Below are 71546 nucleotides of genomic sequence, written 5' to 3' on the forward strand. Positions count from 1 at the left end.
CTGAATTTATTGCGGTACACAACACGGACACTTCTATCAATACCATCCCCACTCTGATATATTACACAATTTTCCAATTCCTCAATAACATTGTCTTGTTGTTCATAGTCATCGGACATAGGAGTTAAAGGAGGTGTGCGTGTGTGGGGGGTGTTGAAGATGTTGTGCTCTCATTCATTTGGTTAATTAAGGATATGAGTTCAGGGGTGACCTGTGATAATGGGTGTTCATGTGTCTGAGTTATTGATGGTGAGGGCTGTTGTGGGGAGGTTGGCCCTGTCTGGGTCCTGGACTTCCTGACGGGCCGTCCCCAGGTGGTTAGGGTAGGTAACAACATCTCCACCCCGCTGATCCTCAACCCTGGGACTCCACAAGGGTGTGTTCTCAGCCCTCTCCTGTACTCCCTGTTCACCCACGACTGCATGGCCATGCACGCCTCCAACTCAATCATCAAGTTTGCAGACGACATTACAGTGGTAGGCTTGATTACCAACAACGACGAGACGGCCTACAGGGAGGAGGTGAGGGCCCTCGGAGTGTGGTGTCAGGAAAATAACCGGACAGAACACAAGACTGGTAGGAGACCTGAGGAAGGTTGTTATATTTGTGACAGCAGCAATCAATTGCACAGAAATATTTCAATCAAGGACTAAGAAGATCAAGATCATAGTGCAGCAGGCAGTGAGGCATCTTGGGATCACAGGACTGACATGGGGAAATGTACAGGATGACCTCAATAAGATTGAAAATCAGTCCAGCCAGGAATCATATATTGGTTCATTTGCATTATGGTGTTAATCCTTCAATGGAATGCCAGAAGTTTGATGGCTAATGGGCAAGAGTTCAAACAGTTTATTGAGTTACCAGCCAAACCTGATATAATATGTAACCTAATTCAGAAAACTAGGCATATGTCGTAAGTAACAACTTCACAGGAGAGCCATTTCAACGTAAAAAATATATTTTTAATCTAAATTAGTTTTTAGGCAGAAATGCCTTCTCGAGCATGTGAACTTTCATGTGCCGTAATAACAAACTTGCATGCCATCTGTAAATATGAATACAATTGTTACATTTATGAGCCTTGTTTGTTAAGCCCCAGAAAAAGTCAGCAACCTTCCCCACTAGCCATGATTGGCTGAGATAATGAGTGGGCTGGACATGCCGAGAGAGGAGTTCAGATTGGTCTGCCATAGAAGCTTGTCAGTCTGTGTTGGTAATCCTGTCGAACGCGTCTTTTTTTAAATGCATTGTGTAGTGGAGTTGCATAAGTGTTGCTCTCCACTTTCTGGAGGATCAAGTATTAAAGTATGATAGCTAAAGAGATGGAGAAAACACCTGTCTCCGGATTATATCTTCAAACTAAGGGCAACTGTGGTATGGCATTCCTGACAGGCAGACGTGTCCATGCACAATGATGTATACAGGTAAGATAGTCTACCGTTAGCTAGCTACGGTACATTTTCAGATATTAAACGTCTTCTAATTTTGACAGAAAGTGGTTTCATTTCAAGCTAAAGTGTACTGTTAGTTAGCTAGCTAACGTTAGCTGGCTGGCTCCCTAGCTGACATTATTATTTGTTTCCCAGAGCCGTTTGCTGTCCTAGTTAGAGCCTAATGTTAGCTAGCTAACATTGAACATGGCTGGTTAGCTCCCAGCACTGTGGCATTATTGGCACTGTTCATTGTTGTTTAACTAACTAACGTTGGCTGGCTGGCTCATTAGCTAACGTTGCGTGATGTGTGTACGACACCCATTGAATATGGCCAGTGTCAGTAAACGTCTGCAAAAAGCATAATGAAATTGTTGCCAGCAAAGCTGGTTAGGCTGTTTTCGTGTTATCCAGAGGTAAACAAATCATCGGCTAGAGTGTCACGTGTGCGCTTCAAGAGCAAAATGAGATGGGTGGGGCTAAAGCTTAAGAGGGTGTGAATGATGCTGAATGGGTGTAGACAAAGAAGAGCTCTTCACTAGATAGCAAAACATTCAAAGGCGATTTTCTCAAAAGTGAGTTTACAAGTTGATCACATTTCAAAGCAGAATTATTTCCCCATTGTTCCTCAAATGCAGTGCATGATATACCATTATTATGTAGCTCTAAGTCTCTACTTTTATCTAATGTGAAAAACACAATTTCAAATTTTGCTACATAAAACAGAATCCAGGTGGTGAGTCACATATGTCTCCAGGAGACATGGCTAAAACGTACGCTAGATTTTGTATTACAAGGTTATGTTGCAGCCCATAGAGAAAGGGGGAGGGTGTGCTTCCTTTATAAAGCGTGGGATCCCATATAGGTGTGTGGGAAAGGGAGTTGAAGTGGTAGAGGTGTGGTTGGGAGGGGGGGAATATGGTAATAGTGAACTTTTACAACCCGTATAAGAGACTGGAGTTGCTGGCCCCTGGGAATGTAGAAGGTCAAGATAGGAGACGGGTAATGTGGTGTGGGGACTCATAGTACGCTCTGGGGAGGGTTATGGACTGATGTAAACGGACAAGTGTTGGAGGAACTACTGGATGAGATAGGGCCTGTGATGGCCGGGGAACCAGGATTGACCTAGTAACAGGAAATGAATCTGCTCTGGATTTTACTTTGATCTCAAGTTCAATGGCAGGTAGATGCAGTTGGGAGGTTTTGGAGGAATCTACAGTGTCACTATCCTATCTTGTGCACTGTAGGATTGAGGGAAGAAGAATTAGTAGGAAATGGATTGAGGAGATGGATATTTGGGAAAGCAGAGTGGGGTCAGTTTCAGGAGATCTTAATTCAGATATAGAAACAGTCAATGATGGAATTAGAGGAGCAATAGTAAGGGCCCGCAAGGCAGGTGATTCCTATGGGTACAGGGTGAAGAAAGAGAAACGCAGTCCCCTGGTGGAGTGAAGAGTGTGGAGAAGTAGTGAAGAGTCGGAACAGTGCTTTCAGAATGCTGAAAAGGTCCCTTAATTACCAGCACCCGATTCAGTATAAACACCCCAGGGAATTGTCATTAGTCCTTTGTTGTTCTCCATTATGATTGACGATGTATTCTCTCAGGTGAGACCTGATGTTGGGAGGTCATTGGAGCGCTGTGGAAGAGTGGGAGAAATATTACCCATTTAGCCAGAAGAGTTAAAGAAGCGATTAGTGAAGTAGGGCAGTGGTCCCTCAGGTGGGGCTTCAAGTTTTCAGTTGAGAAAACACAGACAGTTTTTTTCTAGAAGGAAGGTTGGGGAGGAAATATACTTGAAGTTGTATGGAAGGAATCTGGAGAGGTTGGGAGTGTTTAGATTCCTGGGGGTCTGGTTTGACACTCGAATGACACGGGCAGAGCATGTTAACAGAGTAGTTGTCAAAGGAAAGAAAATATTGAATGTGATGCGTTGCTTGTCAGGAATGGAGTGGGGGGGGGCAGATAGAATGGCGTTGAAAATGATATACAGTGGGGCAAAAAAGTATTTAGTCAGCCACCAATTGTGCAAGTTCTCCCACTTAAAAAGATGAGAGAGGCCTGTAATTTTCATCATAGGTACACTTCAACTATGACAGACAAAATGAGAAAAATCCAGAAAATCACATTGTAGGATTTTTTATGAATTTATTTGCAAATTATGGTACCTGTAGTATGTACTGTCTTTACACACTAGGTAAGACCTGGGCAGACCATCCCCTGGGTTTTGGTTAGTGCACCATGTGGTGCTAGTAAGGTAGGAGAGGGGGCTCTAACTTTTACTTTCTTTGCTTTGGTTTCCTCCAAACATAACGATGGTCATTATGGCCCAACAGTTCTATTTTTGTTTCCTCAGACCAGAGGACATTTCTCCAAAAAGTACGATCTTTGTCCCCATGTGCAGTTGCAAACCGTAGTCTGGCTTTTTATGGTGGTTTTGGAGCAGTGGCTTCTTCCTTGCTGAGCGGCCTTTCAGGATATGTCGATATAGTACTCGTTTTACTGTGGATATAAATACTTTTATCTGTTTCCTCCAGCATCTTCACAGGTTCCTTTCCTGTTCTGGGATTGACTTGCACTTCGCACCAAAATATGTTAATCTCTAGGAGACAGAATGCGCCTCCTTCCTGAGCAGTATGACGGCTACGTGGTCCCAAGGTGTTTATACTTGTGTACTACTGTTTGTACAGATGAATGTGGTATTGTGTGTGAGTGATTTTTTTATTTGTATTTAATCCATTTTATAATAACATGCAGACCAGACCGCACACACACGTGCGTCCATGTGCACAATAGCGCACATGTTGATATTTAAAATCAAATGAAATGTTATGTCACATGCGCCGAATACAACAGGCATTTCACCTTACAGTGATGCTTACTTATAAGCCCTTAACCAACAATGCAGTTTAATAAAACACCCCAATTTTTTTATTTAGCAGTAGCAGTAAATAATTAGCAGTAGCAGTAAATAACAATATCGGGGCTATATACAGGGGGTACCGGTACAGAGTTGAAGTGCGGGGGCACTGTTGTCAAGGTAATTGAGGTAATATGTACATGTAGGTATAGTTATAAAGGTGACTATGAATAGATAATAATAGCGAGGAGCAGCAGCGCAGAAGCAAATAGCCTGGGTAGCCATTTGATTAGCTGTTCGGGAGTTTTTTGGCTTAGGGGTAGAAGCTGTTTAGAAGCCTCTTGGACATAGACTTGGCACACCGGTACCCTTCTTTTACCAGGTAAATTAACTGAACACATTCTCATTTACAGTAATGACCTGGGGAATAAGCTCAGCAAAAAATGAAACGTTCTCTCCCTGTCAACTGCGTTTATCAGCAAACTTAAATATTTGTATGAACATAAGATTCAACAACTGAAACAAACTGAACAAGTTCCACAGACATGTGACTAACAGAAGTGAATCCGACCATCACCCCTGGTGAGACAAAACCGCGATTCGTCAGTGAAGAGCACTTTTTGCCAGTCCTGTCTGGTCCAGTGACGGTGGGTTTGTGCCCATAGTCAACGTTGTTGCCGGTGACGACTGGTGAGGACCTGCCTTACAACAGGCCTACAAGCATCTCAGTCCAGTCTATTGTGGACAGTCTGAGCACTGATGGAGGGATTGTGCGTTCCTGGTGTAACTCGGGCAGTTGTTGTTGCCAACCTGTACCTGTCCCGCAGGTGTGATGTTTGGATGTACCGATTATGTGCAGGTGTTACACGTGATCTGCCACTGCGAGGATGATCAGCTGTCCGTTATGTCTCCCTGTTGCGCTGTCTTCGGCGTCTCACAGTACGGACATTGCAATTTATTGCCCTGGCCACATCTGCAGTCCTCATGCCTCCTTGCAGCATGCCTAAGGCACGTTCACACAGATGAGCAGGGACCCTGGGCATCTTTATTTTGGTGTTTTTCAGAGTTAGTAGAAATGCCTCTTTAGTGTTCTACGTTTTCATAACTGTGATCTTAATTGCCTACCGTCTGTAAGCTGTTAGTGTCTTAGCGACCGTTCCACAGGTGCATGTTCATTAATTAGTTATGGTTCATCACAAGCATGGGAAAGTGTTAAAACCCTTTACAATGAAGATCTGTGAAGGTAATTGGATTTTTACTAATTATCTTTGAAAGACAGGGTCCTGAAAAAGGGACGCTTTTTTATGCTGATTTTAGTTACAGGGGAGAGGAGGGGGATGAATAAGCCATTTGTAAACTGGGGATGATTAGGTGACCGTGATGGTGTGAGGGCCAGATTGGTAATTTAGCCAGGACACCAGGGTTAATAAATATTAATTTGGGGACAGGTCAAAAAGCATTAAACATATGGCAATTTAGCTAGCTAGCTTGCTGTTGCTAGATAATTTGTCCTGGGATAAAATCATTGGGTTGTTATTTGACCTGAAATCCACAAGTTCCTTTACTCAATTAATCCACGAATAAAAGGGTAAACTGAGTTTGTTTCTAGTAACCTCTCCTCCTTCAGGCTTCTTCTTCTTCTATGGACTTTATATGGCGGTTGGCAACCAACTTTAAGGTGAATTACCACCACCAACTGGACTGAAGTGTGGACCTCTGTTCATCTTTCAATCACCCATGTGGGTATATGCTCCTAAAAACCAATGAGGAGATGGGAGAGGAGCCAAGTTCTATTTTAGCGCTAAGCTACAAAGATTGTCGTTGATGCGTGCGAGTAGTGTGGGTGCAATGATTGAATAACCTGTATGTGTACATTTATTTTACAACGCTCACACACGCGACGCAGGTGGTGTGGTCAGCGCGTAAGGCTGTAATGTAACAAAATGTAGAAAAAGGGAAGGGGTCTGAATACTTGGACTCTATCCATGTAGTCTTCCGACTTCTGGGGGTCTACATCACACTCCTTATCTTCAATCAAAACTAACACATTCCTCTCTGAGATACCACCATAACAACCATTGTCTGATTAGAACAGATTCTAGAAAGAAGATCCACACTTTAGCTTATCCTATGAAACATTTTCAGTTGCTGCTGCCTTGAACCTCCTGATTGCTCTTTTTGAAGCGATGCTCTAATTCTACACATGGTGCATGTCTGTCTTTTTTTTGCACCGTGTTCCTATTGAGAGGAGATGCTCAGCGTGTTCATCCAGGTTGTGATCAAATGCTCTTTATTCTCATGGCGTCTATATGTTCCACCACGTGAACTGGCCTTTCATAAATGTCTGCTAAATGTACAACTTTTTGAGTTTTGTCTATTTTCTGAAGATGCATATAATTATAGCATTTTTATGGTATTCTGAACTAATCTGATCACAGGGCAAAAGAACTGAAGTTGTTTGCCGATACATTGTCTTACAGACATCAACCATAACTTAAGAGGTACTTAACGGTGTTCTACGGCTGGATAAATTGCTTTGCAATGACCCAGTGTCACAAATGACAGCTCCTATTGGTTGTGCAGCAATACCCTTGGATGTATTATAGCTGGGCACATTAGTCAACTAACGTTAGCTAGCCATGCTGCCTCATGCTAGTTGTGTTATACTCGGCTATTGTTTCATTGCTGGTAGCATGTTTTATCTATCTGTGATCATTGCTTTAGTGATTGATTAGATGGGTAGTCATGGATACAGCACACTATTGATTACAGCGAAAGACATGTGCCTCACCATGCAATAATTACTCCAAATGCATCTAATCTTTATTTATTATATACCTTTCAACGTCTATTGGAAATTGGAAAACTGATTTTCCTCCCTTCCTCTGGACAGTATTGCAGCCGATTGCTGCACATAGCCTCATCTATCTCGTAATAATTGCAGTAGTTATTGGGATCTTTGACACAAATGTAACACTTTAGACCGTCCCCTCGCCCATACCCGGGCGCGAACATCTGTTACACAAACATGAGATTCCAGCTCAACAAGTTCATATTAAAGCGAGAAATTAGCTTTGCGTAATGATTTGTTTTTAATTTTGCTTCCCCTCCCCCTAAACAAAATCATAGAGAACATTTTACATTTATTGATGACGTATGTCTTATCGTGAATTTATTTTATTTTCCGCGACGGAGGACTAGTAGTGGAAAAACGTACAAAGATATCGATGTCTAGCTGTTTAAACCAAGTATGTTTTTTTTGTAATTTGTGAGTTGAGAATTAGCTAGCTATCACCTAGAAGAGGTCAAGTACCATTTGTGCGCTACTGAATATGCATGACATTTTTCAATAGGAAAACGTCCAGTACGTAGTGCACTCGTCCTAAACAAAGTAATCTCTATAAACAATTAGGGAAGTCTACCAACCTTAGTGCACTCTGTTTGATACAGATTTTAGTTTTGGAAACAGAAAACTGTATGTAGATCAAATGTTTAATTGATTAGAAAATGTGCAGAATGTCGGCCAAAATCCATCTTGTTCCAGTTTCATCCACTGTGGCCAATGGGCTTCCTCACATCACCATATTTGGTAGTGAGTGGAAACGCCAACCTGATGCTTCACATTTATACATCCGGTGAAATTGGTATCCTTGTTCTATCTGTGAGATTATGGGTGTGTTCGTAAATTCACTCTGAAGTGCCAGAAGGCGTTTGTAAATTCAGAGCATAGTCAGATTGTCCAAATAAAATGTTTTTGGTCACATACACATGGTTAGCAGATGTTATTGCTAGTGTAGCGAAATGCGTATGCTTCTAGATCCGACAGTGCAGCAGTATCTAACAGGTAATATCTAAGAAATTCCACATCAACCTAATGTCTAACAATTCCACAACAAAACCTAATACACACAATCTAGTAAAGAAAATGGGATAAGAATATATAAACTATATGGATGAGCAGTGACAGAGCGGCTAAGATGCCATAGATAGTGTTGGATACAGTATATGCATATGACATAAGTAATGTGAGATATGTAAACATTCTTAAAGTGGCATTATTAAAGTGACTAGTGTTCCATTTATTAAAGTGGCCAATGATATCAAGTCTGTTGGTAGGCAGCCGCCCCTGTGCTAGTGATGGCTGTTTAACAATCTGATGGCCTTGAGATTGAAAAACAGCTTCTATCTCTCTGTCCCAGCTTTGATGCACCTGTACTGACCTCACCTTCTGGATGAAAGCGGGGTGAACAGGCTGTGGCTCAGTTGGTGGTTATTGTCCTTGATTATCTTTTTTGCCTTTCTGTGACATCGGGTGTTGTAGGTGTCCTGGAGGGCAGGTAGTATGCTCCCGGGGATGCGTTGTGCAGACCTCACCACCCTCTGGAGAGCCCTGCGGTTGTGTGCGGTACAGTTACAGTACCAGGCAGTGATACGGCATGACAGGATGCTCTCAATTGTGCACCTGTAAAATTTAGTGAGGGTTATCGGTGACGAGCCACATTTTTTCCAGCCTCCTGAGGTTGAAGAGGCGCTGTTGCGCCTTCTTCTCCACTCTGTCTGTGTGCATAGACCATTTCAGTTTGTCTGTGATATGTACACCGAGATGGCTGGTGTCCTACCTTCACCACCTGGGGGCAGCCTGTCAGGAAGTCCAGGACCCAGTTGCGCAGGGCGGGGTCGAGACCCAGGGACTCAAGCTTTATGGTGAGTTTAGAGGGTACTATGGTGTTGAATGCTGAGCTGTAGTCAATGAGCAGCACTCTTACATAGGTAGTCCGTTTGTAAATTCAGAGCATTTCGCTCTGGGAGTTTTCAGTGTGCACACTGAACAAGGAGTAGGGTGGATCTGAGCTTTCTGACCTCACAATGGCAGTCAAGTACCCAAGCTAACTGGGTAAAGTTAGCCTGCTAGCTACTTCTGTAAATAAATGAGAGAACACCCCAAGCTGACCATTTTCCTCACCCTAGCAGAGCTGGTTAGGCTGTTTAAATGTTATCTAGACTAGAGCGTTGGTAACTAACTGTGCTGCTGAAGTCTAATTAATTACGTTTTTTGCCGACGTTTACTGACACTGGTCATATTCAACAGGTGGTTTACGTTCGTAAATTCCTCAGTGCACACTCAGACAAGAGCGCTCTAATATCGAATAGACAGCCAGAGTGAATTTACGTTGACTACAACTTTCGGCCATTTTGGAGGCTGTCTCTAGTTCATATGACGCGTTCAAAACAACAGGGAGCTCGGTCCGTCTGAGCGTTCAAACAATTGGGAGCTCGGTCCGTCTGAGCGTTCAAACAATTGGGAACTCGGAAAAAAAACTAAATCCAACTGGGAAAATCGATTTGAACGTGCATTTTTCCGAGTTCCTAGTTATTTTGAATGCGGCATTAGTATTGCTCAATGCGCTAAGGACGGTATGTGACGTCATTATAGAACTCTTGTGAACGGCGGGGTCGACTATTCGATAGAGTACGGTACTTTCATAGTTACCACGTTATATTAGCGTGCGCTAAAGTTACCGTATAGCATACTGACTTTACATGTGTATCTAAACCAACCTGTTTATACGTTGTTTCCATCAAGGTAAACTCAAAAAACATGGCAGAAAGTGACTGGGATACCGTGACCATACTGAGGAAGAAGGGACCAACTGTCGCACAGTCGAAGTCGAAACAGGTAGCTAACGTTAGTGAGGTAGAGGCAGGCTTGGGCTAATGCGTTTGCGAACGTTAGCTGATTACTAGCGTAGTCTGGCTAGCCAGCGTCTGAACACGCGTGTTAGTGAACTGGGACCTTGGCTATCTTTTTGCTTAAACTATTTTCGTTTTTTTTCAGATCTTACTAGCTGTCTACCATGCTAGCTTATTTGCATTCGAACTTGTAATAAGTTGGCCAGAAATGGTTCCAAATGTACCTAGCTAGCTAGTAACGTTAGCTAACTAACGTTACTATTCTGTAGCTAGTTATGTTAACCAAATATGGTGGTGGTATTACTATTGACTTTCCCTTTAACGGTGTGTGTCTTGTAATGTGGCTAACGTTTAACAAGTTAAAATGTATGAACTTTCTACACAGTCAGGACACATTGACACAACAATGTGACACGTTACTGTCGTTTAGGCTGTTGCAGCAGCTCAAAGACGTGGAGAAGAACTTGATACTACTAAGAAATGTAAGAACTCCCATCAATTTGCTCCTGTCCTTTTATTATCTTTTGGTTTGGTAGGATGTTGTGCCATGTCTGTGGTTATTATTCAATGTTGAGAAGATGGATAGCTTGCTACACACACCATCTCAATAATGTCATCAAGGCCTTGAGTTTTTACATTTTTGTTCTTTACTGCCAACTAGATTTTCATGATTTTCCAATTATGAAATCATGGCAGTATTGAGCAAATGTTTGAATTGTGTACTGAAGGGGAGTAAACTTGCTCATATTTAAGCACAAACGCACACATTTGTCTGCAAATCAAGTTATTTAAATCTGCAAATACAGGTGGTTAAAGCTATTTTGTATATTCATATAGTGCCATTTTGTATGATATGTAACTAAAGGGGCTACCCATTGTCTTTCGACAACTAGGCGCAGCCTGCTGTAAAACTGTGATATAAGACAATGTCAATCTTGATTCTTGGGATCCACAGGGTGTGCTTTTCCAGCCTAGTTGTAACATTGATTAAACTCAAGTGCTTTATGATTAGTTGAGTCAAGTGTGTCTACTGGGCTGAAACAAAAGCCTGCAGACCATGTGGGTCCCCAGGATCAGGAATGAAGAACAGAGGGTGGTCCTTTTTGTTTCAGTCTTGTATCTTAAAATACATTTAAGATAGTCACAATAATTAATCTTGTTGTTGAATTTATGTTAGCTTATTACCCGGAGTTTCCCAAACTTGGTCCTCTGGACCCCAATGGAGGCACATTTTGTTTTTTGCCTTAACACGACGCAGATGATTCGAATTATCAAAGCTGGGTGATTAGTTTATTATTTCAATCTGTGTAGTGCTAGGGGGAAAAAAACAATGTACACCCCTTGGTCTCGAGCACTGAGTTTGTGAAACCTTGCTATTACCTTTCTCTCCCTCTCTCAGGGGCTGCAGGACAAAACAAACAGCACGTGATCACCAAGAATACAGCAAAGCTTGACAGAGAGACTGAAGAGCTTCAACACCAAAGAGTATCTCTGGAGGTGGGCAAGGTCATCCAACAAGGCCGGCAAAATCAGGGCCTGACGCAGAAAGACCTGGCCACTGTAAGTACACTCTCCCAAATGTGGATAAAGAGTTTAAAAAATAGGAACTCAGTTCATTTTCACTGAGGGTTGTTTATTGAAGTGTCTTTACCTTGGCTTAGCAGGGCTTGGATCAAATAAATGTTTGTTTTTTTACCAGTCATGGATATGTTGTTGGTCTTATTTTATTTTTAGAAAATCAATGAAAAACCACAGATAATTGGAGACTACGAATCTGGAAAGGCTATCCCCAATAACCAAGTCATGGGAAAGATTGAAAGAGCAATTGGTGAGTTTTATTTGCAGGTCTTTTTTCTGTCATAGCTTCATATCACCCTTCTTGCGCCATAGGCCTGTTTGACACCATTATTGGGTTATTTTTGTACTAACTAGTCTGATTACAATCGTATTTTATTATCAGTATCACTAATGGAACAATAAAGCCCAGGTGTTTGGAGGTGGTGTCAACAAAAATCTGAGTGATTTTCCTCCATGTTATCCATAGGACTGAAGTTGCGTGGGAAGGACATTGGGAAACCCTTGGAGGCAGTCCCAAAGAAAAAGTGAAGACAATGCCTTGAAGCAGCTTAGCCTACAGTACTACCACCACAGCTGACAGCCTTGTCAATTCTCTGGAGCGCTAGCACATCTTAACCAGTTTATTTAATTAACTTGGGCTGCTACTTTCTTTTACTGCCCTGATTCCAGTAATGAATGTCAAGCTTGTGGGACCTGATTTAAACAATATTGCATAACTAAATTCAAATTTATTGTGGTTTTGTTTTGCATCTGGCTTTCAGCAAACCACAAGAAGAGAATTGATTTTACTGAATGGTTTTAATGTCTTCAAAACTATATTCTATACTCCCTGAGGTCTGTCTCCATGCTTGTTCTGTGGTCATTCCCTTTCAACTAGACATGGATAAGTTTGGCATTTTGGCTAAAATGTTTTAATGTAGTGTATGCTTTTCAAACATTTATGCAAGAATGCTGCTTTCATGGGCTGATATCTCCTGAAAAAGTGATTTATTCAATCTCAAGGGCCTAAAAGGTTAAACTAAATAATAAAATATGGTATATGGAACCATTGTGTCTTAATCAATCATTCTACTTCGATAGATTTTTGGACACAATGTTGCCATATACAGCTTCTGTCTTTGGTACTGCTTGTCTACCAGATGCACATTTGTTTTGTCATGTTTTTTTTGCTGGATGTGTAGCCTGCATTTTCCGTACTATATGCACATGTGCTTTGCACGGTTGCAGAATGGTTTGCAACATGGAGAAGATCATTTTCGCCCTGGTCGACCAAAGCAAATGATTATAACAGATTAAAGTTATTCTCCTATTGACCTACTGGTTACATAGGCTGGGTGAGATACTAACAGACTGGTGTGCATTACAACAATTCATTACTGAACAAAAATAAACATAACATGGAAAAAATGTAAGATTTGACTGAGTTACACTTCATATGAGGAAATCGGTCAATTGAAGTAAATTCATTAAGCTCTAATCTAGACATTTCACATGACTGGAACTACAGCATCAGTTGTTCACATACCTTTAATAAAATAAGTAGTGATGTGGAACAGTATCTGTATCTCAGTATCTGGTGGGACCACCATTTGCCTCATGCAGCACGACACATCTTTGCATACTGTAGATTGTGGTCTGTGGAACATTATCCCACTCTTCAATGGCTGTGTGGAGTTGCAGGAATTGGAACACACTCGTACACATCAATCCAGAGCATCCCAAACAAGCTCAATGGGTTACATTTCTGGAGAGTATGCAGACCATGGAAGAACTGGGACGTTTTCAGCTTCCAGAAATTGTGTACAGATCCTTGCGCCATGGGGCCATGCATTATAATGCTGAAACATGAGGTGATGGCACGACAATGGGCCTCAGGATCTCATCACGGTGTATCTGCGCATTCAATTGCCATCGATAAAAGGCAATTGCGTTTGCTGTCCGTAGTTTATGCCTGCTCATACCATAACCCCACAGCCGCCATGAGGCATTTTGTTCACATTGACAACAGCAAACCGCTCTCATACAACGTGGTCTGCGGGTGTAAAGCCGGTTGGACGTACTGCCACACTCTAAAACAACGTTGGAGGTGGCTTATGGTAGAGATTAACATTACATTCTCTGGCAACAGGTCTGGTGGACATTCCTGCAGTCAGCATGCTAATTGCACACTCCATCAACTTCAGCCATCTAACAGGGATGTAAACAAATTTGTGCACAACATTTGAGAGAGATACTATTGTTGTGCGTATTGGAATGTTTCCAATATATTTTATTTCAGCTCATGAAACATGTGACCAACACTTCAAATGTGTTTATATTTTTGTTCAGTATAGTTTTCTTGTCTGTCTCAATCTCTAGCAACATCAATACATTTAACTGGTTTTCATATAGAGTAGGGATTTCAATTCACTTGCTTGCCCTGCACGATGGCATGCTAAATTACACAAGTCCTTCAGCCGGTGTCTTCTTGTCTCTAACTACAATAGTCATAATTTTGGCCTCTATGGTGACTCTTCCCCATAGGGAACTTTTATGAACTTCTGTTTGTACCACCGCACGGTAATACAACGTACGAGTTTAAATATTGAACTCGTGGTACGCACGGCAGCCTAGTGCTGGATCCCAAATTTAGCGTTGCGGACTGCTCCATTGACAATGAATGACTTCCGCCGGAACGCAGAGTTTGACACTTCTGGTGAAACTTAAGCGTTGACTTAACTCTGGCAGCAGCGACAAATACATCTCGGCTCAGTCATGTCTGATGAATTTGTGCTGTAAAACCTGCGCCAATATTGCAAATCACTACGGAATCGCACTGAACAAACCCAGTTGATAGACGTATATGTATTTTTTTTTTAAGGAAGCTGGATCGCTAACAATGACTGTTACGTTAGCAACAAGCTAGCTAACGTTATCTATATCCACAAGTACGTGTAGTCGTCAACGTTTTACACGATTGGGTGTCACAACAGTATGGTTGGTGACGGTGTCATTTACTAGCTACTGCCAACAAAAAAATCTAGCTAGCTAGCTAACGTTAGCTAGCTGCTTAATCTGTCGCGCAACCCGAACCGTTTTCTTCGAGAACTACGACAACGCTACCCCAGCTCTGCCCATCCAGGCAGTCAGTGTTAACAAAACAAGAGATTGGAGCGATGACGGCAACATCATGTCTGAGAGATATCCTTTAGTCGAGAAAGCCCTATCGGAGGGCTATGCTCGGTTTAGGTTCAAGGACACGTCGCTGCTAATTTGGCAACAGCAGCAAATGGAGCTGGAACAGGGACCACCGAGTAACTACCTCAGTCGGAGTCAAAGTACGTGGTACAGTCAGTATGGAAACCAGGCAGTCGTGGTACGGGACAAACGAACTGTCACAGTGGATCCAATTGCTGACGCTGGAAGTTCCAGAATATGTTTGATTATGTGACAGTTATAGTGACACATACATTTATCCATATGCCCTACGCTTCCATATTTGTAAACTGTTTGTGCAAAAATATATGGTGCAGACTGAAGTTGATTATTTGTGTCCTGAAAGACGTCTGCCAGAAACATGTCATGACCATTCACTGGCCGACTATGTGGTGGTCAAAGTAAGCCTGTGCATGTACATTGGGGTATGGCAGTGTTAGCTAAACATGTCTTTCTACCCCTGAACAAGGCAGTTAACTCACTGTTCCTAGGCCGTCATTGAAAATAAGAATTTGACTTGCCTAGTTAAATGTAAAAAAATAAATGATCATTTATAGCATTTTTGCATTTCAATGCAGTATTGTCAATATATGCGCTTGTCTCTCACAAACACTTGTAACAAGACAATTGTTGCAACAGCAAGTGGAGGTTGATTATGTGCATTGTCCTGTGAAATAGAAGTCTGCACTTTCAATTCAATTTCTGTCTGTTTACATACCACAAACCTTTAACATAGCTAATGCCCCTGCCAGCTTTAACAGCTGTGATGTGGATAGTATACAAAAACTCCAGTAGCTCACAATTGTATGTTTGTAGTTTATTAATTAAAACAAACTCAGAAAATAAGGGATCCCATGTAAATAATTACATCAAATATTCACTTTGTTTGCCCTGCATCCCCATATAATTTCACCCTTAAAACAACATGAATCTTACATTTCTCAAAGACATGTCTACAGAAGTTACTATACTGTGCTACAAAATATTTAAGAAAGTTGCAGCAGGAGGGTATGCAAATACATACAATTGTTTTGAAATAAAAATTACCTATGACCAAGAACTGAAAGGAACAAATCAGTGAAGATGGTGAAAACCCTTTAGAAAGTATTCAAACCCCTACTTTTGCCACATTTTGTTGTTATAAAGGGGTATTCAAATTAATATAATTTTCTGTCAACGATCTACACATGTCAAAGTGGATTTTTTGTAAAAAATCAGTAAAGAAATCAAACTCTTGATTAGGTAAATATTCAACCCCTGAGTCATGTTATACTGAACAAAAATAAAACGCAACATATGTCTAAACCTGTTTTCGCTTCATCATGGGGTATTGTGTGTAGATTAGAGGAAAAAATAATATTTAATCAATTTTAGAATATGGCTAACGTAACAAAATGTGGAAAAAGTAAAGTGGTTTGAATACTTCCCGAAGGCACGGTAACATGGTCAGTTCCAATACCATAATGCTCTGGCTCCAATGGGACTCTGGAAACATGGCTCTCGGTCAAGATACCCCCCATGGCTATCCAACTTGATGGAGTCTCCATTCACTGCGCAGACAGGACAGTGGAGTCAAGGAAATCGAGGAGGGAGGGGTTTGCCTCTACATCAACTGGTGTGTTAACTCCAGTGCAATGGAAGTGCCGACCCACTATTCACTCGTCTTGGAATACCTGATGGTCAAATGCCAACCCTTCTACCTCCCGAGGGAGTTTTCAGCTGTTATTGTGACTGTTGTATACATTCCACCCCAGGACAAGAAAAATAACAAGCTGGCACTTAACGAACTGTACAAGGCTATATAAACAAGCAAGAACCTACATCGAGGCTGCTTTTCTGGTTGCCGGCGATTTTAATTCCCAGACGCGTGATGCCCAACTTCCATCAACACGTCTCCAACGCCACAAGTGGCGATAAAGTCCAAGATCACTTATTCTACCAGCAAGCAAGCATACAAGCCCCTCATTTGGTAAATGACTCCGTAGTCCTGCTTCCTGTTTACAAGCAGAAACTCAAACAGGAAGTATCTGTGACTCGCTCTATTGAGAAATGGTCACCAGAATCAGAGATGCTACAGGACTCCTTTGCCACCACTGATTGGAATATGTTGAGACTCCACCGATAACATTGAAGAGTTAACACACCTCCGTCATTGGCTTTTTTGAAAATGCATCGGCAACGTCCCCACTGTGAGGGTTCGCTGCTTCCCCAATCAAAAGCTCTGGATTAATACAGAGATTGACACTAAACTAGAGGACAGGGCTACCGCACACTGAGCTAATGTAGACAACCCTGTCTATGGCTGAGGACAGGAATAAGTACAAGAAGTCCCGCTATGATCTGGATCATTGGAGGAGTCATCAAACAAGAAAATGGACAATATAGGAATAATGTGGAATCATATTACATAGACCAGAAACCGTCTCAAAGATTAGGGTGAGGGACAAATACCAAACAACTCGATGGCGGAGAGAGGGGACAAGAGAAGTTAATAGGAGGGGAGGCCACAGATGAATCCCTGTTTCAACTGTACCGAGCAGACAGTGTGTATTGCGGTGTGTGGGCGAGCGGTTTGCTGATGTCACCGTTCTTCCATGGCCTACACTCAGAAATGTCACCCATTGAGCATGTTTGGGATGCTCTGGATCGACGTGTTCGACAGCGTGTTCCAGTTTCTGCCAATATCCATTAACTTCGCACAGCCATTGAAGAGGAGTGGGACAACATTCCACAGGCCACAATCAGCAGCCTGATCAACTCTATGCGAAGGACATGTCGTGCTGCATGAGGCAAATGGTCACACCAGATACTGACTGTTTTTCTGATCCACGCTCTTACCTTTTAAAAATAAAAAGTATCTGTGACCAACAGATGCATATCTGTATTCCCAGTCATGTGAAATCCATAGATTAGGGCATAATGAATTTATTTCAATAGACTGATACCTTTATAGGAACTAACTAGGTAAAATCTTTGAAATTGTTGCATGTTACATTTTTATATTTTTGTTCAGTGTCACCTTTGGCAGTGATTACAGCTGAGATTTTCCTGGGTAAGTCTATTAGCTTTGGACACCTGGATTGTACAATATTTGTTAATTCTTTTTAAAATTCTTCAAACTCTGTCAAGTTACTTGTTGATCATTGCTAGACAGCAATTCAAGTTTTGCAATAGATTTAAGACATTTTAAATCTAAACTGTAACTAGAACTTTCAATGTCGTCTTCGTAAGCAACTCCAGAGTATATTTGGTCTTGTGTTTTAAGTTATCCTGCTGAAATGTGAATGTCTCCCAGTGTTGGAAAGCAGACTGAAACCAGGTTTTCCTCTAAGATTTTGCCTGCACTTAGCTCTATTCAGTGTCTTTTTAGCCGAAAAAAACTCCTTAGTCCTTGCCGATGACAAGCATACCCAAAACATGATGCAGCCACCACCATGCTTGATAGTGATACTCAGTGAGTGATGTGTTGTTGAATTTGCCCCAAATTATGTGCAGTTTTACTTTAGTGTTTTATTGAAAACAGGATGCATGTTTGAGTATTTTTATTCTGTACAGGCTTCCTTTTTTTCACTGTCATTCAGGTTAGTATTGTAGAGAAACTACAATGTTGTTGATTCATCCTCAGTTTTCTCCTATCACAACCATTAAACGGTGTAACTGTTTTAAAGTCACCATTGGCCTCATGGTGAAATCCCTGAGCGGTTTCCTTCCTCTCTGGCAACTGACTTTTGAAGTACGCCCGTAACTTTGTAGTGACTGGGTGTATTGATACACCATGCAGTGTAATTACCGTATTAATTCACCATGCTCAAAAGGGATATTCAGTGTCTGCTTCTTCCAATAAGTGCCATTCTTTGTGAGGCATTGGAAAGACTAGGGAGGTTTTGTGTCTGAATCTGTGTTTGAAATTTACTGAGGGACATTTGTGTGGGCTACAGAGATGAGGTAGTCATTCAAAAATCTTGTTAAGCACATTTTTACTCCTGAACTGATTTAGGCTTCCCATAACAAAATGGATTGAATACTTATTGACTCAAGACATTTCAGTTTTCATTTAATTAATTTGTAAAAACATAATTAAACATTAACATTATGGGGTATTGTGTGTAGACCAGTGACAATCTCAATTTAATCCATTTTAATTTCAGGCTGTAACGCAAAATGTGGAAAAAGTCAAGGGGTGTGAATACTTTCTGAAGGCACTGTATATACTTGTCTCAACTCGTATGACATCACTCAGGCACACCAAGCTGTTTTTAAATGTTTTAATGTAAGAGGTTGTCTGTTAATGAGAATTTAGCTGTTAAAAGTAAAAAAATATCACCACTACTAGCAACTAATTTAATGATCTCAGATTCATGAATTGCCATAGTAAATTCTCTAATCGATCGCAAATACATTTACCACCTCACATACATAATAGTAAAAACCCAGTCACAGCAGGTGTATTTGTAAAAGGGTAAACAAGCAGTTTGAATACATTATTCTGAATTTGGACTACATTGTTTATTAGGACACTTAACTACACTAAACAAAAATTTAAACGCAACATGTGAAGTGTTGGTCCCATGTTTCATGAGCTGAAATAAAAGATCCCCAAAATTTTACATATGCACAAAAAGCTTACTTCTCTCAAATGTGTTTACATCCTTGTTAGTGGGCATTTTTCATTTGCCAAGATAATCCATCCCCCTGACAGATGTGGCATATTAAGAAGCTGATTAAACAGCACGATCAGTACACAGGTGCACCTTGTGCTGGGGGCAATAAAACATCCGGTCTAAAATGTGCAGTTTTGTCACAACACCACAGATGTCTCAAGTTGAGGGAGCGTGCAATTGGCCTGCTGACTGCAGGAATGTCCACCAGAGCTGTTACCAGAGAATGTAATGTTCATTTCTCTACCAATGTCGTTTTAGAGAATTTGGCAGTACGTCCAACCGGCCTCACAACCTCTGACCATGAGGAACCACGTCCAGCCCAGGACCTCCACATCAGGCTTCTTCAGCTGTGTGATCCTCCAGCCTGCTTGATGAAAATGTGGGTTTGCACAACCGAAGAATTTCGTCAGAAGGTATAATGGAAGCTCATCTGGGTGCTCGACGTCCTCACCAGGGTCTTGACCTGACTGCAGTTTGGCGTCATATCCGACTTCAGTGGGCAAATGCTCCCCTTAGATGGCCACTGGCATGCTGCCTTTTATCCGCCGCCATCACCTCATGTTTAATCATGATAATGCACGGCCCCATTTTGCAAGGATCTGCACACAATTCCTTCAAAGCTGAACATGTCCCAGTTCTTCCATGGCCTGCAAAATCACCAGACATGTCACCCATTGAGCAGGCCACAATTAGCAGCCTAATCAACTCTATGCGAAGGAGATGTTTCGCACTGCAAATGGCGAACTGACTGGTTTTCTGATCCACGCCCCTACCTTTAAAAGGTATCTGTGACCAACAGATGCATATTGGTATTCTCATTCATGTGAATCCATAGATTAGGCTTATATGAACTTTAACTCAGTAAAATCGTTGAAATTGTTGCATGTTGTGTTTATATTTTTGTTCAGTGTAGCTTTGTTTACAGAGGTCTTTGCAATGCTCAAATGTTAACAAAATATTTCTGTCTTGAGTAAACCAATTGAGTTTTTATACATTTTGTGTTTAGTCGATCACCCAGATGAGACGGAGAGCCCATTGCTCTCCACTCAAAAGAAACAGGCTATACTGTAAGTGTTAATTCACCTACATGTGGAATATAACCAACATGTGGAATATAACCATCATGTTCAATGAAAGACTAGCCCATACACAGACAATGGAAATAGTTATTTCATTCAATAATGAAAGTTGTCAGATATGGCACATGCCAAATATACACAGGCCAGGAAACAAATCACAAGAGTATGTGATGCGTGTGAAAACATCTTAGGAGGGGAGCATTTAACATTAAACACTGGCTGCATAGATACATGTAAAGGACAATAGAAGTGTCAAGAACTATCGAATACAATTGAGAAAAACATAGAACCCAGTCTCAACTGCTTGATAAAAGAAAATCGCCTGACAAATCATCAGGGGAACTCTTTATAAAGAAGTAGATGTTAAAAGGTATGAGTACATCTAGTAATACATTACTTTGGGAAGTATCAAACCAAACAAGTTCATTTGTATATGCTCCACATTCTTGATGCAAAATATCAAAGCAAAAACACTGCTAAGAAAACAAGACACAAAAATGATAATTAGACAATCAGCAAAAGGTGTTCGAATAGCAACTTTACTTTGCCACAAATGTGTATATAAAATATCCTCAGGAAATACAGATCGGGCCATGATTAAGTCAATGTTCTATTCAACTGCAGTCTAGTGTTAACCCACAACTATATTTTAACAGACCCTTGAGACATAACAGATTTAAATACTGATTGGAGCATGGAAGATTGATAACAAAAATAAATTCTTTGCGATAGATGACTAGTAACCATTTGTTTTGCATTGTCAATGGAAATGAGATTTATGCTCATAAAAATAACAATCTTAATTTCTTCAATATAGCTGTAGACATAAAGTAAAACAAAATGGAATGGAATGTTGTGAGGTGGCAAAGGTCAAACTACAGGCAACAGCCATCCCAGGAAGAGAAAAAACATTTGTCCCTTGAGACAATGTTGTCCAAACCAAAATCAATCTTAGTGTTTTTAAAGATTTCCTACTGGTATAACAGTCTTTCAAAGTTGATTCAGCTACGAGCACCCATGTAAAGCAGAATTTATTTTCTCTTCAATTAAAATAACTAACATGTGGTTCTGGTGATACCAGGCATTTCCCTTTGAGGGCCAGCAAAAACAAACCCTGACTATGTTCAGTCAGCTATATCTTCTTACACGTTTTCCTACTTTGTCTCTAAAGGCATTTCTAAATACAAAACATGATCAATATCTTCAGTCATCGAAAGTCTTCATTATCTTATAAAAGTAATCCAGGGGAAGAAAAGAAGACAATACCCTACTAGCTAAAAAGGAGGGTAAATTACCTAAGGTGAGAGAGGGACTCAGGGTATGGGGGTCTTTCTCTGATCAATCGGAGTCACTGCTTTCTGAGCTGGAGCCACTGGAGCTGCTGCTGCCAGAGTCAGAGGAGCTGCTGCTGCCGCTCAGCCGAGAGGCGCCCCCTGCTGGCGCCGAGCCTGCCTTCTCTGCAGAGAAGAAGGAAGGAGGAGAGGGTTAATACTAAGTCAAACACAGACATATCAACTTAGAGAAAACAGACAACCATCCTTTTCACAGAAAGCATCAATGAACAGTATATTATAAACAACCCAAAGCGGCATAATTAGTATTAGGCCATATTTAGTCAATACTACTTAAATTGAAGATGTAGTTATAGTGACATTGTTCAATGACTAACACTTTTGAGGTGCATGGTTAGAGGAGAAGAAGAGGTAGCCATCCAAGCAGTCAGAGTTTCTTGCAGAAATGTCTGAATCTGTTCTATTTCCCTCCATGGCTAAAGCCTAACGCAGAAACACTGAAAACGTGTCCCATTTAGGGCTGTCCCCAACAACAACAAATCTTGGTGACCAAGAGTCCTCTGTTTTTTTGACCAATCGAATGGTCAACATTTTAAAATGTGTATTTTTCCATATATTGACACAGACTGTCTTTCCACCCTCAGCATCCGACGGATTGTCTCCACCACCATGCACCAAATACTCTGACTGTTCACAGCCATAAACGTATGTGACAACAGTTCACTCATATTAACGTATTATTTGTTGAACAATTACAGTCCATCCATTTTAGCTGACCCCATTCCTCACTTGAACCCCATGTAAAGTGATGTGCTCTACAATACATCTTCTTATTTGTCTCTCCACCCTCAGCCTCTCTGATGGACTGTCTCCACCTTCCACCACCGTACGCCAAATACTCAAAATGTGAATCTGAAGGCCGGCACCCTGAGCTGGTGTGGCTGTACAGTAAAAGGAGTCGACCTCAAATATGAAAACTGTTCAAGGGTGTGTAGACTCACTAGACACTGTATACCCATTATAGAAATATATAGAAACATCTATTCTACCATTTCTGAATGGTGCTCTGAAGTATCCAATCTAACCAGGAAATACTTTGATATTCGGGGAAACGCAACCAGAGTGACTGATGAACTCTCCAGCAGACGGACTGGATTCCAACAGAGAAGAGAACAATGACATAAATATATACTTGCATTTCAATGTACATAATTATAGATTGTGTGTGTGTAATGAATCCATTCGTCTTTCCCGCTCTCAGTCCCAACCCATTCCCTTTGTCCACCAAGCCGTCGTATCAGCTTAGTCCACTAGGGACTCTTTCCTATCATTGTTAATAACCAATATCTACTGTTTATGTATTTCTGTGATTATTTAGTTAGTAAATAAATAATTGAGCCAATTGGTGTAATTTGAACATTTTCCATGGTGCCCCGACTTAATAATAATGACAGAATTGATTTGATAAAATAAGTTCTCACATTTAATGACAAGCCAGAGTCACAACAAAACTAAAATCTTGATATAATGGATTGCCAGTCCTTGCATCCATAGCTCCTATATGTTTATAACCAGTGCTATCTGGGATCCTTGGGACGTACCTACCCCAAACCATAACCCTTCCCTTAACCTTACATATAACCAAATCCCATACCTAACCTTAACTATTTTTAAAATGTCAACTGACCAATAAACAATGTGGGAATGTTCTGGTACATAAAATCAGACGCAGATATTTGTATTGTAACCAAACTTGGTACACATGTTCCAAACCCTGTCAAGACTCAACATATGCATGCACATTCATATTGACCACACGGTGGTGCTACAACATGCTTATTTTTAAATCTCTTGATCTGTTTTGAAATTGAAAACCTGTGTGGTTATTACGTTGATGTGCTTCCCATTTGAGGTCTGGAATCCTAGGATTTTTGTGTGGTGTCAAATCTGACAAATTGTTGTAACTACTTTTGCTATTTTTTTCTGTTATTCAAAAGGTGCTGTCAGGAGAAACACTCACATCCAAAGCTACAGATATAGAGCTGGAGAAGTTCGTCATAAGGTGGCTGCAGCTTGCACCAGAGGCAGAAAGGAGAGGACCAAATACAGCAAGGAAAGGGCGGATAGACCCAGAGACAAATTCACACACACACACGAAGTCGGAAGTTTACATACACTTAGGTTGGAGTCATTAAAACTCATTTTTCAACCACTCCACTAATGTATTGTTAACAAACTATAGTATTGGCAAGTCGGTTAGGACATCTACTTTGTGCATGACACAAGTAATGTTTACAGAGATTATTTCCCTGTATCAGAATTCCAGTGGGTCAGAAGTTTACATACACTAAGTTGACTGTGGCCTTAAACAGCTTGGAACATTCCAGAAAATGATGTCATTGCTTTAGAAGCTTCGGATGGGCTAATTGACATCATTTGAGTCAATTGGAGGTGAACCTGTGGATGTATTTCAAGGCCTACCTTCAAATTCAGTGCCTCTTTGCTTGACATCATGGGAAAATGAAAAGAAATCCACCAAGACCTCAGATAAAAAAATTTGTAGACTTCCACAAGTCTGGTTCATCCTTGGGAGCATTTTCCAAATGCACCACGTTCATCCGTACAAACAATAGTACGCAATTATAAACACCAAGGGACCACGCAGCTGTCATACCGCTCAGGAAGGAGATGCGTTCTGTCTCCTAGAGATGAACGTACTTTGGTGTGAAAAGTACAAATCAATCCCAGAAAAACAGCAAAGGCCCCTGTGAAGATGCTGGAGGAAACAGGTACAAAAGTATTCATATCCACAGTAAAACGAGTCCAATATCGAGTCCTAAAACGCCGCTCAGCAAGGAAGAAGCCACTGCGCCAAAACCGCCATAAAAAAGCCAGACTACGGTTTGCAACTGTACATGGGGAAAAATATCGTCATTTTTGGAGAAATGTCCTCTGGTCTGATGAAACAAAAAATAGAACTGTTTAACTTCCCGACTGATGTCTTGAGATGTTGCTTCAATATATCCACATCATTTTCCATCCTCATGATGCCATCTATTTTGTGAAGTGAACCAGTCCCTCCTGCAGCAAAGCACCCCCACAACATGATGCTGCCACCCCCGTGCTTCACGGTTGGAATGGTGTTGTTCGGCTGTCAAACGCTTGCAAGCCGAAGAACACCATTCCAACCGTGAAGCACGGGGGTGGCAGCATCATGTTGTGGGGGTGCTTTGCTGCAGGAGGGACTGGTTCACTTCACAAAATAGATGGCATCATGAGGATGGAAAATGATGTGAATATATTGAAGCAACATCTCAAGACATCAGTCAGGAAGTTAAAGCTTGGTCACAAATGGGTCTTCCAAATGGACAATGACCCCAAGCATACTTCCAAAGTTGTGGCAAAATGGCTTAAGGACAACAAAGTCAAGATATTGGTGTGGCCATCACAAAGCCTTGACCTCAATCCTATAGAAAATTTGTGAGCAGAACTAAGAAAGCATGTGCGGGCAAGGAGGCCTATAAACCGGACACAGTTACACCAGCTCTGTCAGGAGAAATGGGCCAAAATTCACCCAACTTACTTGTGGGAAGCTTGTGGAAGGCTACCTGAAATGTTTGACCCAAGTTAAACAATTTAAAGGCAATGCTACCAAATACTATTTGAGTATGTACACTTCTGACCCACTGGGAATGTGATGAAATAAATAAATGCTGAAATAAATAATTAACTATTATAACTAAATTACTATTATTCTGACATTTCACATTCTTAACATAAAAGTGGTGATCCTAACTGACCTAAAACAGGGAATTTTTACTGGGATTAAATGTCATGTTATCCCGCTTATACCACGGTTGCCAAAGAAAACAAGCACACTGGTAAAAATGACATGTAAATTCATACTATTTCATCCTTCCACTTAACCTGGTTGTTAGTTCTATAGGTTAGGTTGCCAGAGAAGCTGACTTGTTAATTATATTTTTTTGATTGCTATGCAGGCTGGCAATGTTCTTATCCCTTGCTTGCTAGCTAGTCATGTCAAATCTGCAGATAAAATTACATCAAAGTAGCTGCATTTGCATTTGTTTAAGCTGTTTTCTAGTGCATTTATTTGGGTACATCCATGCTACTGTACATGCGTGTAGTGCCTGTTGAGGGATGACACGCACACAAAGTCAATTTAACTAAAAGTTTTAAAATCAGAAAATGTCATGTCTTTTTTTTATGTTTATGTTGTTCATATTTCAGTTGATAACTGCAATATAACTACCTACATTTAATATAATATTACTAACTACATTTAACAATGTTTTAGTGGGGGAAGGGTGGGGTAGAATTGAGTGGATTTGGGACATTGCTGGGCCGATTCTGGCCCAAAAATAGCAGCTTTGGCTCAGTTAAGGGCTCCCGAGTGGCGCAGCAGTTCAAGGCACTGCATCTCAGCGCTAAAGGCGTCACTACAGACCCTTGTTCGATTCCAGGCTGTATCACAACCGGACGTGATTTGGAATCCCATAGGGCGGCATACAATTGGCCTTCCGTCGTCTAGCTTAGGGTGTGGCCTGGGTAGGCCGTCATTGTAAATAAGAATTTGTTCTTAACTGACTTGCCTAGTTAAATAACAAATAAAAACAAAGTTCAGGCTACCAGATCTGGGCCGAATGACTCAGGCCTAGTCTGTACTGTCATTCATTTCGGACTCGGGCCGGATACGACTGCATTTGGCAATTTTCAGTTTGAACGCACAAAAGCATTCACTGTGAAAGTTGATAGGCTACGTTTATTGCCATTCATATATAGCTTATACGCAATTTATTGAATCGCTTCATGTTTTCTTGCGCAAACCGTGAGCAACACCTGTCAAACTCAAGACATGTCTCAAAACACAGGGATTTCGATTTGCACCAGACTAATATTATCAGAGGACCTTGGAGTACGTTATTCTGGCTGGAATTGATGCTCTCCTGCCATGTTAAAAATTATTGACATAGTAGATTCGGACGGGACTAGAACTACAGATGTGGTGTTTTGTGCTCGTGCACATACACTACCGTTCAAAAGTTTGGGGTAACTTAGAAATGTCCTTGTTTTTGAAAGAAAAGCACAATTTTTGTCCATTAAAATAACATAAAATTGAATAACATCAGAAATACAGTGTAGACATTGTTAATGTTGGCATGAGAAAATGTGCTTTTCTTTCAAAATGGTAGTGTAATTACATTACTGATCTCCCCAGTAAAACAAATCCCGTCCGAATAGGGCACAATAGAGCCTGACCTATAGCACATCATAATCACATCAATAAATAAATTGGTTATAACAATCTGAACACCATAACACGTGACAGAAAAATGGATGCCGAGGATGTGACAAACTCAAAACGGGGGAATGTTTACTGTTTGCTCAGGAGGTAAAGGGAAAGTTGTGTAGAATCATTTTGACTAGTTGTGAAAAATACTGGAAATCAAGAAAAAGAAGGTAAGGAGCAAGCGCTGATTATAGACCTAATTAAGTTGGGGTTTCCTTTCCTCATTTTTCTTAGAAAATAAGGCAAGGGCCGTTTTCCTCTGCATTGTTCTCAACACCAATATGCTTGTTAAATTTGCTTATATTCACATAGCAACATGGTCTAGGAAAAGGCGCCAATTCAACAGCACACTGATGTGTTTCTGAACTGAGGACAGCGGACAATATCCAATGCAGGAGGAAGTGCATTTTATATCAAATAACGTTATTTTTATTAGTGTGGCACCATTGTTCTTATGTAATATAACCATATACAATTTCAGTAGCACCTCTTAGACTGATGGACTCACTGGGGTCTGCCCTAGTCCCATTCCATGTTTGTATTATTTCTAATGATTGTCTATCACTATGTGCCATCAGGGTGATTGCCCATGAAACTCGAACAAAAGAGGACCATGTTTCTTTTGATTTTCACTGATTTTATCCATAAAAGGATCCTTTGGAAGAAGGTATGATTAGATTATTTGACATTTGTATCTTAAAGCACAATTGAGAAATAATTAATTTAAGTTTTGGCCTTACTCAGGAACTACTTTAGACACCATAATGTTTCATCTGTCATATGAAGCTTTACCACTTGCTCTGTAATATGAGTAGTATTTTGATTTAAAAAAAATATTTTCTTGCATTCATTTATGAACAAAGATCAATCTAAACATGAATATTGAAAAACATTTTCCAATATGTTGTTGATCATAATATAAATCTACAGCAGGGGTTATTAAACTTTTTTAGCTCGAGACCCAAATGAGAAATTAATCGTCCTCCTGTGACCCAAATCCAAAACGACCCAAATTAATTATAGATGTATTCTCATAACTCGCGATCCACCTCTCACATGCCCAGGGCCCACTTTGTGTCCTGACCAATAGTTGAAGAAAGAAAGCTGATCGACAGGCATATTATATCAAAGTTCCAAAGTGGGATCTCACCTAGTTTTAGAGTTGATAAATTGAGGCATTATGATCCAATCCCCTTGTAGCACATACAGATTAAACATGGAGTCTTAAAGGAGGCCTGGGTAAGGTCAAACTGTCACAAATGTTCCAACTTCAATTAAAGGAATAATCCACCCAAAACCACAGTCGTAAGATTTACAGTGTTAAATAAGCGGGAACAAGGTTATATATGTGGGAACAAGGTTATAACAAGGTTCGTAGCAGCATGTGAAAATCTGTTGCAGCACAAGTCGACTACAAAACCCATAATTTAATGCTATGCAATTTAGGAGTCCACAATCTCATCATGTTCAACTTGCAGTTCCTCTCAGTCTGCCTCAATGTGCAGACGTTGCTAGCTATGACAACGGCCCTTTCCTACAGACCCACAGGGAGCATTGTGTGATAGAGTTGAATCATTTGGTACACTGTTTAGATTGAGGACATCTAACTGAAATATATACTTTGTCATGACGATATAAACGGATGATGGTGATCTGGAGTGCAAGTAATTGTTTTAAAAGCGTTATGAAATGTTATGTTGCGTTTCCCACCCCCCCACCCCTCCCCCGCCATCTCCAGTGATGAGTGATATGTATGATGCGGTCCTACACGATTTCCTGATTTCACAGACAGACTACTTAAAAAGTTAAAACATGGTGAAAATAGTTATTTTACCCACTCATAAAACATTCGAAAAATTGACAGGAGTTTAAAGAGTTTATTTTCTGGGGGTGGATTATCCCTTTAATTATTTCTCAATTACACTTTCAGACACAAATATCTGTCAACAATCCTTCTTCCAAAGGACCCTTCTATGGATGCGATTTCATGAAAATCCCCCAAATCATGGTCCTGTTCTAGTTCGGTGAGGAATCACTCATCATAAAGCTACTGGACAGTAGCCTAGAGGACCTCCATGCCTAGACAGTCGCTAGGTCAGGGGGTAACTGATCCTTGAAACTAGAGAAACATTCATTCTACAAAGCATCAACAAAACTGCCATCAAGGCCTCAAGTTCTCACTGGCCTAGTTCACTTGCCCATCTCTTACCTATACTATTCTAGTCCATTTGGCAGCCTGTTGCACATTGTAAGCTCTGAAACACAGGTACCTTTGTCAAGTCTCTTTTCTAACTCTTCTTTTCCTGAACCAGTTCTTCTTTAGAATTGGCACTGTTTTCCTCAATGCCCGCTACGAGACACACACAGTGCCCTGCAATAAGTTCCCACATTCTGTACCTTGCTGATGTGGTAACGAGCTGCACGTCTTGGTCTCTCTAACATCCAGTTTTTTTTTCTGTGTTTTGATGGTGGTAATGAGTCCACTTAAAATTCTATTGGACCAAAACAATAGTTCCAGTTCAAGTCAGTTTTGCTCTCTTGAATTAGGACATATTTCTGTTGTCGCATTCAACACAAGTACTCTACGTAAATTGCCAAACTGCTCTGCATACGAGAGACAATTTTATCTGAACTGAAGGCTAATTTTCAATGAACCACTAAAACCAGGCATGGGAGGGTGAGTAACCTCAGTTCAAAAGGGGGAGGAAGGAACAAATGCAAGGGAGCTTTAAAGCATTTAGGCAACAGACAGAGAAAGGAAAGGTTTATCCCTGAAGAAGCCGTAACCATTAGTGACTGGAGAAGGGAATCTGTGAGAACACCAAGAAAGAGTAATAGTTCACGACTTACGTAAAAGTTTCCGCTGCTTTTTCTGCAAACAGGACTTGACGTATCGTTCGAGCTCACGAAGGGTTGAGGGTTTGAGTGTCTCAAAGTCTATCTCTATCTCGTCTGGATTGGAGTCACGCAACGATGGCTCCCGGGACTGGATGATGTGGACCACCCTGCCCAACTTCTCACCCGGAAGACGGTTGATGTCAAGGCTGAGCTGGCGCTTCTCGTCGTACGACATGGGAAGGGATGGCTCCTCTTCTGACTCGTTGTTCGCCACCACCACCTTGGACCCTTTCTTCGGTTGCCTGAAATAGTTTTGGTCAGATATTTGTTAGGCCTACAGCTTTTGAGCAAATTACTTGTGATGCTCAGGACAGTGTGATGAATTTCAAAACACAGATATGAAAGGACTGGGCAGTAGTACCTGGTAGCCACCACCATGCTGTTTGGTTTCCGGGCTGGAGCCTTTTTCTGATTTGCTGGCTTGACTTGGGGTGCTGACTTGGGTTTCTTCTTGTCATCAGCCTTCCCCTTGTCCTTGTCTTTCTCTTTCTTCTTCTCTTTTTCCCTTTTCTCCCTTTTCTTTGGTTTACTTACGGGGGCCTGTGACAGAACAGCCAGCTGTTCGTGAACGGCCTTCAGCTGAGGAGAAAAGCAGAGTCAAGAGTCACCTATGAGTCCAGATGTTGGTGTATGTAGGGTGAAGCTGATGGAGGGACTGGGGCAAGATACTGGGAGTGATGGCAAAATACAGGCATCGATGGTTAGCTTAATGTGTGATGTTGGCACGTGTAACCTGTTGCAGAGAATTTGCACCATTATGTATTGGACCATCTCATGTCACAATTATGACAGTGATATTAGTTATATTTTAGCCCTGGGAGGGACATTTTCTTTTCCCTTTGAAGGAGTCTCATTTTATAGCCAATTCATGCATTTGCTTGATTGACTTGGCTTTTGTTGCATCTTAAATGATCCTCAAGTTATCTTAAATGTATTATGTGCATTCATTAATGGACTACACAGTACTCATTATTCTGCATATCTTCTCAAATGAAAGCTCAAAATATTAAGAGGAAACAATCACTGTGTGTGATGTGTATAATGTACATTGATTTATCTCAGAAAAACAGTAGAATACTGGCATGCAAATGAGGTGTCTCGATAAATAATTTCGCTTTCCCAAAAAAGCGGTAGGAAAAGCACACCGGGGCCACCCAGCCTGTACTGTAGCTATCTAACACTTTAAAACAAGACGGACATGCTGACTCCAAGTGCCGCATTGACTAACTGCTTTTTGAAGAAACAAGTATGTAATATAGAACAAAAAAAATATATATATAATAAGTTTGAATTGTGAACACCCTAATAAAACACCGACATTTCCTGGTCTTCAGCACAAAAACATTGGTATTTTATTCCAGTTGAAAAAAGGAGGAAATATTTTAAGTGAAGCTATAATGCAGAAAAAGCATTTGAAATCATTGCCAGAATCATAAAAAAATTAAACACTGCTAACACTATCACCATTCGCCACCAGCCAACACTGTCACAGTTTTATTAGTCGTATTTACAGGATACACATGGTTTACATCGTCCGACGAAATGCTTACTACCATGAAAACTAACATTTCCTATAAAAAAAACAACACTAAAATAATGCAACAATGGAGGGAAAAAGTAACTATCAACAAAATCTTAGAAAGGACTCTAGGCCGACATGACAAAGAGCAAGCTGACTACTGAGGGAAAGATCATCTGCTAGGGATGGACAATAGTATTCGAATACTTTAACACGGAAAATTGTATTGCAATATCCATGTGACATTGTAATATACTACAAAGATATACCATTACATTTCAAACGATTAATTTAATAAAACAAACTTTTCAATGTAGTTTTTATGACATGAGCCCCATAAAAAGACTGGCAGCCGACGGGTAGCATTCAGTGGGTAGCTTGTTTTTAATGTTGGCCAATCAAAGTGGCAAAAAGGCTCAATGTGATTAAAAGTTAGAGATATTAGAAAGAGTAGGCTACAACGAGAAACCAACAGGTAAGCTGTTTAATCTTAATGGGGTTGGGTAGAAAGCGCAGCATGTTCAATGCATTCAGACCCCTTCCCCTTTTCCATATTTTGCTACGTTACAGCCTTATTCAGAAATTGTTTAAATATATTTTTTGACATCAATCTACACACAATACCCCAAAGCAAAAACAGGTTTTTTGAAATTTCTGCAAATTTCCAAAACTTAAAAAAAACTAAATATTTACATAAGTATTCAGATCCTTTGCTATGAGACTCAATAGAGCTCAGGTGCATCCTGTTTCAATTGATCATCCTTGAGATGTTTCTACAACTTGATTCGAGTCCACCTGTGGTAAATTCAATTGATTGGACATGATTTGGAAAGGCACACAGCTGTCTATATAAGGTCTCACAAGCCATGAGGTCGAAGGAATTGTCTGTAGAGCGCCGAGACAGGATTGTGTCGAGGCACAGATCTGGGGAAGGGTACCAAAAACATTCTGCAGCATTGAAGGTCCCCCAAAACAGTGGCCCTCATTATTAAATGGAAGAAGTTTGAAACCACCAAGACTCTTCCTAGAGCTGGCCGCCTGGCCAAACAGAGCAATCGGGGGAGAAGGGCCTTGTTCGGGGAGATGACTAAGAACCTGATGGTCACTCTGACAGAGCTCCAGAGTTCCTCTGTGGAGATGGAAGTACCTTCCAGAAGGATAACCATCTCTGCAGCACTCCACCAATCCGGCCTTTATGGTAGAGCGGCCAGACGGAAGCCACTCTTTAGTAAAAGGCAGATTTTGCCAAAAGGACTGTCAGACCATGAGAAAGAAGATTCTCTGGTCTGATGAAACCAAGATTGATCTTTTTGGCCTCAATGCAAAGCGTCATGTCTAGAGGAAATCTGGCACCATCCCCTATGGTGAAGTATGGCGGTGGCAGCATCGTGCTGTGGGGATGATTTTCAGTGGCAGGGACTGGGAGACTAGTCATGATCGAGGGACATATGAAAGGAGCAAAGTACAGAGAGATCCTTGATGAAAACCTGCTCTAGAGCACTCAGGACCTCAGACTGGGGTGAAGGTACACCTTCCAACAGGGCAACAACCCTAAGCACACAGCCAAGACAACACAGGAGTGGCTTCGGGGCAAATCTCTGAATATCCTTGAGTGGCCCAGCCAGAGCCTGGACTTGAACCTGATCAGACATCTCTGGAGACCTGAAAATACCTATGCAGCAACGCTCCCCATCCAACCTGACAGAGTTTAAGAGGATCTGCAGAGAAGAATGGGAGAAAATCCCCAAATACAGGTGTGCCAAGCTTGTAGCGTCATATCCAAGAAGACTCAAGGCTGTAATCACTGCCAAAGGTGCTTCAACAAAGTACTGAGTAACGGGTCTGAACACTTCTTTATATAAATGTGCAAAAATGTCTAAAAACAACATTTTTGCCTTCATTATGGGGTTTTGTGTGGAGATTGATGATAAAAAAAATGTTTAATCAATTTTAGAATAAGGCTGTAACGTAACAAAATATGGGAAAAAAAATCATGGTCTGAATACTTTCCGAATGCACTGTAGCCTCAATTAGCCTAGCTAGCTGTAGCTGAAAAGCTTAGCTAGCTAGCTTGTCTGGGCTAATCCAGGCAAGAAAGGCACGGTTATATCATAGGAGGTGCTGTAGGAGGACAGGCTCATTGTAATGGCTGGAATGGAGTCAAATATGTTTCCATGTGTTGGATGCATTTGGTACCATTCCATTCCAGCCATTACAATGAGCCCATTCTCCTATATCGCCCCCCCCACCAGCCTCCTCTGTGTTTTATGGGATGGTAAATAACATTGGGGCTGCTACAAGTTAGTTAGTCTTGGCTGTAGTCGAGTTGCCTTGGCTAAAGTTACTTGGTCTCTCTCTCCCCTCCGTCTGCTTGGCTTGCTCCCATCTCACACACAACGGCCCCTCCGCAGCTGCAGCAATAGCTTGCCAATGCCTCTCCCTCACGCAGCAGCGCTCAAATGAAAAACATTTTAAAAAACACATGTATTTCGAATATCCGGATATCCCACATTTGATTTCAAACCCCCATCCCTACCATCTACCAAGCACACTTACAATCCGTTTCAGAGTGCTGGTCCCTCTACCGCTCTTTCAACAAGGTGCAATACAAAAATATAAATAGTTTTGTGGGGACGGGGAAGTAAGAGATAAATCACCTGAAAACGTTTGGCACACCCGTTTTTTTTCCCCGCCCTGTTACCATTGGGGTGCTCCACAGTGATTTGCTGGTAAGAAAGCCAAAGGGGAAATCAGTGGACAAAGATAGAAAACTCCAAAGATCATGTTAACATCCTAGCAGCACAACAAACTATTTCATCATCAGAGCTAAATATTGTCACCATTGGTATGAATGAAATGTAAAACATTGCTCTAAAATGTGAGCTCTACAGTTACAGTATGCAAGCCATGATACCAAGATATTCTAACAGTTTGTGGCGGTAGAGGGTTAACTATGTCACTTTTACTGTGGATCTCTGAACATCATGTAGTGGCTTTGATTTTTAAGTGGTAGCGGTCTAAATCTGATGTGGGGGACGAAGGGGGCATCTCCCTGTTCATCCATCCACGGGTTTTGGATCTTGGTCCTTGGTTGTGAGAACCCACCTGTTCCGAACCCACCTGTTCCTGCAGTTCGGCGAGCCGCGTGGCCCGCTCCTCCTCTGAGTCCGAGCTCTCCGAGCTGGAGGTGTTGCCGCTGCTCTCACTGCTCTCTGTACTCTTGCTTACCACCGGCGTGGTGGAGGGCTGGGTGGCGTCAACGGGCTCGTCTGGCATCTTGGCAAATCGCATCTCAAACACATCCTGAGAAACAAGAAGACAAGGGGAAGTTCAACCGACAGTGCTCCAATGAGGTGAGTTAAAGATCTGATTAACTTTATCCTACCTGTAGCTTCCTGGCCATGGCTACAACCTCGTGGTCGGGGGGGTTGTACTTGTAGCAATTTGAGAACATTAACCGGACGTCCGTCGCAAAGCTTTGGGCATCTTGGTAATCTTGACTGTCAATTTTTTTCTGTGGGCACAGCGCAAACAGTCAGAGTCTTATTACTGAGAAAGCTCTCTCTTCAAAACTCAAAAGCAAATCTACTAGCAAAACAATGGTAATCATCCTCCCCTTAGCTGTTACGGTGTCGACTGTCGTTCAGGGACAGTTTTAATCACGAAATAAAAAAAACAGGGTCAAATTATTTTCTTCCACCAAGTAAACAGCCAGGCTTTGGAGGGCAATTTAGAAGAGTTAGGAGTGAGTCGAGGGAGTGAATAGGGGACCTACTTTGACAGTGCTGAGGTCCATGGGGTGCTTGATGATCTCATGGTAGTCATGCAGTTCTAGCGCCTCCGCATCTACAGGCTTATAGAAAGGCCAAGCGTAGGCTGCGTGCTTCTTGGAGAGCATCTCCTTCAGGATGAAGTCGCAGTGCTTGAGCTGCTCGCCGGGCTTGCCTTTCTTGCCACCGAGCAGTGGCACCTCTCCGTCCTCGGTGCCCTTCTTGGGGGGCTTGACGGGTCGCACCATGCTCTCCCGCCTGGATGAGACTTTCCCCTGTTGGGATTCCAGGAGCTGGGTAGGGGAGTCACTTCTACTGGCCGAGATTGCTGAGGTTGTGGGAGTTGTTGTGTCTGCTTTCCGCTTCACCCCCTTTTTCTGTGAAAATGACAATGGCCAAACAAAAAGACAGTGGCTTGCTTCTCTTTATCAAGACATGGCATATTCAACATTTTCTGATTTCTAATAGATTACGTCCTAAGACAACATTTTGAAGAGCAGAATTGTAAAATACTTTCCCCACACGAAATCCCATTAGACTGTAGAATTAAATAAAAAGACCCCCGGGAGAAACCCGTCTTCCTGGACTTAACATTACATTTTTTATATAATGCAAAAACAATTACATGCATACAGTTGAAGTCGGAAGTTAACATACACCTTAGCCAAATACATTTAAACTCAGTTCACAATTCCTGACATTTAATCCTAGTAAAAGTCCCTGTCTTAGGTCAGTTAGGATCGCCACTATTTTAAGAATGTGAAATGTCAGAATAATGGTGGAGAGTGATTTATTTCAGCTTGTATTTCTATCATTACATTCCCATTGGGTCAGAAGTTTACATACACTCAATTAGTATTTGGGGCATTGCCTTTAAATTGTTTAACTTGGGTCAAACATTTTGGGTAGCCTTCCACAAGCTTCCCACAATAAGTTGGGTGAATTTTGGCCCATTCCTCCTGACAGAGCAGGCGTAACCGAGTCAGGTTAGTAGGCTTCCTTGCTCACACACGATTTTTCAGTTCTGCCCCAAAAAATGTCTATAGGATTGAGGTCAGGGGTGATGTTGTGAAGCCATTTTGCCACAACTTTGGAAGTATGCTTGGGGTACTTGTCCATTTGAAAGACCCATTTGCAACAAAGCTTTAACTTTCTGATTGATGTCTTGAGATGTTGCTTCAATATATCCACATCATTTTCCTTACTCGTGATGCAATCTATTTTGTGAAGTGCACCAGTCCCTCCTGCAGCAAAGCACCCCCACAACATGATGCTGCCACCCTCGTGCTTCACAGATGGGATGGTGTTCTTTGGCTTGCAAGCCTCCCCCTTTTTCCTCCAAAACATAACAATGGTCATTAAGGCCAAATAGTTATATTTTTGTCTCATCAGACCAGAGGACAATTCTCCAAAAAGTATGATCTTTGTCCCCATGTGCAGTTGCAAACTGTAGTCTGGCTTTTTATGACGGTTTTGGGGCAGTGGCTTCTTCCTTGGTGAGCGGCCTTTCAGGATATGTCAATATAGGACTCGTTTTACTGTGGATATAGATACTTTTGTACCCGTTTCCTCCAGCATCTTCACAGGGTCCTTTGCTGTTGTTCTGGGATTGATTTGCACTTTTCGCACCAAAGTACATTCATCTCTAGGAGACAGATCGCGTCTCCTTCCTGAGCGGTATGATGGCTGCGTGGTCCCATGGTGTTTATAATTTCGTACTATTGTTTGTACAGATGAACGTGGTACCTTCAGGCGTTTGGAAAATACCCCCAAGGATGAACCAAACTTGTGGAAGTCTACAATTTGTTTGTCTGAGGTCTTTGCTGTTTTATTTTGATTTTCCCATGATGTCAAGCAAAGGGACACCGAGTTTGAAGGTAGGCCTTGAAATGCATCCACAGGTACACCTCCAATTGACTCAAATTATGTCAATTAGCCTATCAGAAGCTTCTAAAGCCATGACATCATTTTTGAGAATTTTCCAAGCTGTTTAAAAGGCACCGTCAACTTAGTGTGTGTAAACTTCTGACCCACTGGAATTGTGATATAGTGAATTATAAAAGTGAAACAATCTGTCTAAACAATTGTTGGAAAAATTACCTGTGTCATGCACAATGTAGATGTCCTAACTGACTTACCAAAACTATAGTTTGTTAACCACTCTTGGGTAGTGGGCAGTATTTTCACGTCCGGATGAAAAGCGTGCCCAAAGTAAACTGCCTGTTATTCAGGCCCAGAAGCTAGGATATGCATATAATTGGTAGATTTGGATAGAAAACACTCTAGTTTCTAAAACTGTTAAAATAATGCCTGTGAGTATAACAGAACTGATATGGCAGGCGAAACCCAGAGGACAAACCATCTCCCCCAAAACAATTCATCCTACCACTATTTTCAATAGCTCTCACTTTTATTATAAGGCCAAGTCCTCCTAAATTGCAGTTCCTAGGGCTTCCACTAATGTCAAAAGTCTTTACAAAGAGTTTCAGGTTGTTTTTTGGAAAAATGAGCCAGAAATTCAAGTTTTTCTAGGTGGCTCCCATTTTGACTGTAAACAATAAACATATGAACATTTACAGTGGCTTGCGAAAGTATTCACCCCAATTTTTCCTATTTTGTTGCCTTACAACCTGGAGTTAAAATAGATTTTTCGTGAGTTTGTATCATTTGATTTACACAACATTGAACATTTGATTTACCACTTTAAAGTTTGTGAAAAAAAAACAAGAAATAAAACAAAAAAACTAAACTTGAGTGGGCATAACTATTCAACCCCCCCCCCCCCACCCCAAGTCAATACTTTGTAGAGCCACCTTTTGCAGCAATTACAGTCTCTTGGGGTATGTCTCTATAAGCTTGGCACATCTAGCCACTGGGATTTTTTCCCCCATTCTTCAAGGCAAAACTGCTCCAGCTCCTTCAAGTTGGATGGGTTCCGCTGGTGTACAGCAATCTTTAAGTCATACCACAGCTTCTCAATTGGATTGAGGTCTGGGCTTTGACTTGGCCATTCCAAGACATTTAAATGTTTCCCCTTAAACCACTCGAGTGTTGCTTTAGCAGTATGCTTACAGTCATTGTCCTGCTGGAAGGTGAACCTCTGTACCAGTCTCAAATCTCTGGAAGATTGAAACAGGTTTCCCTCAAGAATTTCCCTGTATTTAGCCCCATCCATCATTCCTTCAATTCTGACCAGTTTCAAAGTTGCTGCCACCACCATGCTTTACTGTGGGGATGGTGTTCACAGGGTGATGAGGTATTGTGTTGGCGCCAGACATAGCGTTTTCCTTGATGGCCGAAAAGCTAAATCTGACTGGAGTACCTTCTTCCATATGTTTGGGGAGTCTCCTACATGGGATGTTCAAAGTTGTGGATATTTTTTTTTTAGAACCCAACCCTGATCTGTACTTCTCCACAAGTTTGTCCCTGACCCGTTTGGAGACCTCATTGGTCTTCCTTGTGCCGCTTGCTTGGTGGTGCCCCTTGCTTAGTGGTGTTGCCGACTCTGGGGACTTTCAGCTGAGATCATGTGAAATCATGTGACACTTAGATTGTACACAGGTGGACTTTATTTAACTAATTATGTGACTTCTGAAGGTAATTGGTTGCACCAGATCTTAATTAGGGGCTTCATAGCAAAGGGGGTGAATACATATGCATGCACCACTTTAAACAAGTAATTTTTTTAATTTCACTAATTTGGACTATTTTTTGTGTATGTCCATTACATGAAATCCAAATAAAAATGTATTTAAATTACAGGTTGTAATGCAACAAAAAAGGGAAAACGCCAAGGGGGATGAATACTTTTGGAAGGCACTGTACACATTTTCACAAACACTAATGACATCACACTTGCTCAGACCCACATATTCACACCCAACGCTGTTTCCAATACCTGAAAGACTTTCTGGACTTACTTTGATGACTGGTTGTGCTGTGGGAACCACAGCCATCATGGAGGCAGCGGGAGACACAGCTTGGACAGGGATAACAGAGATGATGGTTGGCACTGGCGTGGCTGCTATGACAGGAGTCTGACACACAGGTGGAGGGGAGCTGGGATAAGTGGATGGGGGTGAATCTGTTGGCTTAGCCTCTGCTTGGCTGCCTGAAAGGAAGACGCAGGAAGCAAACTTTTGTAAGTGACAGACATTTCCCCTCAAACAACTTTTCCTCAGCGCACAAGTCCCTCCCAACTGTGAAAGGATGGAGTTACCTGCACTAATAGGCCCTCCTGGTTTGTGGGCAGCTTTAACTTTGGGGGCCGGTGGTAGCAGCTCCACCTCCTCCTGAGGCATTTGAGCCACTTTCTGTAAGAAGATTTTCTCCAGAGCTTGGGCCATCAGCACAATGTCATCTGTAGGCTGTGGGAATACAAGAGGGAATGAGTTATGGGTCAAGATGAAGGCGAAGGTCAGACGGAGCACCTGATCAAAATGATCACAGTTACAGTATCAATAATACCTAGAAAGGTGATGTGGCGCCTCTAGACAGAGTAGAGAAAGCGTAAATACTTTTCAAATCCCAATAATGTACACAAGTTAAGATCAATGTCACCGGAAAACTGTGTGTGTACATGTCAGTTTATGTGATCGTATGAAAAAAAAAAAAAAAAAAGGAAGTATGCTCTTTGAACTACTTGCTATTGCTGGTTTTTGTATTTCGATTTGGAATGAATGGTAAAGGAGAATTTACCTTGTTGTAGATGTAACAGTTGGTAAACATTGTGTTGAAGTCCTGCATGCACTCGCTGGCGCTCCAATAGTAGTTATTCTCTAGCCTCTTCTTTATTGTTCCCATGTCCATTGGGCTCTTGATAACTTTATGATAGTCCTATATGGCAGCATCAATTGGAAAAAAAACATTCAATATGAGGGAGCAATAAAAATAAATGGCCAGGAAATAAACATGTTTTATGATGAATGTTGAACAATGAGGGGTTCATCCTTTCACACATCATACATGTTACTACTACTTAGGAACCACACAAAAATGTACATACATCCACACAGAGTATTTACATTCAAATATAAGAGCCTACTTCTACCCAGAGCCAAATGTAGCATTAAAGCTAGAATCCTTAGCTGTCACATCCATTTCTGGACTTAGAAATGAATGACAAATACCCATTGATGCTTTGAGAATATCTTATAAATGCCTCATGTGCTTATTTAAACTGTCATACCCTATTAGAACCCAAAATATAAGCTTGTTTTACTCCAATGTTTGTAAAAGTAAAATCTAAACAAACACTACATAGCCTCAAAACATGGTTTAAGGTCCAATGCAGACCTTTTTATTTCAAAATAAAATAATTTCTGGGTAACAGCTAAGTAAGTACTTTACTGTGATTGTTTTCAATTAAAATGGTGAAAAAGAAACAAAAATAGCTTCTTAGCAAAGTGGCATTTCTCAAGAAGTTTGCTAGGACTGTCGGAGTGGTCTGAGTGGGGAGGGGAGAACTGAAAATGAGCCGTCATGGGCGGAGAGGTTTGGAACTCTTTCTTATGGGTCTGGCACCAGGCAGGCCAAAACTTCATCCCACCAAAACAGTCCTTTCAGTACAAGGGAATTATAATTTTCACAGCATTCAAAAGAGCGTCCCTTTTTCAGGACCCTGTCTTTCAAAGATAATTCGTAAAAATCCAAAGAACTTCATTGTAAAGGGTTTAAACACCGTTTCCCATGCTTGTTCAATGAACCATAAACAATTAATGCACCTGTGGAATGGTCGTTAAGACACTAAGCTTACAAATGGTAGGCAATTAAGGTCACAGTTATGAAAACTTAAGACACTAAAGAGGCCTTTCTACTGACTCTGAAAATCACCAAAAGAAAGATGCCCAGGGTCCCTGCTCATCTGTGTGAATGTACCTTAGGCGTGCTGCAAGGAGGCATGAGGACTGCAGATGTGGCCAGGGCAATAAAGTGCAATGTCCGTGCTGTGAGACGGGTAAGACAGCGCTGCAGGGAGACAGGACGAACAGCTGATCGTCCTCGCAGTGGCAGACCACGTGTAACAACACCGGCACAGGATCGGTACATCCAAACATCACATCTGCAGGACAGGTAACAACAACTGCCCGAGTTACACCAGGAACGCACAATCCCTCCATCAGTGCTCAGACTGTCCACAATAGGCTGAGAGAGGCTGGACTGAGGGCTTGTAGGCCTGTTGTAAGGCAGGTCCTCACCAGAAGTCACCAGCAACAACGTTGCCTATAGGCACAAACCCACCGTCACTGGACCAGACAGGAATGGCAAAAACTCTTCACTGACGAGTCGCGGTTTTGTCTCACCAGGGGTGAAGGTCGGATTCACGTTTATCGCCAAAGGAATGAGCGTTACACCGGGATCGATTTGGAGGTGGAGGGTCCGTCATGGTCTGGGGCGGTGTCACAGCATCATCGGACTAAGCTTGTCGTCATTGCAGGCAATCTCAATGCTTTGTATTACAGGAAAGACATCCTCCTCCCTCATGTGGTACCCTTCCTGCAGGCTCATCCTGACATGACCCTCCAGCATGACAATGCCATCAGACATACTGCTCGTTCTGTGCGTGATTTCCTGCAAGACAGGAATGTCAGTGTTCTGCCATGGCCAGCGAAGAGCCCGGATCTCAATCCCTTTGCGCACATCTGGAACCTATTGGATCGGAGGGTGAGGGCTAGGGCCATTCCCCCCCAGAAATGTCTGGGAACTTGCAGGTGCCTTGATGGAAGTGGGGTAACATCTCACAGCAAGAACTGGCAAATCTGGTGCTGTCCATGAGGAGGAGATGCACTGCAGTACTTAATGCAGCTGGTGGCCACACCAGATTCTGACCGTTACTTTTGATTTTGACCCCCCCTTTGTTCAGGGACACATTATTCAATTTCTGTTAGTCATGTCTGTGGAACTTATTCAACAACTGAGACATAAACTGAACCTTGTTTTGGTCATACAAATATTTACACATGTTAAGTTGGCTGAAAATAAACACAGTTGACAGTGAGAGGACATTCCTTTTTTTTTAAATCCATTAAAAAAAAATCTGCTGTTTCCATCTACAATAGTCATTTACAACATCTACACTGTATTTCTGATCAATTTGATGTTATTTTAATGCCACACAGCCAAATCAATCAAGGTGTGGATGGAGGACCACCAGATCAAGACCCTGTCATGGTCAGCCCAATCTCCAGACCTGTACCCCCATTGAAAACCTCTGGAATGTGATCAAGAGGAAGATGGATGGTCAGAAGCCATCAAACAAAACCGAGCTGCTTGAATTTCTGCTCCAGGAGTGGCATAAAGTCACCCAACATCAATGTGAAAGACTGGTGGAGAGCATGCCAAGACACATGAAAGCTGTGTTTGAAAATCAGGGTTATTCCACCAAATATTGATTTCTGAACTCTTCCTAAGTTAAAGCATTAGTATTGTGTTTAGAAATTAATGAACTTATTTCTTTGCATTATTCAAGGTCTGACAACACTGCATATTTTTTTGTTATATTGAACAGTTGTCATTTTCTGATAATAAATTATCTAAATGACAATATTTTTATTTGGAATTTGGGAGAAATGTTGTCAGTAATTTATAGGATAAAACAAAAATGTTAATTTTACCCAAACACCTGGCAACATTAGATGAGTAATGGCAGAATCTACGAAAGCCAGCAGGAGAGGGAGGAGAATAGTAGGGTCAGGTTACTTTTTTTTAAATTCTGGTTATCTAGATCTCTGGCGCACTCTTGAGGCATTTGTCTTATTTCATCAAACCGTAAGCTTAAAGCATCAGACAAGCGCAATGCATATATTTGATGTTATATGGAAAAATACACTTTAAAAATGTTGACCAGTAAGTAAATTGGTCGAAAAAACAGACAACTTTCGGTGGACCAAGGTTTTTTTCTGTTGGGGACAGCCCTACTAGCTTAAAGGATCTGCTTCTACTTATTACTAACTACCAATAACAAAAGAGAAAACTACGGAGTGTGGACTCGACTTACAGCAAGACATAATTTGATGGTATCCACAGGCGTATAAAAGGGCCACGCAAACTGATGTTTCCATAGAGTCTTCACCACAACATTCTGCATGTACTGTAGTTGGTTAGTTTTCCTGCCAGGCTTGTCGGGGTTGAAGAACTCTGGTGGCGGTGGATTAACAAGCGTCGGGACGGCAGCAGGAACAGCCGACATACTGGCAACAGGAGAACACTTCTTCCCAGTTCTGCAAAACGTCTGAGTGTTTTCAATGGATACTTTGCTCCTCTTTCAGCTCCTTATTCCTCCAGCAGTACACACATCCCATCTCATGACCTGAGTGTCCGTGCCCTGCAAAACAAAATAAACAAATATTGGAATTAGAAAATGAAGGGAGCTGCAGTTCAGAAAATATGAGACACTCAGAGTTCAAGATAGCATCCTCACAGACAGTAAAGTTTACTTGAGTCAATTAGGCTAACATTTTATGACAAAGACTTTGAGCTATCAGTGGTAGCTAAATTATAAACAAAAAATTGTAATTAATAAAAAATGTGAGTACACATTACATCTAGCCTAAGTAATATAGCCTGCACAGACACCTGATCACTTAGAATTTGTAAAATGGGCAAAGAATTGAGCATTTAGCTGGGCAACAGCTAGCTAGATTGTTACACCAGATAATGTACCCCCAAAAATCGGTATCCATTACTGGGAGTTACAGGTTAGGTACTGTTTGCTATACAAAGAGTGGGTCTAATCCTGAATGCTGGTTGGTTAAAAACGCATTCCAGCCGTTGTCTATTCCACAAATTTACCGCCTGCTAAATCTATGACGTTTGTATAAACCTTACTGTCTGTCTCTCCAACATAGTTTCAATATTCAAATTCTATCTCCAACTGTCTCATAATAATGAACGTGTCGGGGTCGGGAGGAGAGAGGCAGGCAGCGTTTCTCAGCCAGTAGAAATCATGAATCAGCTGCCATAGTTTTTATGGATATATACAAAGAAATGTAAATTGAAAAAAAGGTATAAAGAAACGAAGTGCATCTAGTTTGCAGTCTTCCAGACAACACCCGTGCCATTATATCCTCCAAACACCGGCTTCTCGGGCATTATCATTTACTGTAAGTGTAGCACAGAGAATTTCCGACCGACCTTAACAATACTTTCTTCATTCTCAATTCGCCCAAAATGTATCATCTAAAATGTCCGTGTCCAGTTGCAGGTGGAGCGTTAGAACTAAGAAAATGCTCCATTATTAAAATAAATGTTTTGCTCCATGAAGTCATCCAACAATATGTACGCTGCCATCTTGTCCATTTCAAATATTCTCCTATTAATCGAGACAGGTGGGTGTCCACCTCAGTGCTGCATGTCATGACAGCCCTGTCTCGATCAATGAGAGAACACTTGAAAGAGACAAGATGGCAGTGTATACACATTGTTGGATTACTTCATGGAGCAAACATGTATTTTATTTTAATAACGGAGCATTTTCAAAATTCAAACGGACCCCCTGAAACTCATTTTATGGGACTCCTGTTTCCACAAAACGAGAACGAAGATTGTATAGCCAATACCAGTTTAGCATAAAATTATCTTGCAGCTTCTGTATAGGCAAACCTGTAACATTATATGGTTACAATCCGTAGCTACACCAAAGTACCAAACCTGTAACTCACAGTAATGGATACCAATAATATTTGGTTAAATCACATCTGTAGCTAGGCAACAACGATGCAGAGATAAAACATTCCCAAAAGCACATTTCCCCCTCCCATGTTACGTCCAAAATCTGACACGCTTAGCAATTAAAATGTATATTGCTGAATGTACACAACTACTTATCCACCCTTTATCTCACAAAATAGTAGCTATTTTACATGTAGCGATGGTGTGCATGATGATTACGTAGCATCACAATCTATTCCTTTAAAAAGATGGCGGGCAGGGCAACGCAATGCTAGCTTGCTAACTATCCTCTCAATCGGCAAAATCCTAAATGTGCATTCCATGCAAAGAGCTAGCTAGCAACGTACATACTCCACTAGTTCGCGTGAAGTAGCTACACCTAAAATGTTGAGTGGTGTGTTATAGAAGAGCTGAACATGATATAATTAGATATACAGCTTCCCATTTACACTTCGCATATAATAAATGTAGCTTAAGCTACTAGCCTAACAAATCCTAGCTGCTTTGTAGCTGTGCATTGTTTCAAGGCGCCGAGCGGGCCGGCCGAATCAGAAAACAACCTAGATTGAGTGTATTTGTTATATGTATCCTGTCCTTTAAATTACACAAACCAGAACAAAATAACATTTTACTTTATCACTCTCTCCTCAAATGGCTCCAGTGGTGGTTCGCTCGCAGTTTTCAGGTACCTTTTATTTCAGCGAAGTAGCTAACATAGTAGATGAATTATCAGCATAGAGCTAGATAGAGGACAAATATTTTTTGTATCTGTTCCATTATAGCGTCTGTGGCAGCGCCATTAGACTATCTCCAATGTGAAGAGGTCAATTTTCTTCTTCACGATTGGCTGATCACTTATGAGGACCCGGTTGGACATGACTACAACAGGGTCACCAGGAGGGATCAGCCAATGAAATTGAATTCCCACCCAGTTGACCACATTAAAATGGTGGAAGCGCTCATTGGCGCTAATAAAGTATTTTGGCCATAGATGCCGCTATCATTCTTTATGGTCATCAGCTGTCTGCAATATCCATGCGCAATTTCGAGCAGCATCATGGTCCTTGTTGTGTTTTGGTGGTTAAAAGCGTTTAGAATTGGAGGTATGTCCCTAAATTACCTACTACATATCCCAAGATGCACCTCCTTATTGCACAAGCCATGTTTTGGCTAAACATGTCGTCACGAAGGGAAACGTATTGTTCGAAGCTGTCAATTGGCTTTGAAACAACATTATTAAATATAGAATCCGATATTACCTACAATTATACATAACTCATAGGAACAGTGGATTTAAAGTGAATGTGTCCGATAGAATGCTGTAATTGCACAACTCCCTGCATTCCCAACTAACAGGTCTAGGGAGAGAACGTGTTTCTAATGTTACCTGTAATGTTCCCCTAATGTTTTACACGGAACCCAAACCAGCTGCTGCGCGCGTGCGCTATCGTGCATACATTTATTTTGCCCCCCCTCCACCAAACGCGATCACGACACGCAGGTTAAAATATCAAAACAAACTCTAAACCAATGACATTAATTTGGGGACAAGTCGAAAAGCATTAAACATGTATGGCAATTTAGCTAGTTAGCTTTACCAGAGATGGAAAAGGAAGTGAGAAATCCCACTCGCTAGTTTTTTCTGGTTCATATAGAGTCACTGAACTAAGCAGACCAGACCCAGTTGCTAATGTATTGCTGCCTATGGGAGAGCCACCCCCTTAAGCAAACCGGAACTTACTTTTTTTTCAATGGTAAATGTGACTCACCACCTGGATTCGGTCTTATGTAGCAACAATTATTGAATTTCTGTTTTTTACATTGAATAAAGTTGAGACATAGCTACATCATACCGTGCATTTGAGGAAACAATTGGAAAGTCATTCTGCTTTTAAAGTTGATCAACTTGTAAACTCACTTTTGAGAAAACCGTCTTTCAATGTTTTGGTACGACTATTGGAGAACCATTCTTTGTCTACACCCATTCAGCATTGTAAGGGTTGATCTGACCATTCTGTACTAATTTGCCAGCTACTTCAAGACACCTAAGAGAGAGAGCGAGAGAGAGAGAGAGAGAACAACAGCTCACTGAACATTATTAAGCAGAGCTGGTTAGGCTGTTATGTTATCCAGAGCATTGGTGACTGCAACTGTGCTGTCAGATTGTCCATTCGTAAATTCAGAGTGTTTCGCGTTCAGAGAGCACACTGAATGCTCTGGCCAATACAGTGGGGCAAAAAAGTATTTAGTCAGCCACCAATTGTGCACGTTCTCCCACTTAAAAAGATGAGAGAGGCCTGTAATTTTCATCATAGGTACACTTCAACTATGACAGACAAAATGAGAAAAGAAAATCCAGAAAATCACATTGTAGGTTTTTTAATTAATTTATTTGCAAAATATGGTACCTGTAGTATGTACTGTCTTTTCACAGTAGGTAAGACCTGGGCGGACCATCCCCTGTGTTTTGGTTAGTGCACCATGTGGTGCTAGTAAGGTAGGATGGTGGTTTTGGAGTAGTGGCTTCTTCCTTGCTGAGCGGCCTTTCAGGATATGTCGATATAGGACTCGTTTTACTGTGGATATAAATACTTTTATCTGTTTCCTCCAGCATCTTCACAGGTTCCCTTCCTGTCCTGGGATTGACTTGCACTTTTCGCACCAAAATATGTTCATCTCTAGGAGACAGAATGTACCTCCTTCCTGAGCGGTATGAAGGCTACGTGGTTCCAAGGTGTTTATACTTGTGTACTACTGTTTGTACAGATGAATGTGGTACCTTCAGGCGTTTGGATATTGCTCCCAAGGATGAACCAGACTTGTTGGAGGTCTACAATTTTTTTTCTGAGGTCTTGGCTGATTTTCTTTTTGATTTTCCCATTATGTCAAGCAAAGAGGCACTGAGTTTGAACGTAGGTCTTGAAATACATCCACAGGTACACCTCCAGTTGACTCAAAATAATTATTTGGACCAGGCTCTGTCGTAACCGGCCGCGACCGGGAGGTCCATGGGGCGACGCACAATTGGCCTAGCGTCGCCCGGGTTAGGGAGGGCTTGGTCGGTAGGGGTGTCCTTGTCTCATCGCGCACCAGCGACTCCTGTGGCGGACTGGGCGCAGTGTGCGCTAACCAAGGTGGCCAGGTGCACGGTGTTTCCTCCGGCACATTGGTGCGGCTGGCTTCCGGGTTGGATGCGTGCTGTGTTAAGAAGCAGTGCGGCTTGGTTGGGTTGTGTATCGGAGGACGCATGACTTTCAACCTTCGTCTCTCCCGAGCCCGTACGGGAGTTGTAGCGATGAGACAAGATAGTAGCTACTACAACAATTGGATACCACAAAATTGGGGAGAAAAAGGGGTAAAATTCAAAATAAATAAATAAATAAAATTTAAAAAAAGTATTTGGTCACCTACAAACAAGCAAGATTTCTGGCTCTCACAGACCTGTAACTTCTTCTTTAAGAGGCTCCACTGTCCTCCACTCGTTACCTGTATTAATGGCACCTGTTTGAACTTGTTATCAGTATAAAAGACACCTGTCCACAACCTCAAACAGTCACACTCCAAACGCCACTATGGCCAAGACCAAAGAGCTGTCAAAGGACACCAGAAACAAAATTGTAGACCTGCACCAGGCTGGGAAGACTGCATCTGCAATAGGTAAGCAGCTTGGTTTGAAGAAATCAACTGTGGGAGCAATTACTAGGAAATGGAAGACATACAAGACCACTGATAATCTCCCTTGATCTGGGGCTCCACGCAGATCTCACCCCGTGGGGTCAAAATGATCAAAAGAACGGTGAGCAAAAATCCCGGAACCACACGGGGGGACCTAGTGAATGACCTGCAGAGATCTGAGACCAAAGTAACAAAGCCTACCATCAGTAACACACTACGCCGCCAGGGACTCAAATCCTGCAGTGCCAGACGTGTCCCCCTGCTTAATAAGCCAGTACATGTCCAGGCCCGTCTGAAGTTTGCTAGAGAGCATTTGGATGATCCAGAAGAAGATTTGGAGAATGTCATATGGTCAGATGAAACCAAAATATAACTTTTTGGTAAAAACTCAACTCGTCGTGTTTGGAGGACAAAGAATGCTGAGTTGCATCCAAAGAACACCATACCTACTGTGAAGCATGGGGGTGGAAACATCATGCTTTGGGACTGTTTTTCTGCAAAGGGACCAGTACGACTGATCCGTGTAGAAAGAATGAATGGGGTCATGTATCGTGAGATTTTGTGTGAAAACCTCCTTCCATCAGCAAGGGCATTGAAGATGAAACGTGGCTGGGTCTTTCAGCATGACAATGATCCCAAACACACTGCCCGGGCAACGAAGGAGTGGCTTCGTAAGAAGCATTTCAAGGTCCTGGAGTGGCCTAGCCAGTCTCCAGATCTCAACCCCATAGAAAATCTTTAGAGGGAGTTGAAAGTCCGTGTTGCCAAGCAACAGCCCCAAAACATCACTGCTCTAGAGGAGATCTGCATGGCGGAATGGGCCAAAATACCAGCAATAGTGTGTGAAAACCTTGTGAAGACTTACAGAAAACGTTTGACCTCTGTCATTGCCAACAAAGGGTATATAACAAACTATTGAGATAAACTTTTGTTATTGACCAAATACTTATTTTCCACCATCATTTGCAAATAAATTCATTAAAAATCCTACAATGTGATTTTCTGGATTTGTTTTTCCTCATTTTGTCTGTCATAGTTGAAGTGTACCTATGATGAAAATTACATGCCTCTCATCTTTTTAAGTGGGAGAACTTGCACAATTGGTGGCTGCCCCACTGTAAGTAGGGTTGTTCTGAAAGCTCTGACCTCACAACCACAGTCAAGTTCCCACTCTGACCATTTTGCTCCCCCTAGCAGAGCTGGTTAGGCAGTTTTCATGTTATCAAGAGCGTTGATGACTGTTGTTGTGCTGCTGCAACATTTTAATTAAGCTTTGTTGCCGATGTTTACTGACACCGGACATATTCAATGGGTGTTGAGCGATCAAAAACAAATCAGTTATTCTGCGCACTGGCACACTAAGATGAGAGAGACTTTTGTTAAGGGTCTCTTTTCCAAGCTTAAAAGGATAATCATTCAATATTAGCCATGCTGTCTATCCACGTTCAAAACAACTGGAAATTCGGAACTGTGAAATCAAAGACTGAGTTCAAGACAACTTTGCAAATCTGATAAAAATGATCTCTGACAGGGAAAATACGTTTTGAACGGTCATTCAACCCGGAATTCCAAGTTGGGAACTCTGGCCTCTTTCGAAAGCTTCGACCTGAAGATCACTGATGTCATGATTCAACCTAGTTTTTTTCCCAGAGTTCACAGTTGTCTTGAAAGTACCATAAATCCAGAGAATGCCAGACTTTGATGGCAAAGTTTGATGACAAAGTTTGCCAGTGAAGGACCGCCGTGCCACCTTCCAGTTCAAGTGAGCACAGCACAAGAAGACAATTCCAAAAATGTCTTGTATACTGCTACATAAATTATATAATATGTCAGTTAGATAGGTATACTGTAGCTAAGAAGAAATACTAAGTGTATGCTATGTGGTAAACTGTTCGTAGCCCATGTGCCCCCACCTAATAATTTGGTCCCTTTCCTTATCATAATTTAGCCTACTGTTCTGACTTGGTGGTGCACATTTAGCCTATAGCCTGTTTTAGAGAAATGTCATTATCAAATGTTGTAAGAGCTTTCATTGTCTGCTTATATGCCCCCTTTATTTATCCTATGGTTCTGACTTGATGTACATGGAGAATACTGTAAGAACGGCCCATGTTCTGAATTCTGTCGCTGTACATTTCAAAAGTGCTGAACAAATAGTTATATTTACAACGCCTGTCCTAGCTCGCTCATTAATATCGGAATCTAAATTACGGATTGCCTCTTGTCCCCTCATCGTCCCCTTATGCCATAGTTTGTACATACTCAATTGTCAGTAGAAACCACATTTGTTTAAGCAAGTCAGCCATATCAGTTATGCTTTTTTTAAAGGCAGAAAATGAGTCTGAATTAACTGTTTCGCTGCCAGACAAGGCTCCGCTGATAGCCGGGTGTAGCAGTGGTAAGGTGTTGGGACTGCTGTTGGGACTCTGCTGTTTGTGATAGCTTTATGTAGGTCCTAACAGTTTGTGGGCACAGTTTGTCACCTTTATGGTGCAATCAATGTATTGTTTAATGTTGTGTAGTGGCTTTGCTGGAATGCATACATTTTTGGGGGGGAGGTTCTGGAGAAAAAGGTGCTTAAAATTGTCACCATCATTACAAATGGTCCAAAATACATCAAAGGCATATTGAATAATCTGTTTGATGTTGAGTTCTGATATTTGGCAAGCATCGTAAGGAATACAGAAGTAGTTCATCCTAGGGTGGTGTGTCCAATTTGTCCTAATGGTGGCACATTGCTTCAACCCCTGCATTGCTGCTTGCAGCTTTAATGGCTGTTATAACTATACCTATTCTGCCATTATTGTGAGAAAAAATAATAATTCTCGTGAGATAATAAGACCTAGGGGGATGCACATTTATGATGGTAAAGGGCCATGAGCAACACCCTCTCATGCAATGCCATGCCAACTGGCCACATGGCGGCGCTATAGTAAACCATTGAAAACGATAACTTTGAAAGCTCACACCCCACACTCCCTGTGATCTAGAGTCAGGAAATCTGGTACTCTACTGACAAGGAACACATTTGCTGAAGGACCCATAAGGTCCGCCATTATGGATTTTTTGCAATCTTTTATTTGATGAAAAACGCTTAAACGCTACTCCTCTGGCACCTATGGACCAAGGTCTCACAACGCAATATTTTCCAGACTTCTACCAAAAACAACATGTCCTCTATTGACCAATAATGGGCATGACCTGGCACATAAATGCCAATAAATCAGTCACGGATATTCATATCGTAACAAAGCTTGGTACAGATGTTTCAAACACTGTCAAGACACAACATATGAAAACACCTCCATATCGAACACATGGAGGCACTATAATGGAACATTTTTATATATCTTGAGCTGTTTGACTCACAGGGATGAAATTTGGAACACATGCTCAAGGATCTGAATCAAGCTAACCTAGAAAGTATAGTGTTGGACAGCGAAAACCATTGATGCAAGTTCATTGGCTCATATTATTTAGCTACAATCCCTAAAATATTTATTTCACAGATGTGCGTCCATAGATTCTATACCAAATTTGGTGCCGATCGGTCCAGCAGTTCTGGAGAAGAAGACTTTTGAAGTATTCAACATCATAAATAATTGTCCAAAATACACCAGAAGCAGTTTGATTTTGAGTTCTGATATTTGGTAAGCGTGGTAAACAGTGCAGAAGTAGCTCATTTTAGGGTGATGTGTCCAATTTGTCCTGAAGTTGGCAGAGTGGTCCCACAGCTGGACCCCGGTATTGCTGCTTGCAGCTATATTATTTAAATATATATATATATATATATATATATATATATATATATATATATATATATATATATATATATATATATATATTTATTTATTTATTTATTTTACTCTATATACAAACTTAAACACACAAACAACTTACAAAAGCCCACAAACAATGACTACATCTCATCTGTCCAGGCCCGCATGCTCACACCCCCATCCCTAGTGCCTACATTATTGTTTGTGTTTTCATGAACAAGTACTTGATAAATAGTTCTCTTGTAAACCCATATGGGCTGGGCACCAAATGGTGTATGACACTGAAATCAATATAAAAAAATCTAAATGACATGAAACACATATGGCCATAGGTCAGTTATTACATGCCCTGCATTCTAAACGGATGTGTGCAGGTGAAGAGCTTTGTGTCTGATTACTTCCTGAAAACACAGGATGCCACAGAGGTGGGGATTTGTTTGAATCTCTTTAAAACTATATACAGCAGGTTGTGAGGAAACCTTTTCTGTGAGACACAACATGGGCAATGTCACAAATGGCACCCTATTCCCTAGTGCACTACTTTGGATCAGAGCCCAGAGCCCTATGGCCCTGGTCAAAAGTAATGCACTATATAGGGAATAGAGTGCCATTTGTGATACATTCATCATTTACATTTGACTCCCATTTGCAAGCTAATCCTAGTATGAATCTCTACTACAAAACCTTCAGTGATCCTCTCTACGTCTGCATGTTCAAAATGCTGAGGGGCACCGTGTATTACTTGAAAGGTAAGCGAACAGGTTACACTGCCCCTCTCCCATTGTTTAGCACTTAATTATGCTAATGCTAAGCTGTAGCGAATCCCTGGATCCATACTGTAGGTAGACCTCTATGTAGGTATCAATAAGATGAAATGAATTTGGGTAAAGCATTCCTTTAAAGTGTATTAATAACTGTGTTCTCAGCCCTGCAGCAAGGGTTTGTAAGGCAGGTAAGTTACGATTTATTATATGTGATTTTTTTTCATGTGCTAACACAACGTGCCATTGGAACACAGGAGTGATGCTTGCTGATAATGTGCCTCTGTACGCCTATGTAGATATTCGATAAACAATCAGCCCTTTGTTTCCAGCTACAATAGTCATTTTCAACATTAACAATGTCTACACTGTATTTCTGATCAATTTGATGCTATTTTAATGGACAAAAAGTTAGCTTTTCTTTCAAAAACAAGGACATTTCTAAGTGACCCCAAACTTTTGAATGGTAATGAAAATATATGCATATATAGAGTATATATATATACATATATAGAGACACCTACTCATTCAAGGGTTTTTCTTTATTTTTACAATTTTCTACATTGTAAAATAATAGTGAAGACATCAACACTATGAAATCACACATATGGAATTATGTGGTAACCAAAAAAGTGTTAAAGTTTTTAGTTTTTATTTAAGATTCTTCAAAGTAGCCCTTTGCCTTGATGACAGCTTTCCATACTCTTGGTATTCTCTCAACCAACTTCATTAGGTAGTCACTTGGAATGCATTTCAATTAACAGGTGTGCCTTGTTAAAAGTTAATTTGTGGAATTTCTTTCCTTCTTAATGCGTTTGAGTCAATCAGTTGTGTTGTGACAAGGTAGGGGTGGTATACAAAAGATAGCCCTATTTGGTAAAAGAGGTTGGCCGGGGTAGGCTGTCATTGTAAATAAGAATTTGTTCTTAACTGGCTTGCCTAGTTAATCAAAGGTTAAAAAAATCTGATGACCTGGTCTCCACAATCACCTATCTTCAACACAATTTTTTAAAACCTTTCTTTAACTAGGCAAATCAGTTAAGAACAAATTCTTATTTACAATGACGGTCTAGGAACAGTGGGTTAACTGCTTTGTTCAGGGGCAGACGACAGATTTGTACCTTGTCAGCTCGGGATTCAATCTTGCAACCTTTCATTTACTGGCCCAACGCTCTAACCACTAGGCTACCTGTGGCTACCTGATGGTTTGGGATAAATTGGATGGCAGACTGAAGGAAAAGCAGCCTACAAGTGCACATCATATGTGGAAACTCCTTCAAGACCATTGGAAAAGCATTCCAGGTGAAGCTGGTTGAGGTTGACGCTGTCATTGACGCTGTCATCAAGGCAAAGGCTGGCTACTTTGAAGAATGTAAAATATAGAATATTTTGTGTATGTGAGATGGATCTGATGGTGCCATTACATACCAACCCAAAAAGATCTGAGCTCCATCTAATTAGAGTTTAACTCAGCCGACAAATATTTACTCTTTGCTAAATATGTACAGTGCATTGCGAAAGTATTCGGCCCCCTTGAACTTTGCGACCTTTTGCCACATTTCAGGCTTCAAACATAAAGATATAAAACTGTATTTTTTTGTGAAGAATCAACAACAAGTGGGACACAATCATGAAGTGGAATGACATTTATTGAATATTTCAAACTTTTTTAACAAATCAAAAACTGAAAAATTGGGCGTGCAAAATTATTCAGCCCCCTCAAGTTAATACTTTGTAGCGCCACCTTTTGCTGCGATTACAGCTGTAAGTCGCTTGGGGTATGTCTCTATCAGTTTTGCACATCGAGAGACTGACATTTTTTCACATTCCTCCTTGCAAAACAGCTCGAGCTCAGTGAGGTTGGATGGAGAGCATTTGTGAACAGCAGTTTTCAGTTCTTTCCACAGATTCTCGATTGGATTCAGGTCTGGACTTTGACTTGGCCATTCTAACACCTGGATATGTTTATTTTTGAACCATTCCATTGTAGATTTTGCTTTATGTTTTGGATCATTGTCTTGTTGGAAGACAAATCTCCGTCCCAGTCTCAGGTCTTTTGCAGACTCCATCAGGTTTTCTTCCAGAATGGTCCTGTATTTGGCTCCATCCATCTTCCCATCAATTTTAACCATCTTCCCTGTCCCTGCTGAAGAAAAGCAGGCCCAAACCATGATGCTGCCACCACCATATTTGACAGTGGGGATGGTGTGTTCAGCTGTGTTGCTTTTACGCCAAACATAACGTTTTGCATTGTTGCCAAAAAGTTACATTTTGGTTTCATCTGACCAGAGCATCTTCTTCCACATGTTTGGTGTGTCTCCCAGGTGGCTTGTGGCAAACTTTAAACAACACTTTTTATGGATATCTTTAAGAAATGGCTTTCTTCTTGCCACTCTTCCATAAAGGCCAGATTTGTGCAATATACGACTGATTGTTGTCCTCTGGACAGAGTCTCCCACCTCAGCTGTAGATCTCTGCAGTTCATCCAGAGTGATCATGGGACTCTTGGCTGCATCTCTGATCAGTCTTCTCCTTGTATGAGCTGAACGTTTAGAGCAGGGGTGTCAAAGTCAAATGGACGGAGGGCCAAATAAAAAAATCAGCTACAAGACGAGGGCCGGACTGTTCGAATGTTCATTGAAAAATTTTTAAATGACGCATATAGTCTAGTGAACCTAATTGAACCTACTGAAAACCTAACAAATATATTACAATATGATCAGATAAATAAAGCAATATTTTCTTATGGCTCTGTCAGTAATCTTTAATTTTCAACAGACACAAAAGACAAATTTCCTTTATATAAATATCCCCATAACATGAACATTAAATGAAAGAAACCGGTATTCAAGGCACCATCAGTAGACTATATTTTCTATTTTAGCAAAAGTGGGCTAAATTTACTTCAAAGAAAAAACAATAATAGCAATTTTCTATCATCCACTCAACTGAAATATTTTTAAAATATAATTGGATTGAAATACAAAAAAATAAAGTGCAAAAATCTATTAATCAAAAACAACACTTTGTTTAAGGAGAAGTAACATGCAGTGAAAACAAATATTAAATTTTAACTTTTAAACTTGAACTGAGTAAAAACTCTAAATATGTGATTGCACAGTAATGTTCACTTGTTTGAGGTTGAGGGTGATACTTGGTGGTGTCCCATCTTTTCCACAAGTTCATCAATGTTCGGGGTAAGGCTCTGAGCTGAAGAAATCCTCAGAATTGAGTGGAGGTGTTCAGCAGTAAGTCGACTTCTGTGTGATGTTTTGTTCAGGTTCATCAAAGAAAACAGTTGTTCACACAGGTATGTGCTGCCAAACATAGACAACGTTTGAGCAGCCTGGATGCGCAGCTGGGGCATTGTGCCGGGGAGGAAACGGGCGAACTCCGCAGCACCCACTGCCGCATATTTTGCCCTCAGTGCATCATTGCATTGGAGGTCAATCAACTCCATTTGGAGGTTTGGTGGTGAGCTTTCCACGTCAACAGCAAATGGGTTACCGAGCAGTTCCTGTGTGCTCGGGAACGCACTGGTAGAGAGCTTCTCTTTCATGGTCTGGCAGCTGGGAAAGTGGCTCAAATTTTCTTTCCGCATCTGCGTCTCCCACAGAGTCAGTTTGGTTTTAAATGCCTTCACTGTACTGTACATATCAGAGATGACACGATCCCGACCCTGCAGCTGCAAGTTTATTGCATTCAGATGACTCGTAATGTCACACAGAAAAGCCATTTCACACAGAAACATTTCGTCTCGGAGTTGTGTTGTGTCTTTCCCTTTGCTGTCCAAGAACAGACAAATCTCCTCACGAAGCTCGAAACATCTTTGAAGCACCTTTCCCTGGCTTAGCCATCGCACCTCTGTGTGATAAGGCAAATCACCATGCTCCGTTTCTAACTCCGTCAGAAATGCCTTGAACTGGCGGTGATTCAAACCTTTGGCTCTGATAAAGTTAACTGTGCGCGTGATGATGCTCATTACATGCTCCATTTTCAAGGCTTTACCGCACAACGCTTCCTGGTGTATGATACAATGATAAGCTGTCAGCTCACCTGTCGCGTTTTCCTCTTGCATCTTTTCCCGTATCTTCGCCACCAGTCCGCTCCTGTGTCCACACATCGCAGGTGCTCCGTCGGTTGTCAAACCCACGAGTTTTTCCCAAGGCAGCTCCATCTCATTTACACATCTTGACACCTCTTCATACAAATCATGCCCCGTAGTTGTGCCATGCATAGGACGTAAAGCCAAAAACTCCTCTGTCACGCTTAGGTTGGAGTCCACTCCGCGGATGAAAATTGACAACTGGGCAATGTCAGAAATGTCGGTGCTCTCATCCACAGCCAAGGAATATGCAATAAAATCTTTTCCCTTTTTCACAAGCTGCTCTTTTAGATTGATGGACAACTGGTCTACTCTCTCGGCAATGGTGTTTCTGCTCAGACTCACATTTAAAAAGAGTTGCCTTTTTTCTGGGCAAACTTCGTCACAAACTTTAATCATGCAGTTTTTGATGAAATCCCCCTCCGTAAATGGCCGGGCTGATTTAGCGATCTCTTCTGCCAAAATAAAACTGGCCTTGACAGCAGCCTGGCCTTGTGATTTGGCTTTTTTGAACAGAGCCTGTCGAGATTTGAGGCCTCGTTTTAATTCCTCTGCCTTTTGTAGCCTTTGTTCCATGTCCATATTCTTGTTTTTGTCCGCGTGTTTCGTTTCATAATGTCGTCTCAGATTATACTCTTTCAGTACCGCCACACTTTCTCCACACAGAAGACACACAGGTTTTCCAGCTACCTTCGTGAACATATACTCCGACTCCCACCTTGTTTGAAACCCCCGGTTCTCAGTATCCACCTTCCGTTTTGCCATTTTTGATGGGTATCTGAAAGTTAATTTTACTGTGATGCTGACGACTGCTGTGCCAATAAATATTGAAATGAAGCAGCCTACTGCTCGGTGCGTCACCTTTGCATTGTGGGAAATGTAGTATTGGTGCGTGTAAAAGATCTGCGGGCTGCCGGCTTGCTGCGGGCCGGTTCTAATAATAAATCAAGATCATCCCAGGGGCCGTAAAAAACCTTCTTGCGGGCCGGATGTGGCCCGCGGGCCTTGACTCTGACATATGTGGTTTAGAGGGACGGCCAGGTCTTGGTAGATTTGCAGTGGTCTGATACTCCTTCCATTTCAATATTATCGCTTGCACAGTGCTCCTTGGGATGTTTAAAGCTTGGGAAATCTTTTTGTATCCAAATCCGGCTTTAAACTTCTTCACAACAGTATCTCGGACCTGTCTGGTGTGTTCCTTGTTCTTCATGATGCTCTCTGCGCTTTTAACAGACCTCTGAGACTATCACAGTGCAGGTGCATTTATACGGAGACTTGATTACACACAGGTGGATTGTATTTATCATCATTAGTCATTTAGGTCAACATTGGATCATTCAGAGATCCTCACTGAACTTCTGGAGAGAGTTTGCTGCACTGAAAGTAAAGGGGCTGAATAATTTTGCACGCCCAATTTTTCAGATTTTGATTTGTTAAAAAAGTTTGAAATATCCAATAAATGTCGTTCCACTTCATGATTGTGTCCCACTTGTTGTTGATTCTTCACAAAAAAATACAGTTTTATATCTTTATGTTTGAAGCCTGAAATGTGGCAAAAGGTCGCAAAGTTCAAGTGGGCCGAATACTTTCGCAAGGCACTGTAACTGGGTTTTTATCTTGGAGCTTTTGTTTTCACCCTTTATTGGAAAGCTTACTGTATTTGTACGTTTTCTTTATTTTAACATAATATATGTCATTTTAACCGATGATTTTATCCAAAGCGACTTAGTCATACATTTTACATATGGGTGGCTACTGGAATCGAACCAACAATCCTGGCATTGCAAGCGCTACCAACTGAGCCAGACCGGACAATTTTGAATTAGGTCATTTTTTTGTATTGCTGATGTATTTGTATTGCTAATGTACTAAAGACATTTTTTTTTGCACCTGTATTTTAACTTGTAAAGCCTTTAAATGTTTGTCATACAACACAAAAGCATTTTCAACAGTCTCAAATTATTTTGTTTATTATTTTATCTAACATTCTAGACAGAACTTTACATACACAGTAGCGAAACACTTTTCAGAAAATCCAAACATCAAACATAAAAAAAAAACTAAACAAGAAAGTCATGGTCAAATTGACTATGTTGTTTTCCCTTAAAACATTTATTGAATAGCCAAAACTTAGTGTTTCTAGTCGAACAACTTCCACTGTAGATGTATAGAGAGATGGAACATTAACAGACAGCAAATAACAACACTCCTGACTAACCTCTCTCAGACACAAGTTCATACAGTTCGCCATGACAGCTAGTAGTCCCATTGTAGGATCAGCAGAATTGGTTACCAGGCCAATATTTTTGAAACGCCTTCCTACTTTGGGTGAATGCTAGCTGAAAAGGACATTTAAAAAGATAGTTCATAAAAATAAAAACAAATATTTTGTTAATTAGTCCACTGTTAATACAATCCTAAAGAAAGTATTAATGTTAGTAGGTACATTTTTCTAGATAGAATGAATTACAGAGTTACCAAGCGTTTAGCTCTGTGAGGGGTCGACCACGCGGCCCATGAAGACGAGGCAGTCTGTGCGGTGCTCGTAGATGAGGAAGAGGAATGGCCGGTCTATAACGAATCGTATCTGTGAGGAGAGGGGCATGAAGCCCACCTGGGTCAGGGCCGCAGCCTCCGTCCCCTCCTCGTTCACCGTGATCGTCCCCTGGTGCTTCAACTGGTGGGGAGAGAAGAGAGAGAATCGAGTTATGACCCAATGCTTATCTTATCTAACATTGTTAGATAGTGTTTGCTCTCTTGGAGGTTTGTTTACCCAGTTAATTGCGATCTTCTCTGAAGTCATCCCAGTGAAGTCACCCCTCTCCTCAAAGAGGTCTGTGAGGCCCATCTCCTTAAGGTTGTCTATCAGGTCATAACTCTGCTCCAGCTTAAACCTGGGGAAGACCACCTCACGCGTCCTTGGGTAGAGACCAATACAGAATATGCTCTTTAGACCCATAGAGTGGTTTCAGAAATTATTAATATTCCTTGACTTACTCTACATTATCTCACCCATCTACACACAATACCCCATAATGACAAAGGGATTATTTTTTTAAAGAAATGTATTGGAAATGAAATACAGAAATATTGAATTTACATAAGTATTCACACCCCTGAGTCAATAGTTTGTAGATGCACTTTTGGCAGTGATTACAGCTGTGAGTCTTTCTGGGTAACTCTCTACGACCTTTCTACACCTGAAATGTGCAACATTTACCCCTTTTTTATTTTTTAATTTTTTAATTTTTTAAATCTTCACGCAGAACTAGGTTTTCCTCTAGGATTCTGCCTGTGCTTAGCTCCATTATGTCTATGCTTGAAAAAATGGAGAGTGCTACTCAGTAAGTGGATTTGCCCATAGCACTTTGTATTCAGATTTGTATTCTGTACAGGCTTTATTCTTTTCACTCTGTTAACTAGGTTAGTATTGTGGAGTAACTATAATGTTGTTGAGCCATCCTTGGTTTTCTCCTATCACAGCCACAGCTCTGTAACTGTTTTAAAGTCAACATTGGCCTCATGGTGAAAATCCCTGAGCTGTCACCTTCCTCTCCGGCAACTGAGTTAGGAGGCACGCCAATATATTTCTAGTGACTGGTTGTATTGATACATGATCCAAAGTGTAATTTAGAACTTCACCATTCTCAAAGGGATATTCAATGTCTGTTTTTTAATTTTTTAATCTACTAATCTGTGTTTGAAATTCACTGCTCGACTGAGGGACCTTAGAGATCATTTTATGTGTGGGGTACAGAGATGTGGTAGTCATTCAAAAATAATTTTAAACACAATTGTGTACAGAGTCCAAAAAACGTTTTATGTTACTTGTTAATAAGCACATTTTCAGTCATTAACTTATTTAGGCTTGCCATAAAGGGGTTGAATACTTATTGACATTTGAGCTTTTCACTTTTTATAAATTTGTAAAATATTTAAAAAAACATAAATTCTACTTTGACATTATGGGGTATTTTGTGTAGGACAGAAAACATCTCCATTTAATAAACGTTAAATTCACGCTGTAACACAACAAAATCTGGAAAAAGTGAAGGGGTGTGAATACTTTCTGAAGGCACTGTGTCTCTTATCCCATAGCTTCCATAATGTGGTCGTTCTGGCCCTATACTCTAACCTAGTGGTCATCTTTTGTTCATACCGTTACGGTGCTTATTCCTGCTCACCTTGGGCCAGGTCTGTTCACCTTGGGCCAGGTCTGTTCACCTTGGGCCAGGTCTGTTCACATTGGGCCAGGTCTGTTCACCTTGGGCCAGGTCTGTTCACCTTGAGCCAGGTCTGCTCAGATGTTGGTCAAGTTTTGTCTGGAATGGCCACCTGTTGTCTTGTATGGTCATGTGTGCTGTTCTCTTTTATCGTGTATGCCTGTCGGTCAGTCAGGTTCTTACCTATTGGTCAGATGTGACCAGGTGTGGTCATATGTTCTCACCTGTTGGTCATGTTGCTGAGCCATTTGTTGACCACTGTGGGGGAGATATCTTGCTCCAGCTTCCTCATGCCGGAGAACTTCCTGGGCAGGGCGATGAGCATGCTGATGTTCCCCACATAGGGGAGCTAAAATAATCATGACGATAATGATATGACAATCTTTTTTGTGATGGTCTTCATCCATAACCGTCGGTTACACATTTATACGGTAATTGTGCCAGCCCTGTACTGTAGGCCTATATTGCACTGCACTGAATCTTATTTTATTTTTTTTAGATATAGCTCACTTCCCTGAACTAAATATCTACCACCCACCTGTAGGATGTCACACTGCAGTTCGTGGTCTGCAGCCGCCAGGTAGTTCCCTTTGTTCTGCATCATTGGCACTCGCACGTTTATCTTCTCATTCACACGGAAGTTCCGGTAGTGAGTCATCTCCTTTGGGAATTTCTGCTCCCACGTACCTGTTTGTGTGGGTGGGGATTTGTTGTTTGAGATATTGTTTGGCTTGTGTCAATAAAATGTTTCTACAATTTTCTTACAAAGAGAGGATTTTAAGTTTGTTGTTCAAATCTAGGCCTAATGGAAATGTAATATAGACCATAATGTATCACTTTAAAAGATTTGACTTAATGTTGACAAAATAGAATCAGAGACAGACAGATACTTGGTGCTTGGTTCATAGAAATAGCATAGTTGAGGCTTATTGCTCTGATGTTGTCTTTACCTTTAAAGTAGAGGTAGTTGAGTAGCATCAGCACCATATTGGGGTCCACATTTTTTAGTGGTTCTCTGATCAGTCCTTTGGTCAGCTTCGAGATGCGCCGGTTAGCCTTGACCAGAAACGCCTTGTCCCTGAAGTCCACCGATTGGGGCTCTGCAAAGTAGTATGCCTTGGTGTCTGCCCGGAAACTCGGTTCCACCGCCACCTCCTTTTTCACGTACAGGTCATTAACGGATCGCAGCGTGTACCCGAAATTGCGTCGGAAGAGTCTGTGTGTGAGCTTCCGGAACAGCTTGTGCACTGTGGCGTTGTCGTAGTGATTGCTGGCGTTGACGAAATTGGCGAATCCCAGCACCCGGTAGAGCTGAGAATGTGTTCCAGGCCCCGCTCCCAGTGACATCATGCCCATGGCGATGGAGATTCCGGCGGGCGCCAGCAGAATGTTGTGGGTCTGGTTGACGTTGTTCCGAAGGCTGCGGTAGAGGTTGAAGCCAAAGTGGGCGTTGACCACGTTGATTCGTTGGAGGCGTGAGCGGTCGTGAAATAGGCTCAGGAGTCGGGCGCGCCGCGTCTTTGGATCTGAGGGCTCAGCGAAGATGTCGATATACGGAGCGGGAGTTGCGATCTCATCAATCTCATCCCCCTCACTGTAATAATATAAATATTATGAAAATATGGTCATTTAGCAGAAATGTTTAATCCAAAATGATTTACACAGTCAATCAAACCCACAAGCATGCACCATGCTCCAAACACTGCAACCAATGGATTTTGTGTCTATTGAGCGTCCCAGTGCTTAAATCCCTTGACATCGTTACAGGATTAGTAAGTGTGTATCACCCACCTGTAGTCGTCCCCTCCCTCAGCCAGGATTTTGTCAAAGTCGATGTAGTCTTCGTCCTCAAAGCCTTCCAGGGGCAGATCATTGGTCACAGTGTTCTCTTTGTGGAACTCCAGAGGAATGTTCTCCATGTCCAGAGCTCCACCCTGGCCGAGGCCTCGTGGGTCCGGCTCAGTATTTGGGGTTGGACTCTGGTCATAGAAGCTGAAGTGAGAGGCCAGGTCCTTGACCCCGGCGAGAGAGGGGCCGACAAGGACACAGGACACAGCGATGACCGTGACAACCCACATCCTGACACGGACACAGCAGACAGATATAGAAGCCATTTATTCATCTAGAACAAACCACCGTCAACATCACGACAGACAGAGCCCGAGGAGATTGATCAAACTTTTCTATTGTGACTCAAAATAACCTAAAACCAGTGTTTCTAGTCTAAGTCTTCAGCAAAGGAATGAGTCACGACCCACCATTTGAGAAACACTGACCTAAGGTATTTATCAAGAACCATGATCAATATCAATAGCAACATGCTTAGCCTTCTTTTGGTTGAAGGCATACACACTAAAGAACATCCCAAAAAGTATTCAGCAGTTGTTCAAAACTCGCAAACATTTCTGCTTCATTTCAGAGGAACTTTTCAGTTAATAAATAGGAGTTATGTACGAACGCGACAGTGATAGTCTTTATCTTGTTAGGATTCACGTATTTGACGGCAGTCAGTCAAGTACTCTAAAATGGCTTACCTGTGCTTTCTCTGTGATGGCGGGAACTGGTCTGTTTGGTCTGTTTGCAACACTGTGAAGAAAGAGCAGAAAGCCCAAACTGAACTTTGATGTCCTCTTACCCTGAACAAATAGCTCAGATCAAACAACAAAGTGTACAAAGTGCTGGATCCGTCTGAAATCTTTAACTCTGCCCCAGTCACTTGATCACTTAATACCGTATCTGTATTTTTTGTCCGAATTTTGTCCATTTAACCGGTAACTTTAATGGATACGTTGACGGCAATTATTGGAGATTACACAGTTTTACATATCAGTAAAAATGTGCTATTTTGTGAAGAAAAAAAGTTTGACATGTTAATGATATGCCCATACATTGTTACTCTAGATTTTACAATGCCATTGCAATGCAGATTCAATGGCCTTCATTGGAAAAATGGCACTGTGGACCACTGAGTTCTCCTCAGTGACATTCAATCTCTGTCTCTCCCTCTGTCATCCATCTATACCTGTGCAAAGCCTGTGGGCTAGCGGTAACGCTCCCAGCCTGTCTCCCCTTTGTTTAAAAATATATATATATATCTCTATCCATCTCCCTTTTCTCTTCCTTTACTGCTGACCAGACGGCTGCTGCCAATCATTGAGGCTAATCCACTCCTTCAGAAGCTCTTCAGGGACTTTTGGCTGTACTCTGTTGCAGGGATGCAAACTGTTGAGGCCCCAAAAAGGTGACTGAAACATGCAAAAAAAAAACATCCCTGCTAGGGGGAAATGCAGGTTTTAACTAATTATACAACAAAGAAAATGATCTACATGATCAGTCTCTGTGTTTAAAATAAAATGTAGTTAATGTAAAACTAACTCACAGCTAAAAAAAATGTAAAGAAAGCAATCCAATGTTATTTGATGCCTAGACTTTACTGCAAATGACACACAAGTCTTGAGAAAAAACAATACACTAATATTGCAGTTAGCCATGACGGCCTTTATAATAGAACACTTGTGACCACACACATCTAAATATTGCACTTGGGGGAAAAAAACATCTTAAAGTAGAAATAGAATGAAAAAAACAGGCATTCTATTTTTGCTCTATTATAGTGGCCCAATATAGTAGACAATCGATCAAGTGCACAAGGCTACATGTGTGCAAAAATAACGTTCACTGAGTAAAACATTAAATAATCCCCCCTCACTCACACACAAGTGTCAAGTTCAATACAACAAAATAAATATCTTCGGGCTACACTGCACATGATTACATTGTACACTTTCTGCCTGTGGACATCTGTTCTACAATGTGCCAGCAGAGCATGATACCCTTTGTTGGCATAATTGATCTCTTTCAGGCAGAGAGTACACCTGGCATACCCCTTTTCATCCACTGTATTGAAAAAGTGAGAAAGAGGGAAAGTGTGTGGGGTTCCTTTCACCTCTATAGTGGCATCCAGCTTAAGCCAGGCCCAGCTCCAGCTACACTTGATCCCTGAATCCACTTGTTTAATAAGCAAAGTCTAATTTTCACCTCATTCTCTCATTCTGAAAATTAACCACATAGTGTAGTAGTTCACAGATAGTAGTTAGTTCATTAGCTAGTTAATTAGTTAACATTTCACACAGATTGCCAGGGTCCAGTAAGCAACTAACACGTTAGTGAGGAATGGCAAGGAGTCAGAAACCAGTTAATACTATAGCGAATTGGTTAGGTTACTAACGTTAGTTCATCTGATGTAACCTTAGCTAGCTAACGTTAGATATCTGAATTTATTAACCAGCAAATGTTCACACCATAAACTGAATTATTTGATCAGTTAAGTTGGCTAATGTTGCTCAACATTTCTCTGGCTAGCTAACGGAGAGTTCGATCCAGCTAGCAAGATACTGTAACGACCCTGGGTTTATAAACGCGGAAATCGACTCCGTCGTTCGAGCATGCTTTTGCGACACAGTCGATAGCGCGCCGGACCTCGGGCTCGAAGGTCGAGGGTTCGAGACCTGCTCCTTGCTGTTTCATTACAAGACTTAACAATGCTAACAATACTTGTTCCACCACACTTTCTCCCTCACCTCAAACTTTCCAAATGCTAGTTGTTTTTCGATTACAGCTCATGAAGTACATTTCATCACCTGTCTCTTCTCTCTTCAGTCGTGTGATGCATTCTGTTGTTATGAGAATGATTGGCTGACCCTTGGATACAGCCAGTATTGCTCCAAACTTCTCATCGGATCTATACGAATCATGTAGGTCACCTATTTTGGATTCAAAATGGCTCATTTTGCCGAAAGGTTACTAGTTTGCATCTCCGTTGTTGTCATGGCCTTTGCTGTCGAGGGCTTGGGTCTGTGGCCAGAGGAGTGGAATGAGGGAGTGTGTGAGATCGCCACCAAGTCTCCTCTCCTGATCTTCCCCAGCGGTGAACCGCTCCACTCCGAGAGTACAACTCTGCCAGACACACACACAAAGACCAGCACAGTCAGGTGGTCAAGTCACCTACCCTAAATGATGGCACCTGTATGTTTATTGGAACTCTACTTGTCCCTTTCGAAGTCTTAACTTTACCTGTCTCCTTTCTGTGTGTATAACTACCTGTCTATCACCAAGGCCGAGCTTAGTGACCTACAATCCACCATCATCAACTTGTTAGACCCCTCCCCTGAAGGATCTGCTCTGATCAACAAACTAGACTTCGCCATGTCAACGTACCTACTGTCTGTTTACTGGCTAGAGTACATGAGGTGATGTTCCGGTACTTTGAGGACAAAGCCATCCAGAAGGACAAATCGGGTGGGTGTAATTTACTATTATGGATCCCAGCTACTCCATCTATTATTATTACTCCATCTATTATGGATCGCAGCTACTCTTCCTGGGATCCAGCAAAATTAAGGCAATTTATACAATTTTAAAACATTACAATACATTCACAGATTTCACAACACACCCTGTGTGCCCTCAGGCCCCTCCTCCACCACTACCACATATCTACGTTATTAAATCCATTTGAATGTATAGTGCGTGTGCATGTGTGTGTTTGTGTGTATTTGCGTGTGTGTGCGTGTTGTGTATGCATGTGTCTGTGCCAATGTTTGTGTTGCTTCACAGTCCCGCTGTTCCATAAGGTGTTTTTTATCCGTTTTTTTCAATCTAATTTTACTGCTTGCATCAGTTACTTGATGTGGAATAGAGTTCCATGTAGTCAAGGGATCTATGTAGTACTGTGTGCCTCCCATAGTCTGTTCTGGACTTGGGGACTGTGAAAAGACCTCTTGCGGCATGTCTTGTGGGGTATGCATGGGTGTCTGAGCTGTGTGCCAGTAGTTTAGACAGACAGCTAGGAGCATTCAAGATATTAATACCTCTCATGAATAAAAGTAGTGATGAAGTCAATCTCTCCTCCACTTTCAGCCAGGAGAGAATGACATGCATATTATTAATATTAGATCTCTGTGTACATCCATGGACCAGACGTGCTGCCCTGTTCTGAACCAATTGACATTTTCCTAAATCCTTTTTTTTTGTGGCACCTGACCATGGGATTGAGCAGTAGTCAAAGTAGGACAAAACTAGGGCCTGTAGGACCTGCCTTGTTGATAGTGTTGTTAAGAAGGCAGAGAATCTCTTTATTATAAACAGACTTCTCCCCATCTTAGCTACTACTGCATCAATATGTTTTGACCATGACAGTTTACAATCTAGTGTTACTCCAAGCAGTTTAGTCATCTCAATTTGCTACATTTTTCACGTCATTTATTACAAGATTTAGTTGACATTTAAGATTTAGTGAGCGTTTTGTTCCAAATATAATGCTTTTTGTTTTAGAAATATTTAGGGCTAACTTATTCTCTGCCACCCACTCTGAAACTAACTGCAGCGCTTTTAGTGTTGCAGTCATTTCAGTCGCTGTAGTAGCTGACGTGTATAGTGTTGAGTCATCCGCGTACATAGAAACTCTTTACCTTTTACTCAAAGTCAGTGGCATGCCGTTAGTAAAGATTGAAAAAAGCAAGGGGTCTAAACAGCTACACTGTTATCTGTGTTATAATGTTTTATCTTGATTGTATATACTTTTTTGCTCCTCGTGAGGTAGATGACCAGGTTTTTTTTCTGTTTCTGATTCAATGTATCATTAGGTTCGATGCAGTGTGTGATCATCTTCGATGTCTTCCTCAAAATTATGGCTGAAAAAGGTAGGTGTGCTCTTAACCTTTTTACATGTGAGTTACAAATATCTCTAAGAGTCGTCCCAGCGTGAGTTTTTTTTTTTATACGTGATGTCAAAATGCGCTCACTATTCCAACGTGTGATTGTCACTCAACAGGACAGTTAGCTGCCCTCAAACTAAGGCACTCTGCCTGCTTTTTATTTATAGGCTGTTTCATATTGTCAATTTCAAGTTGTATTTTCTAACAACAATTTGAATTGAGGTGTGTTCCGCCTCCTCATTAATTCACATAAAAGTAGGCCATTTCACTTTTGTGGACAATACATTTTGGGGGGCATTACTGAGCCTGAAAAACTTCCCCAAGCACTTCGCCATTGTTTACGCAGATCAAGTATGCAGAGATTTGCTTATCTCCAGTCGGAGCAGAACCTGCATAAACTTTTTCACATTTTCCGGCTGGTGCCCGATTCGAATTCATTGTTGTTTTCATTACTACATGATAATAACTTTGGAGATGTGTGCGTTTCTATCAAAGTAGATGCCTTATTACGTTATAATAGTTTCTGTATGTCATTTCTACTGTTGTTCACTGTATGTGTTGAGCATAATATATTTGTGTTTATTCCTTGTAACCGCGGACACGCAAGGTAACATTACTAACTTCGTAACATTTACGGTGTTATACTCAGTCGCGCTTATGTAGCTTACATTCTTCGATTAGCTCTGTAAAACAATGCTATTTGCGGCAGGGAAATATTATCTTGTGTTGTATTTTGAAGCTACCCTGGCCTTATGACCATGGCTTGTTTCATTTGGCCTGTTTAGCATAGCTCTGTTCTGCCCCCTTGTGAAGCTCAACAGTTACTGTTTCTTACTGTTATAACTCATTTGTGATTTTGTCAATGCAATACATTATTTTTATGGCAGTGTTATTATGTTACCTCTTTCAAATATTGTTTTATTGATATATCCTGAAGTTGTATTCTAATGAATAAATCCTCTTTATTCTGTACTTTCAGAAACCACAAACAGTATTTGCCAATATCATAACTGGAGCTGGACATCTTTGGAGCTGAAGAATGAGGACAGCTTTTATATGCTAACGTGTACACTCCTTAACAGTTGTACTGGATGAAAACACAGCAAGAAAACACATAGGCCAATATGTAATAGTCATCTATTTTATGAAAATATTGGTGAACAACAACACGTTTTACTAATGGAAAAAAACTGCAAGAAAAGACTGACAACTTATGAATATGCATAACCGATAATTCATATTCATGCAGTGATTGAACAACAACTGCATTTACACCCCCCCCCACACACCTCTAAGCATAGTATCATGGCAGATTACTGTTCAAGTCACCTGTCAAGTCAGTCGGTAATTGCTGCAGATGTGCTCAATAATGCTTTATAAGGGCACAAGGCGAGACCCAAATGCAGACACGGGAGCCAGATGGTTGAGCTCCGATATTTATTATAACAAAAGGGGTAGGCAAAAGGCAGGTCGGGGATAGGCGAGAGTTCATAACCAGGTTAGAGTCCAAACAGTACCAGGGGATAGGCAGGTTCGAGGTCAGGACAGGGAGAGTGGTCAGGCAGGCGGGTTCGGCATCTGGACAGGCAAGGGTCATAATCAGGAGGGCTAGGAACAAGCAGAGACTGGGGAAAATAGGAGCAAGGAAAAACACTGGTTGACTTGGAAAACAAGACGAACTGGCACAGAGAGACAGGAAACACAGGGATAAATACACCAGGGATAATAAGCGACACCTGGAGGGGTTTGGAGACAAGCACAAGGACAGGTGAAACAGATCAGGGTGTGACAGCTTAAGCATATGATACTCCCCAAAGCATGGTGAAACACATAGAGGTGTGTCACAAGCTCAACACATATACTTTGGCAACCTCCTCTGCTTCCTTCTAATGGTGGCAGCCAGGCAGACTTTGCAGTGCCTCCGTGTGTGACTACCTTGAGCAGCAGATTGAGGGACTTTGCAGGGAAATACAGTGCAGTGAGGCGTAGGGGATTGTCCGCAGCAGGGTGACCCCCAGTGGATGGGTGCCGAGAGGTGTGGTGCTCCTCCAGCAGCTCTCTCATGAGTTCTCGCTGTACTTGGAAGGTAACTTACTTTACCTGTGGGGGAGAGGGAGGATGATGAGGCAGTGGATAGGTGGGTGAGATATTGACACTATAATTGCAAAATGGAACTGTATGTGATGTGTGTGAACTGTACGTTCATTTTTTTTTTAAATGACCTTGTTCAGCAATCATCTCACCTGTTAGTTGGCGATGAACTGTGTGGCCATCGAGGGCAGCAGTGTCGATCAGATGGAAAATTATCTTCTTGGTAGTTTTCCGAGCGCATTCCACAAAGCTGTTTATCATGTCCGTTTTATCCACTGCCCCCATTTTGAGGTTATAGTCAAGCACACAGTCTGGTTTGATGTTTCTCTCTCCCGTCAGGTGGTCCACCTTGGTTGGCCAACATGGTTGCTGTATGGACAGTGGAGAGGACACGTACATCTCGTTTGTCATGCCACTTTACTGCCAGCTGTTGACCGTTCTCCTGGAACCCCTGCCACCCCTCTGCTGCATCCGAATGCCGGCATCCCCTTCCTGTTCGAACTGACTGTGCCACAGGCCCCTGTGCTGTTGGAGAGAAGATGCTGGAAGAGTGTGAGACTGCTGTACCAACTGTCTACATACAAAGTGTGTCCCTTGCTGAGATGAGGAGCCAGCATGGTCATCACCAGGGACCCGGACACCCCAGGCCCCTCATGTTGTTGTATGTCAGTGGTGGACCCTGTATAGACTATAATGTCCTGGACAAATCCTGTATTCACGTCGCACATGACAAAGAACTTGACCCCAAACCTGTGCCTTTTGGAGGAAATACATGGACGGAACACCAGCCTACCCTTCCATAACATCAGGGACTTTTCTTATTTTGTGTGACGGGTCATTTAGGTTGGCAGTAGCATTGTTGATCGAAATGCAGGCATCGCAGCAGAACTAGGAAGTGGTCTTTGGAAAAGATGGTGGCAAAGAAGGGAGTTGCAAACAGGATCTGTGCTCCAGTATTCTCTTAGGGAGTTCTTTACTATTCCCATGAGAAGGACTGTCACCAGGAAGGTATACATTACACTAATTGTGGTTGTCCCAGCCACTCCTGGCTCTCTCTTCTCCTGTATCTCCAAGGCATAGCGATTGGTCTCCTCTACTATGTCTCCCACCAGCTTCTCTGTCAGAAACAGCTTGAAGCACTCTTCCTCAGAGGGAAATGGCAAGGGGCTTTGCACTTCAGACTGGGACTCAAAGCAAACAGAAGGGCAGGGAGGGGTGAAATTGCTTTCACTTACCATAGAC

The 71546-nt window shown here is 41.5% G+C and overlaps 4 protein-coding genes and 1 long non-coding RNA gene across 12 annotated transcripts in view; 3 read left to right on the plus strand and 2 right to left on the minus strand.

The window, feature by feature from the left end:
- The first annotated feature begins 8928 nt into the window (after window positions 1-8928).
- On the plus strand, window positions 8929-12972 carry edf1 (endothelial differentiation-related factor 1). 3 transcript variants are annotated; one of them, XM_021604927.2, is made up of 6 exons: window positions 8929-8995; window positions 9876-9968; window positions 10413-10464; window positions 11382-11542; window positions 11717-11810; window positions 12027-12972. In XM_021604927.2, the coding sequence occupies exons 1-6, from the start codon at window positions 8993-8995 to the stop codon at window positions 12086-12088; spliced, it is 465 nt and encodes a 154-aa protein (XP_021460602.1). In that variant the 5' UTR covers window positions 8929-8992; the 3' UTR covers window positions 12089-12972.
- Window positions 12973-13812: 840 nt separating this feature from the next.
- LOC118964897 (putative uncharacterized protein BRD3OS) lies at window positions 13813-15445 on the plus strand. Its single transcript, XM_036980343.1, has one exon. It carries the CDS (start codon window positions 14730-14732, stop codon window positions 14988-14990), a length of 261 nt encoding a protein of 86 aa, XP_036836238.1. The 5' UTR covers window positions 13813-14729; the 3' UTR covers window positions 14991-15445.
- A 5380-nt stretch (window positions 15446-20825) lies between these two features.
- LOC110526068 (bromodomain-containing protein 3) lies at window positions 20826-45819 on the minus strand. 6 transcript variants are annotated; one of them, XM_036980337.1, is made up of 12 exons: window positions 45587-45819; window positions 43282-43608; window positions 39984-40121; window positions 39505-39652; window positions 39206-39396; window positions 35291-35662; window positions 34901-35029; window positions 34636-34818; window positions 34173-34241; window positions 30358-30575; window positions 29949-30238; window positions 20826-21952 (listed from the first exon to the last, which is right to left on the minus strand). In XM_036980337.1, the coding sequence occupies exons 2-12, from the start codon at window positions 43471-43473 to the stop codon at window positions 21834-21836; spliced, it is 2049 nt and encodes a 682-aa protein (XP_036836232.1). In that variant the 5' UTR covers window positions 43474-43608; window positions 45587-45819; the 3' UTR covers window positions 20826-21833. The 6 variants fall into 6 exon arrangements, with proteins under 6 accessions (XP_036836232.1, XP_036836229.1, XP_036836230.1 ...); XM_036980334.1 differs by having other exon boundaries at window positions 34621-34818; XM_036980335.1 differs by having other exon boundaries at window positions 34621-34818; window positions 45644-45795.
- A 13402-nt stretch (window positions 45820-59221) lies between these two features.
- Window positions 59222-66332, minus strand: serpind1 (serpin peptidase inhibitor, clade D (heparin cofactor), member 1). Its single transcript, XM_021606665.2, has 8 exons — window positions 66138-66332; window positions 64032-64083; window positions 63289-63576; window positions 62448-63091; window positions 62036-62184; window positions 61722-61846; window positions 60048-60192; window positions 59222-59951 (listed from the first exon to the last, which is right to left on the minus strand). The coding sequence occupies exons 1-8, from the start codon at window positions 66283-66285 to the stop codon at window positions 59760-59762; spliced, it is 1743 nt and encodes a 580-aa protein (XP_021462340.1). The 5' UTR covers window positions 66286-66332; the 3' UTR covers window positions 59222-59759.
- Window positions 66333-67676: 1344 nt separating this feature from the next.
- Window positions 67677-71546, plus strand: part of LOC110526066 — a 4462-nt gene continuing 592 nt past the window's right edge. The window contains exons 1-2 of the long non-coding RNA XR_005052142.1: window positions 67677-68198; window positions 69193-71546. The exon at window positions 69193-71546 is cut by the window's right edge and continues 592 nt beyond it. This is a non-coding gene — a long non-coding RNA (uncharacterized LOC110526066). The remainder of the gene's footprint in view (window positions 68199-69192) is intronic.

The sequence above is a fragment of the Oncorhynchus mykiss genome, chromosome 6, assembly GCF_013265735.2.
Source record: "Oncorhynchus mykiss isolate Arlee chromosome 6, USDA_OmykA_1.1, whole genome shotgun sequence".
In the NCBI taxonomy this organism is placed as follows: Eukaryota; Metazoa; Chordata; class Actinopteri; order Salmoniformes; family Salmonidae; genus Oncorhynchus; species Oncorhynchus mykiss.

Bases quoted from the DNA above. Each gene is read 5' to 3' on its own strand.
- edf1 (XM_021604927.2), top strand. The intron at 9,969-10,412 runs GTAGCTAACGTT...ACTGTCGTTTAG, and splicing joins CACAGTCGAAGTCGAAACAG to GCTGTTGCAGCAGCTCAAAG. The intron at 11,811-12,026 runs GTGAGTTTTATT...TGTTATCCATAG, and splicing joins AAAGATTGAAAGAGCAATTG to GACTGAAGTTGCGTGGGAAG.
- LOC118964897 (XM_036980343.1), top strand. From the start codon at position 14,730: ATGTCTGAGAGATATCCTTTAGTCGAGAAAGCCCTATCGGAGGGCTAT.
- LOC110526068 (XM_036980334.1), bottom strand. From the start codon at position 43,473: ATGTCGGCTGTTCCTGCTGCCGTCCCGACGCTTGTTAATCCACCGCCA. The intron at 39,653-39,983 runs GTAAATTCTCCT...GTATTCCCACAG, and splicing joins ACTGTTACATCTACAACAAG to CCTACAGATGACATTGTGCT. The intron at 21,953-29,948 runs GTAAGTCGTGAA...TCTTCTCTGCAG, and splicing joins AAAGCAGCGGAAACTTTTAC to AGAAGGCAGGCTCGGCGCCA.
- serpind1 (XM_021606665.2), bottom strand. From the start codon at position 66,285: ATGAGCCATTTTGAATCCAAAATAGGTGACCTACATGATTCGTATAGA. The intron at 64,084-66,137 runs GTGATGAAATGT...CTTTCTTCACAG, and splicing joins ACTGAAGAGAGAAGAGACAG to TGTTGCAAACAGACCAAACA. The intron at 59,952-60,047 runs GTAAACAAACCT...TCTCCCCACCAG, and splicing joins AGAAGATCGCAATTAACTGG to TTGAAGCACCAGGGGACGAT.